General features: G+C 32.5%; 6 protein-coding genes and 1 pseudogene across 10 annotated transcripts; 4 read left to right on the forward strand and 3 right to left on the reverse strand.

The window, feature by feature from the left end:
• Positions 1 to 4,086: 4,086 nt before the first annotated feature.
• LOC114716989 (uncharacterized) lies at positions 4,087 to 5,089 on the reverse strand. The gene has a single exon (XM_028902069.1). The coding sequence runs from the start codon at positions 5,007 to 5,009 to the stop codon at positions 4,179 to 4,181; it is 831 nt and encodes a 276-aa protein (XP_028757902.1). The 5' UTR covers positions 5,010 to 5,089; the 3' UTR covers positions 4,087 to 4,178.
• Positions 5,090 to 10,919: 5,830 nt separating this feature from the next.
• On the forward strand, positions 10,920 to 21,801 carry LOC114716993 (glutamine--tRNA ligase-like). The gene is made up of 24 exons (XM_028902077.1): positions 10,920 to 11,177; positions 11,371 to 11,511; positions 11,666 to 11,716; positions 11,941 to 12,012; positions 12,217 to 12,316; positions 12,485 to 12,580; positions 13,004 to 13,065; positions 13,183 to 13,284; positions 13,390 to 13,482; positions 13,807 to 14,025; positions 14,101 to 14,156; positions 14,669 to 14,759; positions 14,840 to 14,926; positions 15,235 to 15,432; positions 15,521 to 15,619; positions 16,194 to 16,325; positions 16,408 to 16,544; positions 17,889 to 17,988; positions 18,063 to 18,158; positions 18,384 to 18,484; positions 18,569 to 18,671; positions 18,768 to 18,857; positions 18,952 to 19,081; positions 21,416 to 21,801. Exons 2-24 carry the CDS (start codon positions 11,374 to 11,376, stop codon positions 21,508 to 21,510), a joined length of 2,448 nt encoding a protein of 815 aa, XP_028757910.1. The 5' UTR covers positions 10,920 to 11,177; positions 11,371 to 11,373; the 3' UTR covers positions 21,511 to 21,801.
• Positions 21,802 to 30,839: 9,038 nt separating this feature from the next.
• On the reverse strand, positions 30,840 to 32,303 carry LOC114716997 (transcription factor MYB62-like). The gene is made up of 3 exons (XM_028902080.1): positions 32,039 to 32,303; positions 31,809 to 31,938; positions 30,840 to 31,720 (listed from the first exon to the last, which is right to left on the reverse strand). Exons 1-3 carry the CDS (start codon positions 32,199 to 32,201, stop codon positions 31,024 to 31,026), a joined length of 990 nt encoding a protein of 329 aa, XP_028757913.1. The 5' UTR covers positions 32,202 to 32,303; the 3' UTR covers positions 30,840 to 31,023.
• Positions 32,304 to 40,476: 8,173 nt separating this feature from the next.
• On the forward strand, positions 40,477 to 41,517 carry LOC114716994 (transcription factor BEE 1-like). The gene is made up of 6 exons (XM_028902078.1): positions 40,477 to 40,575; positions 40,681 to 40,800; positions 40,884 to 40,949; positions 41,047 to 41,115; positions 41,217 to 41,297; positions 41,419 to 41,517. Exons 1-6 carry the CDS (start codon positions 40,477 to 40,479, stop codon positions 41,515 to 41,517), a joined length of 534 nt encoding a protein of 177 aa, XP_028757911.1.
• Positions 41,518 to 43,129: 1,612 nt separating this feature from the next.
• On the forward strand, positions 43,130 to 46,319 carry LOC114716992 (universal stress protein A-like protein). Of its 5 annotated transcripts, none has more exons than XM_028902071.1 (5): positions 43,130 to 43,239; positions 43,910 to 44,251; positions 44,386 to 44,477; positions 44,661 to 44,779; positions 44,947 to 45,281. In XM_028902071.1, the coding sequence occupies exons 2-5, from the start codon at positions 44,020 to 44,022 to the stop codon at positions 45,023 to 45,025; spliced, it is 522 nt and encodes a 173-aa protein (XP_028757904.1). In that variant the 5' UTR covers positions 43,130 to 43,239; positions 43,910 to 44,019; the 3' UTR covers positions 45,026 to 45,281. The 5 variants fall into 5 exon arrangements, with proteins under 5 accessions (XP_028757904.1, XP_028757907.1, XP_028757905.1 ...); XM_028902072.1 differs by lacking the exon at positions 43,130 to 43,239 and adding an exon at positions 45,801 to 46,319 and having other exon boundaries at positions 43,849 to 44,251; positions 44,947 to 45,060; XM_028902073.1 differs by lacking the exon at positions 43,130 to 43,239 and adding an exon at positions 45,750 to 45,767 and having other exon boundaries at positions 43,849 to 44,251; positions 44,947 to 45,060.
• A 6,842-nt stretch (positions 46,320 to 53,161) lies between these two features.
• Positions 53,162 to 54,100, forward strand: LOC114716995 (uncharacterized). Its single transcript, XM_028902079.1, has one exon. It carries the CDS (start codon positions 53,162 to 53,164, stop codon positions 54,098 to 54,100), a length of 939 nt encoding a protein of 312 aa, XP_028757912.1.
• A 10,859-nt stretch (positions 54,101 to 64,959) lies between these two features.
• Positions 64,960 to 66,043, reverse strand: LOC114716996 (adenylate isopentenyltransferase-like; annotated as a pseudogene).
• Positions 66,044 to 72,089: the final 6,046 nt, after the last annotated feature.

Below are 72,089 nucleotides of genomic sequence, written 5' to 3' on the forward strand. Positions count from 1 at the left end.
AATAATGTGGTGTTCCCTAAAATAATCTTGCTAATCATGCGTATTAATTAGAATTATCATTTGATGTAATATTTAACATTTATATTATTATAAGGATTATCTTAGAAAAAATAAATTAATTAATTTATGCATTCTCAAAGTTTAGAATTTTATTCATTTTAAGCTCTCTGAATTTTTTTTGGGGGCGGGGGTTGGGGACTTCTGTAATGAAACATTTGGCTTCATATTTCATATTTGCATGTTTGATTTTTTTTTTGGTCGAAGGATTTATCATTTATATATATATATAGCTAGAACAATTATCTACAAATCAAGTAAAAAAATACTTATATAAAATGGTTTTTTGCATGGCTTATGTTTGAAAGCTTTGGAGTAAATTTGATATTTTTCACGTTAGGTATATGTATCTTTCTATTAAAGTAATCTTATTTAAAGTACTATTATGCACTAAATGTAAATACTTTTCCTAATAATAATTTCAATCTTAATTTGTCACATTACGAGAGATTAGTCCAATTTTGCTAGATCTGATCCTGTAGGTATCAATTTGATTATTAATATTATAAAAACATATAAAACAATCATTGATAGGTTGGCCCGCTAATTATCTTATGATGGCCGCAATAAAAAGAAATCCAGTCTATCGGAAAAAAGTGACCAAGTTAAGTTTAAGTATTATTTAATGGGCCCACGCTTATGAATGATGACAAGCTTCATAAACAAGTACTGGACAAAAGTTGTACCAAAAAAGAGAGCACATGGACAAAAACCAGTTATTGATAGGGAAAATGACAATAAAATACCACCTGAATTTCAAAAGACAAATAAGGCACCTGAATAAGCAAAATGACATATAGGGGACTGGGTACCAATCTGGAATTCAGATTTTGGCCAAAAGACCAAAATGCCCTTGTCTGAAAGTGAGAGGAACGAGAGAGGAAGGAGAGAGGAAGACACTGATGAAATACGGGAAGGAGAGAGGAGGAAGACGCTGATGAAATCGGGAAGAAGAGGGGAAGGAGAGAGGAAGACGCTGATTTTCGATGGGTTCCTACAGCTTAAAATGTTATTGCCTAGCATTTCTCTAAAAAATTTTGGTTCTGTCTCTGTTCTTCGCATAAAACCATTTTCAGAGAATGTGAAGCTGTGGGAAAGATGAACCTGTGGGAAAGATGAAGCGAAAATCAGAAAACAATGGCAAGCAATTACGTAACGTAACTGCTATCATATGTCTGCTGGTTTTTGGTAAATCCCACTACGTGAATGGTAAATTTCACTATACATGTAGTTAATTATGAAAGTTAATAGTTCAATATTTATTGTGACGTACTTCAAATGCATGTTCACTGAATGATTTATTTATGCTTATAAGTTGCCTTTCCGGTGAAAACAGGTTTACAAAACCCATTGAAGAAGTAGTCACTTTCACTATAAAAGTTGTAAATCCCAGTATATGTTTTGTAAAATTCAACGTGAAATTTTATTGGTTTTTACAAACAAGTTGTTTATCTCTTGAAAACATGTTACAAAACCCATTAACAAAGTAGTCACTTTCACTACAAAAGTTGTAAATCACAATATGTATTTTGTAAAATTCATAATTAACTATATGTATAGTGAAATTTACAACCACTATAGTGAAAATGACTACTTCTTAAATGGCTTTTGCAACCAGTTTTCAGGGGATGGGCAATTTGTTTCTAAAAACCAATAAAATTCTAGACTGAATTTTACAAAACACACAGTGATATTTACAACTTTTATAGTGAAAATGACCACTTCTTAAATGGTTTTTGCAACCAGTTTTCAGGGGATGGGTAACTTGTTTCTAAAAACCAATAAAATTTCATACTGAATTTTACAAAACATAGAGTGATATTTACAACTTTTGTAGTGAAAATTACCACTTTTTAAATGAGTTTTGTAACCTCTTTTCAGGGAATGAGCAACTTGTTTCTAAAAATCAATAAAATTTCACGCTGAATTTTACAAAACACACAGTGATATTTACAACTTTTATAGTGAAAATGACCACTTCTTAAATGGCTTTTGCAACCAGTTTTCAAGGGATGGGCAACTTGTTTGTAAAAACCAATAAAATTTCACGTTGAATTTTACAAAACATATACTGGGATTTACAACTTTTATAGTGAAAGTGACTACTTTTTCAATGGGTTTTGTAAACCTGTTTTCACCGGAAAGGCAACTTATAAGCATAAATAAATCATTTAGTAAACGTGCATTTGAAGTACGTCACAATAAACATTGAACTATTAACTTTCATAATTAACTACATGTATAGTGAAATTTACCATTCACGTAGTGGGATTTACCAAAAACTAGCAGGCATATGACAGCAGTTATGTTACGTAATTGCTTGCCATTGTTTTCTGATTTCCGCTTCGGTTCACTCCCTCTCTCACTACAAATCCTCTTTCCCACAACCAAAATCAACAATCTCTACAAAATGGTGATACGAAGGAGTAAGATAATAGCATTTCCAACATTCTTCTTTCCTTCTTCTCGCATTTCATCAGCGTCGGTCTTCCTCTCTCCTTTCTCTCACTGCGTTGGTCTTTCTCTCTCCTTTCTCTCACTTTCAGCGTCTGTCTTCCCGCATTTCATCAGGGCATTTTGGTCTTTTGGCCGAAAATATGAATTCCAGATTGGTACCCAGTGCCCTATTTGTCATTTTGCTTATTCAAGTGTCTTATTTGTCTTTTTGGAATTCAAGTGGTATTTTATTGTCATTTTCCCTTATTGATATCCATGTGTGCAAACGTTAATTAGCAAGTTGTAGCTAAATCTCTTAATAATTGGTTCTTTTCAGAAAAAATCTAAAAAAAAAAATGATTGTTAAATTTTAAAATTTTAAATCAAGAATTAATAAGAAATATGTTGTCATTAGTTTTTTTTAATGTAGTTATTCTTTTTACGAGTATAATATCTCATACTAATTTGAAATTTTAAAATTCAACAGTTTTTTTTTTAAATTTTTCCTTCATTTTATACCTATTATTTTTTGACTGAACTGTTTTGTCCATATGCCACAAAATAGAACAAAAATAACGATTTTTTTTTTGTGTGGGGCCGATGAAAAATTAATTTACAATTTTATGGGCATGCTCAGGAAATAAATAGAACCCTAGAACAAGTATTCAATCGATGTTGAAAAGAACACACAAAGCAAGCAGTCACATGTAATTATTAAGAGAAACAAAGATCAAAAGATAAAAAGAAGAGAAAAGGCATGGGAGAGCCCATAAAAGAAGGATGGCTTGTTTATTTATGTCTCCTAAGCTTTAAACATGGTGATGTGCTTTATTTGTTTTTGTCCATTTCAAGCCACTGTAGCTTTCATTTCTCATGGTCCATTCCATTTTACAATGACATTTCATGCAAATTTGAGATTTTCTGCTTAGATTTCTCGATAATCTAATTGAGTATGAACAAATTAATTAAACACACAAACTTTAGTCCTTTAAATTTGTCCTCATTTTAATTTTGATTCCTTAAGGTTTTCTTATTTAAAACATCAGTTCTTATAATTTAATAAAAACTTGAACTATTTTACTCATAGAGGACCAAAACCTATAATTTAAAATTTAAGAAACTAAAACTAAAATAAAAACAAATTTAAATGACTAAAAATTATATTAACCTAGTTATGTGAGTATTTATTGATATTGATAAATTTCATGTAAATCATGTATTTTTTTATATAATCCCATAAATAGTTTATTTTACATATTATATTTATGTTATTATTAAAAACTAGTAGTAGAATAATAATAATCATAACCAATGTTTCATTAATCACGATACATGATAAAGTCCATAATAAATCTATTATTAACCAACTGACTCTTGCTTTTTTCCCTCGAAATTACATGTAATAAAGAAAATAGGTCAAATATATACTAGAGGAGCCTAGTTTTTCTGTAATTCATCGGAAAAAAATTGATCAATTTCAAAATTACTCAGCCAAGCATTTAATTGATTTTATATATTTTTAATTGCCCTACTGAATAATCCACAGGAAGCCCCACAAGTCACATGTCATACGAGCAGCATGAGCCAAAATGCTGGAAGTAGAACCTGTTTGCAGGTGAGGATTTGATCACGAAGAAGAAGAACTGGGAAAAAAGGATAGTAATGAAAAAAATGTACAAAAACTTCTACTTGTTCTTCCTTTTGATCTTCCCATTACAGAAAAGTGAACCAAATCCAAAGAAACCCACATATGCTTTGGGAATATACGCTTGCGGTAGATTCAACACAGGACTGATTCGAACCCCATTGCCAGAAGATCCACATTTCTTATTTAAAGAAGGAGGATTCCGAGACGAGCTATAGAAATAAAATGCAGATGAAGATGAAGATGACGATGATGATGGCCTTCTGCTTGAAACAGAGGACTGTTTCTGCAACCTCTGTTTCTGTGTTTCCTTCGGAATCTCAGATTGTTTTGGATTTAGGGATGAACCAGTGGATTTGCTTCGCGATAGAAACTGTAACGATCGAATCAAGCTCTTCCCGCGTGTGGCTTCACAATTCAAACTGCTGCTTCGCTTGAATTGCCAGAAAGATCTCGATGGAGGCTTTTCTTCTTCATTTAAGAACTCTACGAGTCTCTTCTTCTTCTCCGTACACCCAGTGCTGGAAGTTTCAGAACGAGGACAAACACCAGACTCTGAAAATGGATGAATCTCACTGTAACAAGAAGAAGAAGAAGCATTTGGAGATTTCGGTTTCTTAATTTCCATCGGCACGATCTTGCCATTGGAGAAAAGCTCATCGGCAGAGGACAGTTCTTGAGACAACACATGATTGGAAATGCAGAACACAAAGTCGGAGCTGGAGTCCAACAGGCACAAGTCCGATCGCCGGCGACGGTGATCTTCAAGTGGATCATCGTCATCATCCTTAGTGTTCTTCAGATCATGCGAGAAAGAGATTCGTGGGCTGATTCCCGCGCTGGAAATCTCAGAGCACAAATCTATAGCCATATTGGAACCGAAAAACCTCTGTCTGTGGGGAACAAAAACAGAAACTTGAATCGAGGGACAGCAATGACCGCGAAAAAAGTTTCAAAATTTAGGAGGTGACAATGTTGGTTGAAATAGGGACCAAAATGGGGTAGGAGTAACAGAGTCAAAGGAAGTGAAAAAGACTTGAGAGAGAGAGAGATAGAAGAATGGGGAAGAAGAAAGTCAGAAACAGCAGCTTTAGCTTTAGGTTGTGCTTTTGTCCGAGCTAGGAGGAGCTTGGACTTGGTGGAGCATCTTCCAAAACTGAGAGGAACAATTATGGAGGAAGCAGGGTGGTGATGATGATTAGGATCTGGGGTTGGATTTTATATTCTTTACTGTGCCAAAAACAATCTTTTGTTGAAGAGTAAAGCTAAAAAAGAGAAAAAAAAGCAGAGCAAAGAGAGGAATGAACACTTCAAATTATCACCGAAAGCCTACTAGAGGATCTCTCTTTTAGGGGATCCCAAAGAATTTTTACCCATATGGATTTGTCCTATGCTTGGGTGTGTGCATTTAGGCATCACCACAAGCTCTAAATAAAGTGGTTGAGATTTGGACACGTAAAGTCATCTGTCGTTTTGATTAGCTCAAGAAAATTAGGAACCATAACTTATGATTCATGAAGTAAAATATATGAGAGTGAATCAACTAACGAATTTTTTAATATAGCTTTTGAATATAACTGCCCCCAGTAATCTTCATGAAATTTTCAAGGCAACAAAATCTTGGATTTTTGATTTCCGCCTTAAACAAAGTGTTGTTATAGAGATTTTCAAAACATAATTTATATTAAGAACTTGGAAATATGGTCATGGTACTATTTACACAAACTTGAAAGTAATTGAATCAAAAGACTAGCTGAAAGTTAAGCATGAATTATAACATAGAAAGAATCATAGATATAATGTTCTATTTAAATTCACTATGGTTTCAAGTTTCCAAGGAAGTGTCTGGGTAAAAACGAAACCATGATTTTAAAAGTAATTTTACAGTATATGAAGTAAATATGTTGAGAAATTTATTTCACTTTATTGAAAAGTATTTTTTAAAAAGCACTTTTATGGTTTTTCAAACACCCTTTACACACGGAGAATCACATTGTTTTGATAGATCGATTCCAATACTTTATGACAAATTTATATTTTTTTTCTTGTTTACTTTATTTTCCTATAAATTTTGTTTCTACTTGTTAATGATGAGACAAAGGTTAGAATAATAATTAATCTCAATCCTAAGTGCAGGAAAGACAAGGGGATGTTTGTGTGTTATGTGAGAATCATCAAGACCAAGACAAAATTACATTCCAGGGTTGGACAAATTATCAAATTTAAGTAATAATTAAACAATTATATAAAGTACAAATCAAATCTTTGGATTAACACTTTATTCTTTTATTAAGTCAACTTGACATTAATTTTCAAATAACCTTCTCTTCTTCTTCTTGTTTTTTTTTCCTGGGGAGATCCTATTGTATTGATGTAGAAAGAAATGTTTATCCACATAGTGGGAACATTAAGCTTCATAATTGATGGGCCTAGCATCATGCTCATGAGGCATGCCATGTAGGGTCCATCTGGAAGACAATGGACACCTAGGGCGTCACCAAATTTGATAGGAAAATTATGAATTGAGGGGTATTTGGAAGATCATAGAATTATTTTTAAAAAGTTTTTTTTTCTGTAAATCAAGACAATTCCTTCACATATTTATTTCATGTAAAATAAAATTATTTTTTAAAATCATAATTTCGTTTCCACTCAAGTTTTTCCAAATCTTAAAAAATACCTTTTTTAAAAAAATCTTAAAATTACAATCATTTTAATCATAAATCAAATCTTAATCATAATTTGAGTATTATGAAATTCTATAAAAGTCACTCTTTTTTGACCAGAATTCTATAAAAGTCACTCTTGTGTTACCGGATATTTACTTCTAAATTAGGAAAAAAAATATTTTAAATGGATTTTGAAATTTAGTGATAACTTCATGTAAAAATTTTTTTAGATAAAAGGTTATGGTAAAGTCATACACAGGTAATAATATAAAATAACTAATACTAATAGTAATGAGTATCAGTTCACATAAATTAGACTAATCTAGTGTATGTCTTGTGTTGCCAAAGCAAATTAGGGCATGCTGTGTATATGAAAGTTGTAAAACATTTTTTTTTATTACATGAACTCATTCACTCATAAATTTGCTCCGAAATTTAAAATCATAGTAATATTACTCCATACCATTAAAAAAACCAACATTGACTATTAATATTTTTAACAATAAGGGGTAATATTGTTATAATTTCAAATTTTTAAAGCAAACGTATATTTTTTTTTGAATTACTTCACCTGGTATCCCAAGCAAGTTCTTATATCATGGGAAACTCAACGGGCTTAGACTAATCCGAATTCGGCCGTCGCAGGACCCCAAAGGCAGCTAGCCTACCACTAAGTATTTAACACCGCTGCATTCCCGAGGCTCGAACTCGAGACCCTTGATTAAGTTAGGATAACCCCTTACCAGCCGACCTAAATGCTTAGTGGTAAGCAAACTTACACTTTAAACCTATATAAAATATGTTTTATATAATTCATCCGAAATGATATTATAATTATTAATAGAAAGTTTTTGGGGCCGAATGATAAGATTTTGTTATTTCAAGGCCTGGCTTCAGTGTGGATTTACTAAAATTGAAATGAAATCTATCCATACATATATGATGCATAAGAGAAGGAAACGAACAAAAAATAAAATAAAATGCCAGCTAGAAAGAATGATAAGGAGGAACCTGAGCACTAGGATGAGTTCCGATGAATTCCTTTGCATTACTCAAACAATACGTTTCTCAGCGTATGTTTATCTCCTTAACAGCCTACGACTAATTTCTGTTATTGCTTCTCCAACTTGTAACCGATGCAAAATTCCCATCAATTTCGTTTTTTTAGATAAAATTTAGTTGATCTGTATAATAATAAAGTGAAACTGGAAAATTAAATAAATCAATAAACATCTTCCAATTTCCTTCTTCTTCATGTGAAGAAGACGATTAAAATGCTCTGTGATGATAAGAGTAGCGAAAGTCTTGCATTTTTGCTATTGATTTTTTTTTTGGGGATAATTTTATTAACCTTCATGTGACTGGAAATGCAAAAAAAAAATAAAATTTCTTTTATTATTCATTCAAGGAAACATTTTTCCAAGTGTTTTTAAAAATTTATTATTCCTTTGGTTATTTATCATATTATTCGTTTTATTAAAATATTCATTATCATTATAACTGTTCTTCCCTTTTCTTTTTTTTAAATTCTCATATACCCATAATCTATAATAGGAATATAATATACAAAATAATTAATTCTTTTCCACCTCTTCAAGGTATTAAGTCAAAAACTTGATGTGAGGACATGTAACGAAACCGATAATAATTACCTTTTTTTTTTCAAATGAAATTCAAATACCCCAAGACTCAAAGGAGATAATAAATCGAATGCTTAATCTCCATTTCCAATATATATTCACCGATCTTCACTTCAATACCCCAAGACTCAAAGGAGATAATAAATCGAATGCTTAATCTCCATTTCTAATATATGTTCACCGATCTTCACTTCAATATTGACTCATCCAATTCTCAAATTCATTTTCTCTGTTCACCAACATCAACAAAAAAAGAAAAAAGGGAACTACTGCTGTGAGATCTTCTCATAGATTAATAAACCAAGATCTTCTAAGATTTCAACAGCTATGTAAGTTTCCCCAGATCGCAATGACATTTGTTATTTACAAGTTTTGCATATTTTGTTCCTATTCATAAATCCAATGCTTTTTTCCATACAAGATTTTCTCCTGTATACATTATATCTTTTTTGCATTTAAAATGAAAAATTATCCTAATGATAATTCCTCACCAAACATAGAAAATGTTAGTTGCTTCAAATATGTAAAAGCCACCAGAAGTTTTTGTCGAGAGAATACGTGAAAGACATGATACTATGAAAGGAATAACCTCCAATTCCATGAAATAAAAAAGGCAAATGAATGACAGATGAGCATGTATTTTACATTTTTCCATTCTTCTGATTGATATTCATTTAGTCCTTTCCAAAGTGCATTTTCCATCTTGATTCTCTGCAGGGAAAAAAACAAAGAAAGAAAATGGAGAACCCTGTCCTAATTATTGAACTCGACCTCCACTATCAAGAACAAAGAAAATGGACATGTTCATTAACATTTAACAACAAATCATGATTAATAAGTGGAAGAATGGCAGTGATCAGGAAAAACAAAATAAGAAATAATACATGAAACCTCATGACATATAAATTCAAGGGTTTCGATATTACCTTCCTTTTATTTGGTCCCCTTTCTTTGAAGAACTGGAAGAGGGAAAAGAAATAATAGCAAAAAGAACATGGAATGAAAATGAACAAAGATTGAAGAGAGAATATCATATATACCAGTTGCCGCACCATATATCAATATCCATAACTTAAAAAAATGGGAAGAGTGAAATCACAAAATGAAAACTTGAAGGAGATGGTTATGTTCAGACATGGAAAAAAAAAAACAAAATACGTGAAAATATTATAATATGCCATGTAATACCAGATCAATAAGCAGACTAGTTGCAAAGAAAATGAAAGCAGAGAACTGAAGACAAAAGACTATTGCCACACTGCTTATCGATATCACCAAGACATATGCCCGTCGGTTGATATCTCCATACCTCTTAGAGAAGTGTATAAACAAAGAGATAGCTCATTAATCCATACATCGAAAAGGAAAATGATGGAATTCGAAAATACTTGTAATTAAAAGAGTGGAAAGGACGGACTTGATTAATAAATGTGACATGTAAAACAGTTCAGATGTATACTATTATGGGGGATGTTCAATGAATCAATGCAGTTTCTTAAACTAATACTGTAAGAATAGAAAGAAAAATGTAAAGATACACATTAGTGAAATTTCACTTCTCAAAAACAAATGGAGACAAAAAATTCAAAACTGATGCATGTATTAGCAGAAATTCAAGGGCAACCAATAGATTGAAAGAAATTTGATGATATCAACAACCACAGCCCAATAGAATGTAAAAGCCACTCTCTTTAGGTGTAATATTTTGCTCAATAATTATTTCCCCCTATTTCACAGCCCTTAGGATTTATTAATTCATATGAATACCATCGCAATCCAAAGGCTGTCATATCGGCACTGTGCATTAAATCCTCCACTTATTTACCGGTTAACATCTCCCACAAACCCATGCGTCCTCTCCCAAAAAACTTAATTATCATGAGAATTAATTGCCTCAAACAAAACATAAATTCCTGAAACGATTAACTTTTCCCACAAACTCATTCCTCCACTCCCCAAAAATGAATAATCTTAAGTATTAATCGCCATAAAGAAATCTTAAATTCCTAACCCCTCAACTTCCGATAGAAACTAACAATAAAAAGTCACAGGAAAGGCCACATCGACCAATCATAAAACAGCCACAACAAATAATTAAAAGACATGAGCCAATAGATGAAAGCCATGTGGACCAATCGCAGGCCAGTTACAACATTTATAGAATTTTATAGATAGATAGATAGATAGATAGATAGATAGATAGATAGATTATAGATAGAATATATAGATAGATATGGGTGGAAGATAGATAGATAGATAGTGGTCAATTGTTTCGGCGACTTTTTTTCTTGCAGTACAAAACCGTTACCGATGATATATTGAGAGAGCCCATGTGCGTGAAGCCCAAGCTAGTCAATACTTCAAGCCCACGTTGAAGAAGAAACAGGGAATCTTTGAGCCAAGAATCCGTCGTCCCCAAACCGCCAAACCGGCGGCAAACCCACGCTACAGCGCCTTCTGATTCCTCTCTCATTGTCTTTTTTTTTTTGCCTGAGATTCCTCTCTCATTATCGGATCTTCTTACACACTGAATTTCTAATATTCCCCTATTGCCCATCGCACCTAAGCCCGTTATTTGTTTCTCTTTGTTCCGCCACTTCTTCACTCCATTCGCTGGCCTCTGCTGGGTCGCCTCTCCGCCCCCGCCGCTGCCTTATGCACCTCTGAGCTGTCGCCGTTGACTCACCATCCTCGTGAAGTTACTGTCTCTCTATTGGATTGAAACCAGCGGTTAGTTCACTCCTTTCAAATCTATAACTTCTGAAGAACATGCAACTTCTGATTCCTGACTTGGGTTTCTCGATGCATTTTTCTATTAGAAACGGGGAAACTTTTATGGTTTTTCGTTGGTTTATAGAATTTTGGGCGGTTCCCAATTCAACGTCTATGCTCATTTTGAGTGTCTTTTTTCCCTGATTGTCAGAGAATGCCGACCAAAGATGACAACTTCGATAAGGATAAATGCTTGGAGTTATTTCTGAAGATCAGTTTAGACGAGCGCACGGCTCGTAACACAATTGCTAACAACAAAGTCACAGCCAATCTCACTGCTGTCATTAATGAGGTAATAAACCTCTTTGTTTCGACCAGAAACTTAGTTCATGGTGGAAGGATATTTTCCCCGGAGTGAAATCTCTAATATATTTTCAACTGTAAATTTTGAAGTTTTTCTTTTGTGGACTAATTTTACGTTTTTATTGGTTCTTGGGTATTTTAAGGCTGGTGTTGCCGATGGATGTAATCGGACCGTCGGAAATCTACTTTACACGGTAAGAAATATCGTGGGTTGCAGTAAATTTTGCCTGGACGGATTACTGGAAAATAAAAAAAGCCTTTCTTTCTTTCTGGATGCAGCAACAGTCTGATAAATTATAGGATCATATATGTACTCTACATTACTAAATAAAAGTTGTTCATATTATTGTTTTTCTTGTCAGTTTTTTTTTTCCTCAATAATTGTAGCAATAATTCTTGCCATTAACTTATGGGGCAGGTAGCTACAAAGTACCCAGCAAATGCCTTAGTGCATCGTCCGACACTCTTGCAGTATGTTGTTTCATCAAAGGTGTTCAGAATAGTTCCTTTTAATGTTTAATACTTGGCTTATGCATTGTCATTGCTCTTTATCTTATGTGATTATGTCATTCCATATCATCTTTCATTACTTACTTGATATACGTTTATCATGAAATCCACTGCATATGAATTGACCTGGATAAATTTATATACTGGAGTATTAGTCTTGGACTCACTACAGTTTTAATTGCAGATAAAAACACCAGCACAGTTGGATGCAGCACTGTCCTTTCTGGCTGCTCTGGGGCCAGATAACCTTGATTTGAGGAAGTTTGAAGAAGCTTGTGGCATTGGTATGGTAGAAAGAGCTATTTGTCACAAAATTAACTGTTGCATCCAATCCTTTTTATTGTCTTAAATATACTGCTAATGGTTTTTTGTTTCCTTCCACTTATATTGATTTCAATATTGAGTGCTGATTTAGTGTTGATTGTGTTTTAATTTCTTACATACACGAGCAGGTGTTGAGGTTTCACTGGAAGAAATTGAACAGACTGTTAATGAAGTGGTGGAAGAAAAGAAGTCTACTATTGTGGAGCAACGGTATCGAACTAACGGTAGGTGTCCAATTTCCTATTTTCATGGAATCTACTAATTTAATAATGTAAAACTGTTTTGAATTCAAAATTATTGACTATTTATTGCTATATCTTAAAATTTTAAATCTTCTGCATTTGAGTTATTATTGAATTTGTGAACTGTTATCTGTGCAGCATAGATATTCACTATGTAATTTATAGTTTAAGATATCCACATATTGTTTGTGAGGTCTAAAAGTGGAGGAGAATGGAAGAGAAGGTTTACTACCATCTTTTTCCCCTCTAAGCACCAATCAACTATATTATGATTTATTTAATCTGATCTCAGTTCTAATATATGATGGTTTTTCTTTTTTCTGGCATAAATGAGTTTTAGCATTTATGAATTCTGAACGATGGACCTGTTCAGCACTTATGAATTTTAACTTCTCTTTTTGCTAGTCGGTGAATTGCTGGGGCATGTACGCAAGAGGCATCCATGGGCTGATGCTAAAGTTGTCAAGGTGATAATGGCTCTGAAAGAAAGCTAATATGAAAATAACTAGTCTCTTTATATCATAATTGATGATAGTGCTTTTAATCGTTGCTCTTTTGCTCTTCTTTTTATTTTTGGGTCGCAGCAAGTCATGGATGCTAAGCTATATGAACTGCTCGGTGAAAGGACAGCTGCAGATGATGAAAAACCCGTAAAAAAGAAGAAAGAGAAACCTGCTAAAGTAGATGTGAGTTCTTTTGCAATATGCATATATAATATTTTCTTGTTACCTTTTATTTTTATGTCATGCGTGGAGGAGGATTTTTACAAATTTGATAACATGCTCATATAGGCTAAGGCGGCTGATGTGCCTGTTCCAGAAAAGCCCTCCGAAGAAGATGTAAATCCATTTTTAATATTCCCCAATCCCGAGGAAAACTTTAAGGTATATGATTGTTTTATTCTAACTATCAATTTCATATTCATTCAATTATGTTCATGTTGTGTTGTGTAGACTCATGCCTCACGTTGTTAGTTTGCTTTTGTGCTGTTAAGTAATGCCAATGTGCTGTTAGTTGATCTCTTTATGTGATAGTATCCATGCAGTGGGGTGGCTTATAACTATGTCAGAACTTTCTAGTTTATGAAGCCTTCTTGACTGTCAAGATTATGACTTTTCCTAGACGCTGGGTTTCCTGGTGAAACGTTCAGCTTTCAGTAGCATTAGCTTGTAGGTGCAACAGCTCATGGATATTTTGTTTATTTTCAGGTGCATACTGAAGTACCTTTTAGCAATGGTAGTATTCTGAGGTGTTGCAATACAAAAGAGATTCTTGACAAGCACTTGAAAGCTAAAAAGGAGATTCTTGACAAGCACCTCATGGATAGAAAGGAGCTTCTTGAAAAACATTTAAAAGCAAAGGGTGGGAGTGTTTTGACCCGCTTTCCACCTGAACCAAATGGATACCTGCATATTGGTCATGCCAAGGTACATAATGTGTATTTATGATATAGACGTGCTGTTTAATATATGACCCTTTTTATTAACAATTTTATTCCTCAGGCAATGTTTATTGATTTTGGGTTGGCCAAAGATAGAGGTGGAGGGTGCTATCTAAGGTGACTATGTTTCACTATTGATTTTCTTTTATATAAATATTTGCTACTGGTGTTGCTCAGTAGATGTTGGTCCTTGGCACACTACATTTGGTGATTGTCTGTTGGGGTGTGTTTAGCATCTCAAACATACAAGTCTTAAATTTTACTATTTTTAACGTTTGACATCTTCATTATTTTAGTTTAAATTAAACTTTAAAGATTGGAATGCCTCATGATTTAGTTATGGAGAGGTTGAGATTGAAAAACATATACAGTACACAGTCTGCTTGGATTTGGGGGGCTGGAAATGTATAACACTGGTGTAATACTGAGAAAAAATTGAAAACTTTTTTCTTGGGGTGGGGGATGGCCCCTGTCAACCACCCACTCCCTCTGTCTTTGGTTTGTATCGTGATTATTAGCTCCTATATCAACGCCTTTTCAGGTTTGGCTTTTTATAGACCATCATAAATGTCTACGAAGTTTCCATCAGCTCTCTAAAGGAACTTTTAATATGATCTTTGATGATCTAGGTATGATGATACAAACCCTGAAGCAGAAAAGAAGGAATATATTGATCACATTGAAGAGATTGTGAGGTGGATGGGATGGGAACCATTGAAGGTATGTTAGTTTACCTTGGTGACTTCTCTTTCGTTGCTAAAGTTGTGCTTTTTTAACTAAGAGATTTGCACTTTATGCAGATTACTTATACCAGTGATTACTTCCAAGAACTGTATGAATTAGCTGTGGAGCTCATAAGAAGAGGTCATGCATATGTTGACCATCAGGTTAGTAATAGAACATCTCTGTACATTATCGACACAAATATAGATGGTAAACTGTTCTGTTAAATGGGTTGTCAGTGGTGGATGGGATAAATATATCAACTAATATGACTCGCCCAGAGCATAATTTCTTAGCCTTTTTGCAATTTAATGCAGCTGTCTCATTTTGCATTAAATTATATTGGCTGGGATAAAATTGATGTGTATCAAATGACTGTACAAACTGATAGAGGATAAGATAATTGCATGATGTTCTTGATTCATTCTGCTTAATTTCCATGATGACAAAGTATTCAATGATTTGGTTTTAGACGCCAGAGGAGATAAAAGAGTATAGGGAGAAGAAATTGAACAGTCCATGGAGGGACAGGCCAATTGCAGAATCATTGAAACTCTTTGAAGATATGAGAACTGGTCTTATTGAAGAAGGAAAAGCGACACTTAGAATGAAGCAAGATATGCAGAGTGATAATTACAATATGTATGATCTCATTGCATACCGTATTAAGGTGAGCATGCAACCAAATATGTTTGCATACAAGTTAAAGTTTCATGGGGATCACACAATCTTATGGTGTGAATGCTTCATGCCTTTAGTTTACACCTCATCCTCACGCCGGAGACAAGTGGTGCATCTATCCCAGTTATGATTATGCTCACTGCATTGTGGACTCTCTAGAAAACGTCACGCATTCAGTAAGTTCCCTTTCACTGAAATTTTTCAATGTGCTATTTTCAATTTAAAATATTTATATCTTGAGAAAGTAAGTGAAATCGTCCATTCTAATTCATATAAATTTACAACCATTTTCTAGCGAGTGCTGGACTGGTCTACATGCACTTTCAAAACTTTCTTGGTCTTTTGCACTTTGAAGTTGCACCCTATTATAAGTGCTGGACTGGTTGTCAAGGGCTCTATTTTTTTTGTAGGCACTTGAATTAGGGGTGCCCATGGTGTGGAATGCATGGATTTTAATTTAAATTTATTTATTTATTTTACTTAACTGTATTTGGGTTAGAGTGGCTTTGCTTATTCTCTTTGGGCTAGAAATCATGTCTTTTCCAAGGGGATTGAGAGCTGTTTTGATGTAATATTTCTTCTTTGGCTTTTCACTTATTCTCTTTGGGGCAGTTTCTCATGATTTATTAGCTTTCCAATTCGTTTTTGTTGACTGATTCTATAACTTCAAATGCATGCCACTTTATATGATCTATTATTATCCTTCCAAGTGTTATGTTTTCTTAGTCAGTTTATGCATATATCATGCAGCTGTGCACACTTGAATTTGAGACTCGTCGTGCATCATACTATTGGTTATTGCATGCTTTGGGACTCTACCAACCTTATGTCTGGGAATATTCAAGGTTGAATATCTCTAACACAGTTATGTCAAAGCGTAAGGTGAGGCAATTGTTTTGAACATGTTAAAGTTTGTTCATAACACATTTTTTTGCCCTAATTTTATTATGTCTTGCTGTTAAAGCTAAATCGTCTCGTGACGGAGAAGTGGGTTGATGGTTGGGATGATCCACGTTTAATGACACTAGCAGGTTTGCGGCGGAGAGGTCTGACCCCAACTGCAATCAACGCTTTTGTTCGAGGAATTGGAATCACTAGAAGGTACGATATGAATGCATAAAGAATTTATTTATTTATGTGACCACCGCCATGGTTGACAATTAGTTGTACAAAATAAAAATTTTAGTTTTTACTACAGACGATAGAATTACTTGAAATATTTTGGCCATTGATTCAGATTCCATACATCAATTGTTTGAAATTTTGTATTTTATGTGACTTTGAAAGTTTTGCTGACATTTTCTCTCGTTAACTCTTATTTGATCAAGTTGATTGCAGTGTAAACTGACTTCAAAACCCTCTATTTCTTTTGATTTTTATTTCTGCTAACCACATAGATATATGTAAAATATAATATAATGTACCATTACATTGCTTCAAAAAATTAACCCTCCCAAAGCTTGTGTTAAGCTGTTAACTTTGATGATAATGTTCTGGTGGAAATTTTATGACAATCATGTAGAATGGGAATAAAATTTATTCTCTTGGGTAAATTTGTAGTGTTTTGCATTCTAATATACAGCTATACTCCGCTAATCAACAATCACTCCTTATTGCATATGTAAGTATTTATTGAAATGATGTCAGTCTTAATACCGTTAATACTTCCTCTGCCAGACGGCCATATTGAAAAGCAGTTATAAAATAGAGTGACTATGATGTATTTATTTATTTATTTTCTTTGCTTCATAGTTGAGACTTGAGTGGGAAATACCAATACAGAAAATGCTAAATGCTGCTATTCATTATTTTTTTGGTCTGATAACTGGTATTCATAATTGAATTTAAAGCATAAAGCATAAAGGATAAATCTTGTAGAATTTATTTTTTATTTTATGATGAATGAAATTATTGATATACTTTAACAAGGTCTTATGAAATTTCATAAAAGAATAACAAGAAGCATTAAAATTTTGAAGACAGACATCATTAAAAATGTTTACAGGTTGGTGAAGTGTAAATCATCTAAGATGGCATCAGTGTTGACAACTTAGGTAGTTTGATCCAAGTAAAAAGTTAAAAAGAAGAGAACACTATATGCCAAAAAAAAAAAGCTGCTATTATTTTTCATGGGAAAGATATTTAGAACTTTATTTGCTTTGTCTTAATAACTATCCATTGCTTAATGTAATTAATGAAATTTGTTTGCTTGAACGAGGCCGCCCCTCCCCTTCCCAGGCGGATACTATATCTGGAACATGCTCTGCTCCATGAGTTTTCACTGTTATTGTGAAATAACAAATGCAAAGCTTTGACAGAGGCTGTTGTTCATTTGCAAGAAATGAATAGTTATTTACTGCGCATGCATTTAAAAGCATACTTGAATGGATATATGAATATGGTTATGGCTGGTTTTGTTTTTAAAAAGAGATCATTTTGATGCAGTGATGGCACTTTAATATCTGTGGAGCGCCTTGAGTATCATGTTAGGGAAGAACTGAATAGGGAGGCTCCTCGCACAATGGCTGTGCTACATCCACTCAAGGTACACGTCTTAGATGGACTCTTCCATAGCATACTGTTGAGTTTAATTAGCTAAAAGCTGTTTGTTGATTTTAGGTTGTTATTACTAATCTGGAAGCGAACTCAACTATGGAGGTGGATGCAAAGAAATGGCCTGATGCTAAGGCTGATGATGCATTTGCTTTCTACAAGGTGAAGTTGATTTTCTGGAAACCAATGTCTATAGAGTATTAGTCTGTTTACATTCCATCCTATTTGCTTGACTAAACTAATTTTATTTAATGTTCATCCATTGGCACCAATGCCTACCATATTAATCTATATTACCGTATCCCCTCACAGTATGAGTTTCTGTGCTTAGCATTTTTTTTTAATGTATTACATTGTTACTGATTTTGGATTTTGTTTTGTTTTTAGATTCCATTTACCAATGTTGTATACATTGAAAGTTCAGATTTTCGGATGCAAGATTCCAAAGACTATTATGGTCTTGCTCCTGGTAAATCGGTGATACTAAGGTTAGTACAAGGTGCAGGTTATATTTTGTCATGTGTACATGAGAAGTTATATAAGCCGATATTCAAGATCTTTGTTCGGTGCAGATATGCTTTTCCTATAAAGTGCACTGAAGTTGTTCTAGCTGATGACAAGACTATTTTAGAAATCCATGCTGAATATGATCCTTCAAAGAAGACAAAGCCTAAGGTTAGTTGTTTTTGCTAAATCATAATGTTAAAGACAATGCTTTCTAGGATTTTGTGTGACAATATTGGTTAATCATGAACAAATCTTGATGTATAGGGTGTTCTTCATTGGGTTCCTCAACCTTCCCCCGGAGTTGATCCGCTCAGGATTGAAGTCAGGTTGTTTGAAAAGCTTTTCCTATCAGAGGTTGGCCATCTTTTATCTCCTTCTCCTCAATCAAATGATCATTCTGTTTTATTTTAGAGCTGACTGGCTATGTTTATTCTAATAATTGCAATAGAATCCAGCTGAACTCGATGATTGGCTTGGTGATCTGAACCCCCAATCCAAAGTTGTAATCCCAAGTGCGTATGGTTTGGACTCATTACGAAATGTGAAAGTTGGTGAGCGGTTCCAATTTGAAAGATTAGGTAAATTTGGCAACCTTCGTTGATTCTTTTTATTTGAATAGCACTATATAATAACATAACTAGCACTCTTGGACCCGCAATATTAAAGCAAAAGCCAATAGAGTAGTTCTTTACATGATATGAATGTGGTCCTGTCAAGCTCTAATGACACATCATCTGGTGTTGCCCGTATTGTCTCCAATTTCAATAGTCTTAGAAAGGCTTTCGCAAGGTAACTATGGAGACCTAGTATAGTATATGTAACTCCATTCCTTATGGGATTGATAAGCCTTATTTAATACTACTCCGTCCCTTGTTATAAGATCCTTTTAACTAAATTGCGTGGTTTTAGAAAACGGTTAAAATTAATTAAAAGTAAGTAATATGTAACAAATGCAGTTTTTTTCCAAATATACCCCTATATATAAATGGATAAATGTGAGAGAGTAATAGTGAGATAAATGAAGAAAGAGAATGTATTAAATACATTAAATTAGGGGTAAAATAGGTAATATTGCATTAAATGCTCAGACAAACTCAAAGAGGATCTTATAAAAAGGGACAAACTCATTCAAAAAATTGGATCTTATAATAAGGGATGGAGGGAATAACCTTAATTCACTTGTCAATTAATGCAGCATGTGCATTAATTTCTACCTTCTATCCTCAATTTCCCTAGTTACTAGGAAGTGATAGCACATTCAAGAGAATTACATGAAGATTCAACTCTAGGACATAACTAAAGGCTCTAAAGAAAAAACTCATTCTCCTGAAGACTAAATCTATGTTGGCAATTGCATTAGATTAATTATTCATGTTCAATATTGAATTCTGATTCATTATGGTCAACTATCTTCAAATTATATCTACTACGTGAATAGTTGAATCCAATATGTTGAACTATTCTCGCTTGAAGGTTAATTTAGTAGCCGAAATTGGTCTCTCCCAATTGTATTAGATCCATGAGTGCTCAATAATAGAAGAATTCAAGGTAAATCAACATCATATGCCTCTAACGGATTTGTTAAACACCAATTACCCTAAGAAGCATTTTGTTGATTTCCTTGTAGCATGTCCTCTATGGCAAGTGTTAAGTCATTAGCTACCTTTGTCGAATGCCTTGTTATCATATACTCCATAGCATGTACATAGAATTCAACAATCCACCCGGAAATCAAGGCAATAGGACAAAAGCATTAACTGCAAATCCTAAACACGATTGAGAAAAGGGTGATTCAATACAGTATGGCAAGTGACGAGCGTTTATGCAATCGACCTAATAAGAGAACTGGAAGGGGAGGATATCTTCCTCTTCACCATCCATCATTCTCTTCCCTGCAAAACCTCTGGCCCAACACCAGACTTCCTTCATGGCTCAATCTCTCTTCATTTTGTCCAATGAAACTTCAGTTACTTATTGATGAAAAAATTAGGCAGAAGATCCTTGTTTTGCAAAATAGGAAATTAAAGCCAGTCCTGTGGCATTGGGAGGTCAGTGCTGTGGCATCGCCTTACTGTTAATGTGCTGAATTTCAGTGGTGCAGCTGGGGACTTGCTGGACAGCATAGAATCCAAATAATCTTCAAACCCCCCGAACTCTTAAATTTGACCTGGATGGTTCAAACCTCAACCTAGTTCTTCCCTTTGGGATGTTTGCTCTCCTTTTCGATTCCATTAATTTGGGGATTTTAGCTCCATGCAAAATCTAATACCATAAAGACCACTTAAAATTTGGCCTAAACTCAAGTTTCATTGCGAGTTTACTTCAAAATACATGTAAAGTGAGCAATACTGACTAGAATATGTTGAGTCCATACATAATTGCATGAATATATAATTGGAAAAACCATTTTGTAGGTATTAAAAAAACAATAAAAACGTGTAAAAATTAAGATGCCAACAACACATATGTACCAAATTAAAAATTAAGGAATAGTATAGGTACCTTTAAAATGGTTTTCCCTATATAATTCAAAGAGGCACTTGTCAAGTTGGGAAATTGCAGGGGTCTATGCCCAACCTAAATTAGTCAGAATCTAAACTATTGTGACTTTGAAGGTGCTGGACTCGTCAGAGCAAAAGCAGTCTGACTATAGACAAAAGTTCTGAATTCATTTTAAATAAATACATAAAATTTGTATTGCTAGTGTTTTGAAGCAAGAGTGCACGGAGGGTGAGGGAAGTGTGTCATGGTTGGAATAATATGCATGTGTTGAGAGGTTTGATATAAATTTTGTATAAGCCCGGTATTGTCTCACTTCACAAGTATGAGCACGCTGCAGAATGCGTGTACCAATATATTAGAATTCTTTTGTCTGTTACTGTAATTTATGATTATTGTATCTGCAATTCCAGGTTATTTTGTGGTCGACCAGGACTCCACTCCTGAAAAACTAATTTTTAATCGGACAGTGACCTTAAAAGACAGCTATGGTAAGGGTGGGAAATAGGATTTGATCGCGGACTATGAATAGCTTTGACGATGCAGGAAGATCAATGGTTAATATTTGTCCAAATTTCACTTGACAAAGATATAGAATTAGTTTTTCTTTTTATAAAAAAGATTGCATGTACAAACTTTCACTTTGATACTGTGGTATTGACATGTAAATTCGTTTGGGTAATCAGTAGTTCCTTGGTTATACATATACACACTCCAGTATGATTATGTAATGTGAACTCTGAAGCATCTTATTTGTTCTTCAATGTATTTGTTTACACCCAATGAAGTGATTTGAGCAGTTTGTGGTCTCGTTTTCTTAGTGGGCTCTGTGGGTGATGAAGGGTTCTGATTCTGGTTGTCATTTTATTTTGGTCAATTCAGTTGAACTGAATGAATCTAAAGCTTGAAAAGATTTTTTACCTATAATGTATTAACATTTGTCTAATAATTGGTAATCTGTCTTATCCTCTGTTTCACATGATCATCAGTTGATGTGCTGTTCTGGTGAATTAATTTGTTCATCGTGGCTGACAGACGGATGTTGGACCACATGATCAAATTTGTTTCTTGGTGTTTAATCCAGCTGTGTTCTTTTTCAAGTTGCATCTCACTAAATACCAAACATTTTATATTCAAAGTCAAACTAGAGAAGTTCTTTTCTGTTGGTGTACAACAACTTTGATGATGGAGATTACAAGGTGAATTCTTAGGAGACAAATTTTCAAGACTATGAATGAAAGGCGGCCATTCATTGAATTACTAGTGCCTAGCCCACAGCCAAATGATGAAATGAGTTGTGCTTGAAAAAGCGTGTGGAAGATCCAGGCCATAAAAAAAAAAAAAAATATATATATATATATATATATATACCAAACATGTCATGTTTGATGCAGTTTTGGATGAGACTCACTTAGTGGGATGCAGCTTCTCTCATTCTACATTTTGATGATTTTAGAATTCTCATATAGTCACTGGTGACCTGGCCTGAGCTATTTACCCCCCCCCCCCTAAAAGCTACTATGACTCCCCAACAGAGGGTTTCATTACAGGCAAACTTTAGAAAGTGGAATTATATGCACAGAAGGAAACATTAGAGTGGATGAATTTGATAAGGGCTGAGTAATGTTTAGGACCCAAATCTTTTGAATTTAATAAGAAACAAAGATAAACCTTGTGATGGTAAATGTTCATTTGCCATCTGATTTATCGGGCTTTTTTCTCTCTTGAGCATGAGATTCCAATCTTTGGTAGGCTTACACTGTTGTGGCTCTAGGGCATCTTTAGTTTGAATCATATTCCATGACGTTGAGAATTAATTTAAAGCATGATATTCCTTTGTAGTACACAGTCTATGATCACACTGAAAAGGGCCACATGTCCTGTAAGCCAGTCAGTCTTCTCTCCCCTTCTTGAGGACTGGTTTATAAAGCAGAATCAAAATCAAATCATGCATCTAATCAACTTTGTGCATATTCTTGAGGACCAAAAATTGAAGTTGAAGGCTTTTCATTACCTTTCTGTCCAATTAACCAAAATACATGAATTTAGACGCATTTTCTTGTAATTGCTTACATAGTGTATGATAAATGAGTTGTGCAATGTTACAAATTTTATTATATGCTAAACATGTTTTTTTTCCCCATATATAGTGTGAAACAAACTGCACTACTTTTATGCATGCAAGATTAGTGAATAATATTCGAATCCTTTACTAGAGGTTCCAATCCTTGCTGATCAATAATGTGATACGTTTTATTCTAGTGAAGTTGAATTCAGGAAATAAATGGAATATAGCAATTCAATCAATCAATCAACTTGTTCAAGTAATTCAAGTGGAATGAAAAACACTTTCCTTTATTATCCGTAATATCATTGTAGTGGCTTTTCAATGTAAAGACTCATTCCCTTGAAGTCTATTTTCCCAGTCCAAGTAATGTGAAATGATTTGCTGTTGCTACTTCGTTTTATCATTTTTGATGACGATTCAATAGTATCTTAAGGACTAACTCATCAAAGAACTGATTGATTTATTTGTGTAATGGGGTCAAAATTAGAAAAACCCAAGACAAAGACAGCAAAAATGAGTGAATCATTAGAGCAATTATTGGTGGGTTTTCCAGGATAATGGAATAATGCAATCAAAGAAGAGAGAGTGGGTATTCCTGAATGGTAAAGGAAGAAAGTTAAAGGTTTTAATGGTCCATGAGGAGTTTGGTCTGAAGACGCTTAGATATGCTTTGATAGTGAAAGAATGAGAACGAAATTGATTTGATAGCAAAGGTGGAAGTGTGATGAAATGAGTATATTATCATATTCTTTCTTAATTATTCTTCTTCCAATTTACATTTATCTCTTTCTTCACATCAATTTTTGCTACCACATGGATCAAGCTTTTTCTTTTAAAAAAAATTAGTATGAATACAAAATATAAATGGGCATATTCCTTTTTCTGGGGTTCTCTGGGAATAAAGAAATTTATCCATTGCAAATAAAGAAGTAGCATTTAAAAAAAAGTTATTATTTTTTCTCTTTTATGGGAAAAATATCTAGCTACATCTAATAATTCAATATTAAAACTTTGATTTTTGTAAACTATAATGATTTTAAATTATTAATCAATACGGGTTAGTTTCTTGTAAAGCATTCATATTAATCATTTGCATAAGAAACTAGTCTCTTAATAGAAAACCCTGAGGGAGAGTTTAAAATAGAAATTATAAATCTAGGAGGAAAAATATATTGAAATTTTACATCTAAAACTAAAATAAACATCTTTACTAACTCTAAAATTCAAGACAGAAAAATAAGTATTAAGTTATTTTTTTTATACATAAGTATTAAGTTATTGAACTCAAATAGTTGAGGCCAACTTGGGGGCGAGAGTTTTCTCCCTAAAATCTCTTCACTTTTAGAGACAAAATTTTGGCCCTCACATATTATTTTTTTCCTCGTACGTTTATCTTCCTCTCGTTTTGTCTCCCTATTCAAACAAGCTCAAATGTGTTTTCTCCCCCTGTTTTCTTTCTCATGCTCTTTTCTTCCAATTTTTCCTCTCTTTCAAAGGTGCCATACATAAAAGAATTTATTCTTATGTTGGAGTCTTTAAGAAGTTGCCCTATTAACAAGTTATGAAATTTTGTTTTATTTTTCCAGTATTTTTTTTCTCACATGATTCATTGGAATCCACGCAAGTTTTTAGTATTCCAGTCAAATTTGAGTTGAAAATTTTATAAACAAATTATTTTAATAAAATAAATTGTTTATTAGGTTTTAAGAATTATATTACCGTATTCTTTAAGAAATTATGATTACATTTTATGAAAATCATATATATAGATAATTTAATTATTTTTCTTAATGATAGTAATATTTTTTTGAAACAAAAATAGTTGCAAATTTTATAAAATTTTTCATAAACTTTGGAAAATATAAAATTCAAAATTTTAAATCTAATATTTAATATGTTCTCTCTCTGAGACTTCATTTATCTTAACTTAAAAAATGATATAAGATAGTAAATATTCTTATATTTAGATGGTATCAACATCAAAATAGTTATAGAAATCAAAATACTTATCCAGTCCTCAATATAAAACTTATTTTGTAGTGTTAATTACACTATAAAGTGGATCTTATATTTAGAATCGAAAAAATAATTCAATTTTAAATCTATAAAAATTAACCTAGCTCTATCTCATAAAAAAATTAATCATCAAATAGAACATAAAGTAACAAAAACACTTTAAATATAAGTTAAAAAGTCAAGAAAATTGAGTAAAATTATATATATATATATATATATATCACCCAAAACTTAAAACTTTGCTCAATACGAAATTCTGAAAAGAAAAGAAAAATTGCTAGTTTAGAAGCGTCCGAATACTCCACCCGAATGAGTCAAAAATAGAATCTCCAAGGTGAATTGAATAGGTAACTTCAAACCTTAAAAGTGAAAAAAAGGTAAAAGACCAGTGGATGCTGTGGGCTGAAGGTAAGTGGACGAAAATAAGCACGTTTTGGGAAAGAATCATTCACAAGCAAAGTCTAAGGCTTAGCTACTATATATCTATATACATAGATCCCTATATCCCTACAACGTAGCATGTTTGGCAGATAAGGAAAAATAGGGAGAAGAAATTGCAGTTTGTGATACTGACATGTTATGGCGGTTTTAATTCGCTGCATCATAACCAACCAATAATCTGTTGCCAATTGTTTTCCTGTATTTGACCATTGCTTTGCTCTGATCATTTTCACAGAGGAAGACTTTGAAAAAGAAGGGAGAGAGATGGGTTCAATGATTTGGGTGGGGTTTTTTCTAGCTTCGTTTACGGAGCAGATAATAATGAAGACATCAGAAAGAGGTGGCTGGACAAGAAGATAAACTAAATAAATCTTACATATAAAACTTTGATTAATTTAAAAAGATTAATAAAATATATTGTGTTAGTTATTTGTAATAAATACATACTGTTTTTTTAAAATATTCTTACTAATTAAATGTATTAGTTAAAATTATCATTATTAGAAGAACTATCTTAAAAAATGTATATAAATATAAAAAATAAAATAGATTAAAATATTATATTTAAAATCAAAATAAAAATCTAATAAAATAATAAATAAAAAAAGCAAAGCCTTTATCTGGGATCGTACTTAGCAGAATCCAGAAGAAACAGTCAAAGAAGAAGCAAGTACTGTTCACATATACCATGTATCTTTCTTCTGTCAAATCAGATGTCTCTGATTCATCTGTCTGTCTTTTCAGTCTTTGGTGATCATGCGCATGCTAACTCCTTTGAACCTCAATTATTTATTGGTCGCCTTAGCGTTATAATCCAATCATTCAAGCTGTGTATTTGTGTGTGATGAGCAATTATCATTATATATCAGATTATATTTAAAACTTTTAATTAATATACTATGAACTTGCTGGTCCCAAAAAAAAAAAACTATGAACTGAGATTATCTTTCTAATATGAGTTGAACGATTAAGCAAGCCATGCTGATTATATCTGTACTGTTTCACATCAGATTATGCTTGAGTTGGATTTGTAAAAGTGTGGATTATAAAGTTTAGAGTGGAATGAGTACTAATTTATGACAAAGACAGAGATAAGAATATAATAGTACTAACAATTCTCATGATAATGAGTATTGTCGTCTTCTGGAGCCAGTTGGCGCTAATTAAGCAAAGGGACAAAGGGATTTGGGTGGCGGAGTTACTATTTGAAGGTCTTACGGTCTTGAAATGAGATTAACTCATTAATTGACCAGTCAAAGAAATGACAAATATACGTGTCGCAATTTAACATAGTATAATCTAACATTATAGATAGAAATTTTATGAAAATCATGTCATATTTGTTATAATTAATTTATTTATTTGATTTTCTAATTAATTTACTCAAACCATATGAACTGTTTGAATTTGACGAACACAACAAGCATTTCTTGTTTAGATGGAATTTGCTATATAGATTGTAAGATATCATTGAGCTTTGTCAATAATCAAATTTTTAGATAAATTATTAATTAAAAAGTTATGCTAAATTAAAAAAAATTATACAAAGAGAGTTATTTACTACTTCTAATTCTTAATATAAGAACTAATTGAATATTCAATTTGGACTTAAATATATAATATTACAATCCATTTTATTTCTCATATTTATCTTCTTTTCTTTAAAAGTAGTACCTAAGATGATTACATATGTTAAAGGTTTTATCAAATGATAGTTTCAATATACATGATTTATAAGAATATATTTAGGAAAGATAACACATGTTTATCATATAAAAACACATATTTATCATATAAATAACTAATTTAACTTGTTTTTCTAATATTTGTAAATTGGTTATCTAGGGTCTATATTAAATACCCAAACTTATAATATTACTTAAACTCAACCATACTTGAACATCAAACAGCTAGTTTCTATTGGTCTATTAGTTTGTCAGAGAGAAATATGCGAATATTGAATGGATGTGCTAAGGGGTAGTGGTGATCACTTCAAGTTTGTTAAGTTAGTTATTTGTGATAATTAGATATTATCTTTCATATAATACCCTTACTAATCATGTATATTAGTTATAAGTACTATCTGATAGAATTTTTAACATATATAACTATTACAACGTCTATTTTGGACAAAAATAAATAAATATGAGAGACAAAGTGGATTGAGATTTTATATTTAAGATCAAATTGAATGTTCAGCTAACTCTTATATTAAAGACCAGAGATAATATAATCTAACATTATAAATAGATATTTTATGAAAATATATTTATTATAATTAACTAATTTATTTGGCTTTCTAATTAATTTACTCAAAGTAGTTAAATAGATGGAGTATTAATTATTTGAGTTTTACAAATACAACAAGCCTTATCTACTTAGATGGAATTGGCTAAATAGATTGTATGATATTATTGTACTTTGTCAATAATCAAATTTTTAGATAAATTATTAATTAAAAAATTACACTAAGAGAGTTATTTACTACATCCAATTTTTAATATAAAAACTAGTTGGATATTTAATTTGAACTTAAATTTATAATATTACAATCTATTTTATCTTACATATTTATCTATTTTTTCTCAAAGTAGTACCTATGGTAATTACACATATTAAAGGTTCCATCGAATGGTAGTTTCAATATACATGATTTATATAGGAAAGATAATAAATATTTATCACACAAATAACTAACTTGACTAATTTTCTTAATGTTTCTAAATTAGTTATCCAGTTCTTATACTCTTTCCGGTTCTAAATATAAAACCTATTATGTAGTGTAAATTATACTACAAAATAGATCTTATATTTAAGATCGGAGAAGTATTAAATACAGGAAGTAATATTACTTAAACTGAATCATACTTGAACATCAAACAGTTAGTTTCTATTGGTCTGTTAGTTTGTCAGAGAGAAATGTGAGAATATTGAATGGATGAGATGCGGGGCAGTGGTGATCTCTTCATATGTTTGAAATTAGAGGAATACGTGTGAGGTTGTGAAGCAGGATTCAGTGTTTGCACATTGCATCCACATGCATCTTTAACCAATTGTTATATTGATCACTATATATGTCCCAAAGTGGTTGGCTGCCTCAAACCTATCTAATCTTCAGCCACATATCCTTAATTTCAACGAAGTAATTTCTATATTCTCAATATTAGAGATTACTTCAAACTCCCCAATTCATATTTAATTAATTATCAAACATGCACAAGAAATTTTCTTCAATTGACCAGCTGTCACAAACTCATGGGATGCCCCACTACATATATTGCATCAGTTCATGCACTTCCCCATTTGAACAGTAAATTAGGTTCACTATTGTTTTTGGGGATGTTTTCAAAATCAAATTGCTTTTTGAATCAATACGAATAATTTACACTTTATTGATTGGTTGCAATTCCATCCACATCAAATTGATGATAATTAAATGTTAATATATCTGGATATTCTTTAGTCATCATTTGGAGGACATGACTTTATCATACCTAGGAAATAGGGTTAAACATATAATGAATTTCATTTAAATGTATGGTCCTAGCTAAGCTTGAACAAAAGCAACCTTTTATCAGGACTAGTTCAAATTTTCCAGATGTGGGATGATTATGCACACAATTGATCAGTACAAACCAATTTTTAAGCCAGTTGGTTTATGTGGTATTTTGAACAGTGTGATGATTAGATTATTTACTAATTTATCATGTAAATTAATAATTGATTCAATTTGATTTTCTAAAATACTACTCTTAGAAGAAGATGGTCTTATAATCAAGTGAGACTTGGGTAAGTCTCATTTTTTCCCTAACTTAGTAATCTTAACTTTTTTAAAGTAATGTAAATAAAGTATGTGAAATGTTCATATGGAATGTACCATTTTGTCTGGCTAATTGATGCCTACCATTTGAATAAGATGAATTACTTAAGTGAAGTTCATGGCTTTGTATTTATCTTTACACCTAAAATTAATAATATTGGTGAATTGAAAAATATTTCCAAATTGTTGAATGATTAGCAAAATTCAACATTTGATGCCAATGACTTTGTAATCTAGTAATATAGGAGTTCTGCTGCAAGAGGGAAGTTACGGGTTTGATTTTATTTAACCTCAAACCATTAGTATATGTGCTTTTAATTAAAAAAAAAATTAAATTAGCATTCCGTGGATGCATATAAAATTTAAGGGTATTAGTAATATTGTTATTTTTTCATGTCACAATATTCAAAAATAGACCTAGGGTCTGTTGAGATATGATCCATCTGGGCCCTAATTAAGGGTTAAGATTGCAAGTTGGTGTACTTGAGGATAAGTAGTTAATGAAACAAAGCATTTTCAACTTTCCAGATGATAGCTATGGGCTATATGGCCCCCCCTATTATAATCAACTTACACATGCCCATATTTTCCATGTGTCTCATTTCATCCATAATTTAGACGTGACTCCACCTTTGCTTCTTGTCCCTTTTCATAATTATTTTTTTCCTTAAAATCAAAGTGAGCTTCATGCATTATGTGGAATTTGATAAATAAGTGGTGTTGCTTGTAATTTATAAATAGCACAATTTATTAGTATTTTTATATTAGTCCTTTCATCATCTCTAATTAGTTTTAATTATTTTACATAAATCGATAAAAACTGTTAAAGTTTGTCAAATCACAAAAAGTTAATCGAGATTACTTGAAAGTTTTTTTTCTGGACTTGAGTTGTAATTAGTTGAAGTTTTCCATCTTAACCGTATATCTCTCAATCATTCTCTCCATAACTTTTGGATTAGGGGCTTGTGTTGACAAAACAATTTATATAAAAACTAACTTACATTTAAACACTAAAAATCTTTTAGAAAGCGACATATATGTAGGAATAAAAAGAGTACATATCAGATACATGGTAGGATCTGCGTTGCAAAAAGCCTAATATAATACCTCGCATTACCTCTAAATCTCAAGAGTACGAGTACAACTTCACATAAAATAACTGTTATTTTTAATTTTAAATATAAGACCTAATTTATAATGTAAAGCAAACTAAAAACCAGTTTTTATATGTTTAGGACCAAATGTTGTATTTATAAGTTGTCTGTCTGTTTAATCACCAAATAATCTCATTGACCAAATTTTTTGGGTGGGACATAGAAAATAGAAACAGATCAGCATGTGGACAATGCACTCTCATATGATCCAAAATACATTCTTGGTCAAATTACAGTCTTGTCAAAGCTAATAAACCCCATCTTCAACTGTCATTTCTAGCTAGATAAACTATATATAAAAGATGATTAACAATATATATTAATTTAAATACAAAAGAAAGACATGCATGGGATACATGATAGTAAGTTCTATCCCTAACAACCTTAATTAACCTTAATTAAAACTGTAACAATTAAGAAAAAAAGAGACACTAATCTCAATAGTATTATTATGAATCTTCAATTGACCATCCCATGGTAAAAAGAAGCTGCTTCATGAGATGCATGCGAATGCCTATTCTGTTACAGAGCTTCCATGTTCCATAAAGTGTCTGCCATGTTTCCTAACGTCCAGTCACTTTCTCCTGTTGGCTGATAATAATTAAACGGCAACATGTCGCAAGTTTCCATCATTGTCGCCGGTTCCTGCAGGTTCCAGTTATTCATTCCACAACCACCAGCAGTAGTAGTAGTCATATTGTTCACCAACAAGTTTTCCTGAATTGGGTTGCCGTAACAAGCATTGTTCTCCAACATATAACAATGGCTTGCTGGGAGTTCTAAAGGAGAAGGTTCCAGAAACTGCGAGAATTTCCAAGAATCAGAGGGAAAATTGCTGGGATTGGAGCAGAAAGTGCTGGAAAAATTTGCAGCGGGCTGCTGGAAAGATGATGATGATGGGGAACAGGACAGAGAATTAGGTATAACAGAGTTGTTATTGTAGTTGGTTGACAACATTGGAGAAGATGATGAAGAAGAAACATGAAGATTATTGGTGTCTGTGAGAGAAGAGTACGAGGTGGCTGCAGAAGAAGAGTTCTGTTGCTGTTCAACCTTTTGAAGTAATCTTGGCGTCCAGAAACACCGAATCGCATCTATGAATTTCTTGCTTCCAGATTCAATGTTTAGTTGGCGTGCTTGTTTCTGCACCCTGGTTCTCCAATAGTTCTTGATCTCATTGTCAGTTCTTCCTGGCAGATGCTGAGCAATTTTCGACCACCTTAAAAACGACCAAACCCAAACTTAGTTTCACCACAACATAACAACGAATTCATGCTAAAACATGAACAGATCATTAGCTATATTACCTGTTACCCCACCTAGAATGGAGTTCTAGGATCAAGAGCTGCTCTTGTGGGGTAAGGTTTCCTCGTTTGATGTCTGGTTTCAAGTAATTAAGCCATCTGAGTCTGCAACTTTTCCCATTCCTCTTCAATCCTGAATTGTTAAACCAGAAACCAATAACTTGTTTCAGTTCTATACAGTTATTAGTAAACCTTTCCGTACTAAACAGGGAGTCTTTTGAGATGATACGTACCTGCACTTTTGGCTAACATATTCCAGCGACCTTCACCATGGCGAGCAATATAGTGAATGAGGAGGCTGTCTTCTTCAAGAGTCCAAGGGCCTCTTCTCATCTCAGTACTGTTCTCTTCTTCTTTACTACTCATCTTATTACCTCTCTTTGTTACAGCAGACATAGCTCAGTTTCTTGCGGGCTTCTGCAACTGATGTATCAGATCAGCAAGAGAATTAATGCTAAATGCTAATAATAAAGCTGTGAAAGTGAAGCTCTATATGTATATAGAATAGAACTCTCAATGATGAGATCTCTGAGCTAGCTTGTCCACATACCTATTTATATACTCATCAAGAGAATATCTCAAAATGGGGTCTTAATGAAAAATAATCTGGTGCACAACGGAGTAAATTTTGACCATTAACCGACACGTGGATATATCAATCTGTTAACAAGTAACTACCTTTTTAACTTTATTTTCGATTTGAACTTTGAACAAGTGTGAGATAGGTGCTAATGCTATTGCCTATAATGGAATTTTTCGAGATAGGGTTTGGTACTACAGTGGATATATTTTCTTGCCCAGGTTAAGTTGCACAAATATAATGAAACAGTAATCTAGAAATGATATAATAAAACATAGATTTAGCATATTTTTTGACAGGAAAAAAATGGGATTCAGGCATATTATATTTGGATATGAAAATATTCGAGAGAACAGAGACATGTTCATACTTATTATGAGCCATTGGACAAGCATCAATGAAGCAAAACGGGAGGATGTCTACTTATTTACTCACAACTTCATCACACGAGAAAAAGGAAGAGCGCAGGCTGCTAAAATAAATAAGAAGGCCACATGCCACAGTCCAAATTAGATTTTTCCTTTAGATATCCTTTTTCTAGGAGATATTCTTTGGAAAAATGACCAAAAAAGAACCTTCAAAATAAGAAATTCCAAAAAAGCCAGCTAACACTTCTGGATGACAAGGAAGAAGGGAAAGCCTGAACTGGAATTATGAAAATGTAGGGAAATGACCAATATCCCTTTGTGTTAGCTTGAGAAAATGACTAGATTTGATCTAGGAATAATAAGATTGCAATAAATTAACAAGTTTGGAATGTAGAATGATAATATCTTTTTCTCAGGTGAAAGCATACGTCCATTTAGGAAAATAACTAAATTTGATATGAAAATTGGAATACAAAATAACAACATTTTTTTCTGAGCATTACACATGAAGATGTGGATCATTTTCTTTTGTTTTCAGAATTCCAGTTCAGGTTTTTCCTCCTTCCCTGTCATTTGGAACTAGTAGCTGCCCTTTTTGAAATTTCCTGTTTTTAAGATTCTTTTTTGATCATTTTCCCATATTCCTTCTGAATTGTTTCCTCCAAATAAAATATTCATATACACTAGAAATGTATCCATTATGATCATTATCTTATAGGAAAAAATTTCCAAGTTGAACTGAGTGGCATAGGCTCACGAAAAAGGGAACAACCATCATTAATTAAAAAAATTTGTAGAAACATTTACAAATTAATCATGAATGAAGTCTTCCTATTGGCAGATCCAATGAGATACTACTTCAGTCTCGTATTTCAAAGGACTTACCTTAGTCTCTATCATTTGCATTCAAAATATTCTTCATATATATTTTACCCTCTATTTAATTGGAGTAATTAGACTTGTTTGCGGATCATTAAATGAGTAAAAATTATGATACTAAGTGTAATTCAGGAAAAGATCAATTCGCAGCTACAGTTATGGTGAATAAATGAACACTTTTAATAACTTTAATACTACCTCCAGTTCTTAATATAAGAGCTCATTTAACTTTTGTTTTGGTCCTAAATATAAAACCCCAACACACTTTGTCTCTCATAAGTCCTTATAATAATGATAGTTCTAATCAATACACTTAATTAACAAGGATATTTTAGGAAAGACAACACATATTTATTACAAATAACTAACTTAACTAGTTTTCTTAATCTACTCAAATTAGTTAAATAATTCTTATATTAATAATCGGGGATAGTATATTATTAATAAGCATAATCTAGTTTTTGTCTTTTTTTCTTTTTGGTTTATCTATCAGATGACCAAAAAGAGCATGACGTAGGGTTGCATTGCATTATTATTAAAGTGGATCAACATTTGTTTGTGGTAATTTTAGCATTAAGACAACGAAGAAGACTCATTTCTCTTGGATTAACTATAAGATTTTAGAACTAATTAATACTCTATTTGGTCGAATTAAGAATTGTAGTTTAACTGATTATCCTCTGTATAAATTAAAAACACAACTGATGACTCCATGTTGTTAAACTCATTCTGTTTTTTTTTTTTTAAATAACTCACACATTCATTACCTTTCTCGAATTCACAACTACCCTGTGTTTAGACATTTATATTAATATTTAGTGGTATTAATTAAGTAGTTATTTATTTAATATTCATAATACGGAGATAAAGCACAGTTGAGGGAAGATGAACGGGTGAGATAATCTTGTACGTGGTCCATCCTGAAAACAATCAATCAAAGCTTGATGCGCGGCGGCTTTGGTAGCTGCGTTTCTTTGGTTTTCTATTTTGGGGGGGGGGGGGTTGGAATTGGGTCAAATAAATAGGAGTATTTTTTGCCTTTTTATTGTATCTTCGATCCTAATTATAAGAATTAGTTGACTAATTTGAGAAGATTAAAGAAATAAGTTATATTAGTTATTTATAACAAATATGTGTTATCTCTTCGAAAATATCCTTACTAATCAAATGTGTTGGCTACAAGTATCACTATTAGAAGGATTGTCTTAAAAAAATGTATAAATATTAGAGACAAAGTGAATTTAGATCTTATATTTATGATCAAAATAAAAGTTAAATGAAGCCTTATATTAAGCACCGGAGGTAATATTATCAGCGAGTATTTAAACCTTATCCATTTAAGAAATCCATAGGGGCATATAATATAAATGATATATATTTCATATTTTTACCTTAAAAAAATCTTGTATTGGAGCATTCGGCCTATACAATAGTTGGTTAATACTTAATAGGGAGAGAATATACTACCTCCTCTTCCGATCCTTAATATAAGACCTTGTTTAATTTTTATTTTGGTTCCAAATATAAAACCCTAATCCATTTTGTCTCTCATATTTATTTATTTATTTTTAAGATAGTCCTTCTAATAATGATAGCTCTAACCAATAAACTTAATTAGCAATGATATTTTAGAAAAGACAACACATATTTATTATAAATAACTAATTTAACTTGTTTTCTTAATTTACTCAAATTAATCAATTAGCTTTTATTTTTAGAACAAAAGGTAGTATTATACTAATTCCAGTTGTAAATAGAAAATCCACTTTTGCACTATAAAGTAGGCTCATCTTATATTTAGAATAAGATGTAGTATTATATTGTGAATTACTGAAATATTGTTCATTATGATTTGACCATAATAATCAAAACACGACAAATTACATAAAAGTATGTATTTGAAATAAAAATAATAATATTTCTCCCATCCTAAATATAAGAACTAGTTAAGAAGTTAGTTATTGTTTTAAATGTAAGATTTTAATCAATTTTATTTTTCTATATATGTTAGAATTAAATAATCTATTTAGTTTTTTTTTAATATACTCAAATTAATTTAATAGATCTTACAAGGAGTACTATCAATCAAAGCTAAATATGTGAGCACTATTGTGTTGAAGCAGTTTATTTTAATAAGCTATTTGAAATAACTGATGAAAAAGAAAAGTTAGATTTTTTTTATATAGATAAAGTGAATTGAAATCTTATATTTAAAATTAAAGTAAATTTCTTTACTTACTCTTATATTTAAAACGGTAGGTAGATAGCAAATCACCACAAGTTATTACTCTCCTTAACAGGTTGTTACAGAAATCCTTGGCTAACGTCATTTCTACTGATCAACAATTTGTAATCGAGCAAGATATTTATCTAATGTTGGGGAAGTTCTCCCATATCACTACTTTTACATATTTCCCCCTCCCTATTTCATAATCTTATAAACCTCCTTTAATTTATAGATATTATATAATCTCAATTTCTGTAAATAGCTAGTTATCCTAGCCGCAATATGAATAAGGTCTCATGTTTGATTTAAATATTTGTAATTCAAAAAAGAAAGAGCCGGCCAATAGATAGAGGCCAAGTTACAAATAAACAAGCGTTGGTCGCAGGTCTCAAGTCCCCATTTCATATTGATCCCGCTTACATCTGATAAAGTTGGAGCCCTCTTTATAATAATCATTGCATTCTTTACCACAACTGTGCAAGCATATTAATAAATAACAACACACTGTTGAGCGAGATAAAAGAAGTGAAAACGACGTCGCCTTAAAATTTAGAAATAAATTATTAAAATTACTAAATTACACGTTCTTAAAAAGCAGAAGGGCGTGACCAAAGATTAAGACAGAAACCAGCTGATTACGTGTTCGCAAATGTAGAGAGACGTGTTTGACTGAACATAAAAACAAAAACAAAAAAAAGCCAAAAACACAAACATATGGGAGGAGTGAGAAAATTTGAAAAGATGGCAAAATACAGAGAACTTAAGATCAAAGGCCGTCGGCAAATTAGCAAATGGAAAGCCAGTTTTTCATGAGTTGGTAGTGACTAGCGACCGTTTAAATCTTAGGATGCTGCCACCAAAATTATGAACGTCCCAACCGTCACCCCAGCCACCCTTGTGGGTATATCAACGGCTCTGATTCTGTTTAGAATCCACGATAATGATGGTTCGTTTCAGACATATTGTCAAAATGATAGCCATATTTGAAAGCTATCTTACTCAAAAATATAATGCAACTACGTACGCTTTTGGAAAGTCTTGTGCGCCTCTTTTTATATTATTTTCTTATTCAAATTATTCAGATATACTACCTTCGGCCCTAATTATAAGTCCTTGTTTGTAAACTATAAACGAGGTCTTATAATTAACACCAGAAGTAGTATATAATAATCATTTAAAATAACAATAATAATAATAATATATCCACGTAAATTTTCATAGTGAAATAACACGTTTTGTCCTTTTTGTGTTATATAGTGTTTTTTTTTGGGCCTGATTTTGTGTTACATGATTAGAACAACTGAGCTTATTTGACCCTTACACAGTTCTTCAGATGTGACAGTTTAAGACCTGGCCTAAAGTTATCAGCCCATTAGGCCGTAGGCCCATATTTGCCATTAGTATGGATCAAAGGCCCAATATGCAATACCCATCTCACATCTGACCCAAATAAAATTCTTATCCTTTCTTGTACCAAAAATCTTTGTCATCTTTTCTGGATTGAATGAGAAAGATCTGTCATTGACAACACATCTCCGAAGACTAATAACACTTATAAAGGTATTTATGGATTGCCAATGTTGCAAAGTTTTTACATTAGTAGTAAAATTTAAACAACTTTATATGCTAAATTCTCACCAACTAGATCAACATGGATTGGCTAGGTGATTTGAACGTTATGTGTTCATCTAATAAATATAAAATAACAAATCCTAATAAATAAATATAGTATCTTTTAATGTTAAAAAAAATATAATTTCAACTGAACTTTAGTTTATAATTATTAAGCGTAATTGTGTAAATATACAATAAAAATGAGGAAGGAAAACTCATCTAGATTCTATTCCGTAAATTATTTCCTAATTGTGAAAGAAGTGTGGATTTAAAACTTTAATGAACCGAAGAAGGAAAATTCCATTACTTTTGATAAGTTTAACTGTCTCTTGTTATACTTCCATTTCACCAAGCAATCCATAGACAAATCAAAATTAAATGTGAGTAAAAATTATAAATAGAATTCCACGTAAAATAGCTTCATGTGTTACTTCTCAATAAATTCTGGAGTCCATGTAAAACTTGATTTTTAATTAAATACCAAGTTCCATTTGGGCATGCCTTGCTTCACAAGGATTATTTTTAAGTTCCTGCCCGTTCGATTCAATACTAAATTTGCTTTTCTTACATCAAAAGGTAAATTTGCTTTAACATGTTTCAATTTAAATTGATTTGAGCCATACATACGCATAAAAGTTGAACAAATTTGTCAAGTTAAGGAAACCATTAAATTAATTAAGTTCTGGAAATTTTGGATAAGGACGATGACAGTTTTGCTTCCACTCAACCACCGAAATTATAGTCAAGTTTTAAAATTGGAGAAATTGATATATCATATCTCTATATGTACCTCATATATGTCCCCTATCTATAATTATATTGACCTTAAAAAAAACTTTTAGGTCCCCACAAAACATTGAGTAAGAATGAGAGGCAAAGAATGGAATTAAGATTGATAAAACTCATTAAAGGAATATTTAGTAAAAATGATTGCTTGTTATTTGAAATTGGGTAAATTCATATACATGGGATTGGGGAATACTACATCCTCCCATATGAGACCCTACTATATGATACTATCTCCTGCCAATCCTAAATATAAGAAATTAAGAACTAATTAGAGATATAATTAGATTTTAAAAATAAATTCTAACTCACTTTGTCTTCCAAATTTATTTATTTTTGCACAAAATAATTACATAGTAATTGCACACGTTAAATGATTTTTATTCTAATGTATATGATAAATAAGGGTGTTTTTTTTAGAGAAGATATTACTCATTTATTATAAATAACTAACTTAACTAATTTTCTTAATATTTAAAAATTAGTTATCTAGTTTTTATATTAGGCATGGAAGGTAGCTTTATGCTTCATGAATGGTTTAATTATGTATTCAATTTTGATCTTTTAAGTAGCTTTTGAACGATGCTGAATTTTCCGGGATGGAGAATCATAAAGTAGAATATTATGTTACACGCTTATAAAATTTAAAATGATGCGTGGGAACATTATTTACTGATTCTCAAACTCAACATGACTTTTTTCATTATTTTTTCACTACCGCAACTTTTCTCCAACTTTTTTTTTTTTCCTCGTTGTGGTTCTTAATCATAAATATCAAATTTTCATTGTCCAAATTAATTTATCCTTTTGTTTCAAAAGACCAAAGAAAAAACAAAGAACCAGCAGGATCTTTAATGGGGGAGGCAATTTTTTTCAAATTATATTAAAAATGTAATGGTATAATTTTTTAAATAAAATATATTTTTTATTAAAAATTAAATCAAATAACTCACCGACAATATTTTTTCTTTATTTTTTATAAAATAAAAACACATCCAAATTTGTATGAGAAGCGTATTAATATCCATGAGGAAATTATTTGCATACGAAACGATTTATATGTAATGATTATTTATAAGAAGACACTTAAAAATTTCAAAACCACTCAAATATTGTCATTATCTTTTCACTACTGCGGTTTTTCTCCACGTTTTTTTTCGTTGTGGTTCTTAATCATAAGGATCCAAATTTCATTGTTCAAATTAATTTAGCCTTCTTGTTTCAATAATAAAACATTAAATCTAAACCTTCCAGATTTAATTTGATAATCCAGATCTACAACTGACTTTCACTGCAATGGAGAAAAGTTTTGGGTGCATTAAAAATATAAATACTTAAAATTAAAATACACATTATTTATCTTCAATTAATAGAACAACAAGATAAGGCGTATTTAATTTTATGAAATGATCGAAAACAAAAAATGTACATAAATTTAATGATTGAAGGGATGCATTTTGTGGTGGTTGTGAAAGTATATATAATGGTTAATGGACCCTCCACATTAGAAGAACTTGAAAGTAATACAATGCATCTTGGCCAATCATACATGTCTCCCATGAACTAATGCTCCGGGCTCGTAGGACCGACACAGCTTTCTAACCAAATTATATAAAACATCATTCATTCTTAATCAGTTATGTTTCTCTTATGCTACTTTCAGAGCTAAGGTCTGATATGTGTGTGTGTGTTATAAATATTATGCTTCCAATATGCATATTCTGATAGACGGAAATTTAGATAAGTTAGATATCAAGAATTTACGAGTCATAATGCATGTTTTACGACTCAAAAGTACCTATAAAGATATACTTATACCACTCGATATTTACATTAATAGTGAGTTTTAAAGCCATATCGTTGTGTGATATGAGCCAATCCCTTACCAATTGAACCAATCTTCAATGATTCAATTGTGTATATACTTTTATAATCTTGTAGGTCCAATTACACATATAACATAAAGCTCACATATATTATAAATTAAATAGAGTACACTGCTGTTGTTTTGTAAAATCCAAATATATGTGCATCAACTAAGCATTATATATGAAGGTTCCAACGCGTTTAACTGCATTCCTTGTATCTAACTCGTTAGCCAACATGATTGATATATCAAGTCTATAAAAAGGAATTAATGAAGCATGAAAATTGAAACTTTTTGAAGAAAGTGGTCGTCTCTCGTCTCTCTAGTTAAGCAATCAAGGATTTGTCATCATGGATCAACGGCTTAAGCATCCACTGATTCAGTCATCAGAAAGCCTAGGGGAGAATTCTTCTTCTCTGCATTCTGCAGATTTTCCAGAAATGAGAAAGGTTAAGAAAAATTATCTTATGCTTTAAAAAACTTGTTCTGGTTTTTGAAGTTCATTGCTTAATAAAAATTAAGGGTTTCTGTTATTATGTTGTTGCAATTAACAGAAAGCAGTTGGATTGAAAAGGAAGAGAAACAATAGCAGGATTGAAGAGAAACAGAAAGAAGTAATCCATGTAAGGGCAAAAAGAGGTCAAGCTACTGATAGCCACAGTTTAGCAGAACGGGTACGAGCTCAAAAACCAACCCCATTATAAAATTCGTAGCCCCCAGGTTCGAGATAATACATTTTTTTTTTTTTAAATTCCAGGTGAGAAGAGAGAGAATCAACGAGAAGCTGAGATATTTGCAGGACCTGGTTCCAGGCTGCTACAAGGTTAAATGATCAGAAATCAGAATAGCCCTTGACGTTATAATATGTTTGTTTAGTACATGTTTGTAACAAAGTAGGGCCCTTTTTTATGAATTTGCAGGCAATGGGAATGGCAGTTATGTTAGACGTGATCATAAACTATGTTCTATCGCTACAGCAACAGATTGAGGTGATTAATATGGTGGTGGTATAATTCATTATTTTCCCACATTAGTTTATAAGATATATCCTCCCTGCTGATATTAAATTTCCCCTCCTTTTCTTTAAAAGTTCCTTTCCATGAAGCTCTCAGCAGCAAGCATGCATTTTGATTTCAACACCTACCAGATAGATACCCTCCAAACTATGCAGGTACCCCTTTACTGTCATCCGCGTTCTGTACTTGTTTGAGACGTATCATACATACATACACATGTACATACATACATACGAACTTTTCTTGACCAGCTAATGAGAGGCTTATGTGTTGCAGAGAAGTACTAGCACAGATGGAATCCAAGGGATGGAAAGGACTGAACAAGAAGGTTATGGAAGTTTTGCTTATTGGAATCCTACATGGCCACTTCAATAGGAAAAAAAATTGGTCTTGGTTTCGGTTGGAAACCTCAAAGTTATTATGAAATCCAAATATGAGTTCTTTCATACACATAAATTAGTTGGAGAACTGTAGGATGAAACTCTGTAAACCAAATACACTGCAACTTGTGTTGATTTTTACTTTCCCAGTCATCATCAATATGTTCAAGATCTGAAATGTAACTTTCATATTCATGAATTTATAATTAAAAAAAGGGCAAATTCATTTCAGAGCTCTCTGAATAATAGTGACAATTTACTGCAGCTTTTTTTTTTTTTTAACTGACAATTAAGTTAATGAGATATGGTTCACAAGCAGAGGGGGCTTAACAGATATGTCAAAAACAAGAGTCCAATTTGCAGAAACAGATGCTTACATAGATTGACAAGTGAAGATGAAATATCCCGAGTGTCTACACTGTCAGTGGTCATGATCTGGGGTCTCTTAAATTGAGTTAGATTCATGTTAGTTGGTAACATATTGGGATGTGATAGGGTTTGTTGGATTAATAAAGAAGCGAGTGAAAGGGGCGAGTACAATGGATTGTTCATCAAAATTTGGATGGACCAACCTCTTTAAATATTGAAGACCTCTTCAACAGATAAAGACGCTTCATAAAGATACAACAAACAAGAAAATGTGATGCAGGATATGGATTTTGCGCGTGGGACAGCAAGGCCAGAATGTTCTATCTACATGCACGCACATAATTATCTTGACCAGTTTTGTACATTGATAAGAATGAACAATACTTGTGTTGTTACTTGTTATTTTAAATTTGATGATTGTAAATGTGAGGTTGCAAGAGAATCTGCTACTGATTCCATTTAGTCTTCTCATATGTTCATCACTCTTCTCCTCCTCCTCATTTCATCACTGCCATTGGAGATTTTCAGGATGATATGTACAGCTCGCAATGAATATATATTCTGGAGATCCTTTTTCTTCGGCTAAGAAGTTATGATTGAGTATTTTCAAAGGAAAGATGGCTTTAAGTCTGATGTGTCAGGTTTAAATGTGAATGCATTGATCTAGTTCTCTTTTGTATCAAAAATGAAACGTGTGTGTGTGTGTTTGTGTTCATAAATCATAACATTTTAATAATTTGTAATTTTGCCCTTGGCTTTTTGTTCGGTAAAACTTCTAGCTTGCAAGATTTGAAAGAAAATGGGTACTGAGGGAAAAAAATGAAAGATGGTTTTAATAATTCAAAATTACTACTAAATAAATGCGAAGTTTGAAAAATAGATAAACAATAATATTAATGACTTATGAAGAATATGGTACAAGCACACACAGAACATGTGGATTGACAATAGTGCTTCTCATCATGAGATCCCATGAATGCTGCTTGGTGTTTTCATGGTTGTTTGTTTGGTTTTGATTGACCAGTAGTTATGACTTTTGACCACCTGGAATGTATTCTCAAAATATCCCAATGGCGTAGAAACATCAAAGTAATAAATCAAAAAGATTTCTTTCCACTCCAATTTCAAGTTTCCCTCCCTGAAAAAGCACCCCTGTCCTCATCCACACACACACACTCACTCACATTTACCACCTCCAAGGGGTTTTTCCAATGGTTATTTTTCTCTGGCTAACTTTGTGTGATAAAGCACTCTATAATATTTTCCTATGAGACCAAAGACTGAAGAGTAAGTAAATGAAGATACAGCTTAGATTTACTTTTCAGTAACATGCTTCAGTATTGGCTTTGTACGCATTAATCTGACCCCTAGAAATTAGAACTGGTAATATGGGTTGAACCTGCGGGGTTCAACCTGCCAACCCGGCAAAAATGACGGGTTAGGGTTGGTCAAAAGCCAACCCGTCAGTAAACGAGTCTTTTTAACCTGCACCGCCAGGCCCGCAACCTGCCGCGGGTTAGCCCGCCAACCCGCGGGCTAACCCACATTTTTAAAAAAAAAAATTTTAATTATTATAATTATATTATTATATATTATATCTTATCTAAAAAATATAAAAAATACCTATATAATTTATTTGGTGCTTTTAATCAAATATTTCAAGAAAAAACAAAAATTTTATTATTATTTTTGAATATTATATAAGAAAAAAATATTAAAAAGTAAAAAAAATATTTCAAAAAATAAATAAATAAATGTTGGCGGGTTGGCGGGCCAACCCCCCAACCCACCTTGGCCGATTAGGGTTGGCTAAAAGCCACCCGCCCGAGCCCCGACCCGCCACGAGTCAACCCAACCCGCGAGTTGGCCCATAATACCAACCCTACCAGAAATGCACTGTTTTGGTTCTTTGGGTCTAATGATCCAATCTTGAATTTAACCAAGACCCTATTGATCTTCAGCAATGTTGGACTGATTGGTGCACTGAGATATCCAATTTCCTGTTTCCCAACTACCAGGTATAACACCGAGGTTTTCTCGAATGAAAGCCACACATATGAAAGAGATGCCATATGCCTTCATCCTATCACACTTTTGAGAGTCGAGATTTCGGCGTCATCACCTTGAAATGGCAGAAGAGGTAATAGGAGAAGATCACAGAGGGCCAGGGAAGAAGGTGATGGTGGCCATAGATGAAAGTGATTACAGTTATTATGCGCTCATTTGGTTGCTCAAAACTCTCAAGGAATCCATAAGAAGCAGTTCCATTATGCTCTTCATGGTTCAGCCTGCTCTTGATACCAATTACACTTTTCAAGCCTCCCTTGGCTCTGCTCGCCTCTACTCTCTTTTTTCACCCGGTTAAGTATTACAAAATTTCATCCACTCATTAATCTCAGGGATTCTCCTTTTTGTGTGTCCTTGTTTTCCTTAGTTACCTGAGCTTTTGTGGTTTCTTTCTTGTTGATGAACTTGTGTTCTGCTAAACATGCAGGACCGGATTTTGTGAACTCATACAAGGAGAATCAGAACAAGTTTGCACTGGCTCTCTTGCAGAGAGCTAAAAGTATCTGTGCTAGTCATGGGGTACCTTATTTTTTAATGCTTTTGGAATCTCTGTCAATTTTATTTTCCTGTGATCTGGGTGACAAAGTGTATGTGCTAGTCATGGCTCTTTTGTTTGACTAACAATAATGTTTTTTGATGACTGTTTCCCAAATAAAGGCTAAAAGAAAGTGATCAGATTTTTTTTTTTTTATTTGAGTAAAGGTGGATGCAGAGATCTGTACAGAGGAAGGTGATCCGAGAACAGCCATATGTGATGCAGTGGAAAAGCATAATATCGATTTGCTTGTGTTGGGGGAGCGTGGCCTTGGAACAATAAAAAGGTTTTTATTCTTGTCCCATGGTCAATCTGCATGATGATGTTTAAAAAATATTTAAAAATTAATGTCTTAGATTTTGTTTCTATACAATTATCTGCTAATTCGACCAAAAAAAGACAAAACTTTCCCTTACAAAATTACTTGGTACTAACACCACCATGGTCATACAGGGCTCTTATAGGAAGTGTGGGCAGCTACTGTCTCCAAAATGCCAAATGCCCTGTCCTTGTGGTGAAGAAGCCAGAGTAGTGTTATATCTGCTACCTTGCTTACTTGGAAACTCAGTATTAGATTCCACTTCTGGCTTTTAGTTTGTTTGATCTTCTAATGTAATCTGTACATTATCATTTTGGAAGAATGTGCTTGGTGTAATTCAAACTGAACAAGATAGAATCTGATTATCCGGCTGTGGAAAGAGTGACAAAGATCAAAAGTTATTTATTTCATTCCTACTTTTTCCCGTGTTAATCCTAATGAAAGGTCATTATATAAGAGACTTCCAAGATTTCCAATCATCAGAAAACTGAGTCACTTGAGTCTACTGACTGAGCCTTCAGAGACGCTTTTATATGCTCAATGACATGCTGCTTTGATTATTTCAGATGCATCTCTGCAAATTTTACCGAACTTTTAAAGTTTGCATTACCGGTGTATGAAAGATGGAAGAGGGAAACAGAAATTAACTGCATTTCCATTTACAGATTTCTAAAGTAAACCAGTAAGTGACGAATAAAACACATCGGGATACGCATGTGCATGCCAACTTGTTATTATTGCCCGTTTCCTATCCATCAACTTGATCAAATCATTCTCTCTGGTCCAAAAAGATATATTCAAATCAACAAAGTTACTGCAAAATATACGACCGTGATCATGGTGGAGAAATTACTGCATAGAATATACCTACCGTGATCTTTTGTTGAACTGCCTTGATGAATTCTTCTACGTTAGTCATAAGAACTCTCTTCTACAGTTTCAATTATTTTATAATCCCAAACCGATGTGGTGTACAATTAATTGTCAGAAACTGGGAAAGAAGACCATATAACAGTATAATTGTTTACGAGATGGGATCAAAGAATTAGACTCTCATGGTGAAGATTTTGTCGCCTTGCGTACCACTGAAGAAAATTCCACTTGTAGAGGATGCACAGAAAGACTAATGTTGAAGCAAGTAAAATGGAGACTGATTACCAAGTGATGGTGCTGGCAATCTATTAATAAAGTTTGGGAACGTGAGCTTGAAACGGAAGTGCAGGAGCTACCTTAAGAAGATTCTGATTTTTAAAATTCTACAACATAGTTTTGCTGAGGTGTTTCAATGCAAGATGTTTGATGAAGAATCCCTTTAGAAGTGTAACAGTTAGTCATAGAGAATTCAGTTCCATTATCCCGTTAAAACTGATTTTCAACAAAAGAAATCAAATATTGTAAACCTTGTCCAGATTGAGATTTGTTCTGTAAAAGAATGGTCCAAGCATACCCAGAGAAAGGGACCCCAGAGATTGACATGAAGCAATGGAAGAATTTTGTTTGAATGCGATGGACTATCAGAAAATGGTAAACACTTCTGTTTGGCATAGTGGCATCCATCACAGTCATTATTATGCAAGACAAGAAATATAAGGAAACTGTTGTTGAATATTTTTGTAAAATGTGGTGGGAAAGGTGTCCCAATCGGTAGTGCCATGGATCAAACAATTGTGTTTTGATGTGGGTGGGTGAAAACGATTTTGTTAGCTTGGTCATCGAAATCAAGTTAAAATTGAAAGAGAATCAGAATAAGGAACAGTTCCTGAATAGCTAGCAAGAACCAAAGAACGGTTGGGAATATTAACTGAAAAGGGAGAAATGTCGTTATAGGAAGAAAAGAAAGATCAAAATGAGCAAATATGACCTCAGGTGCCCGGACCTAAGGTCTGGAACCATATGATATGACAGAAGTTAATGTAGCGTGGTTACCTTGATTAGCGTATCAATATCCTAGTTTACTTGAAAAAATGGTCAGAGTTAATCAGATTCTGATCAAAGTGAAACCCTGGCGGCTGCTTTTTTTTTTTTAATTATATGTAGTTTAACTCCAATAATTTACTCAAATCTCAATTCTAATATGTGGGTGCTTCCAAATGCGGTATGAATTTACCACTGATCGGTTTGTGATCATCACAAGTTTCACATCAATAAATGGGAAAGATGCCAAGAATAATCCAACCAAAGTCCCGAGAATAATCTAAAGGGGGCATTCACACTTTGCTTAAAAACTATTCCATATGGGCACATCTAACACCGTCATCAACTTAAACCATGCTTCTAGAAGCTGCTCTCCATATATATAAGAGAAGTGCTTAATCTTAGAAGAAATCATCATTCCCTGGAAAGCTAGGTCTCGACAAAGGTTTAGCTTTAGCCGCATGTAGATTCTCCCTTATTTATATACTCCTCCAGTCCTTAATATAAGACATATTTAACTAATTTGATTAGATTAAGGAAGTTGGGTAATTTAGTTAATTATAAGAAAAGTGACATATTTTTACTAAAACACCATAATCATCTTTCTTAATATCCAATCTCCCTCTTCTACTTGATTATGGTTGAGAGTGTATCTACAGGGGTAATTTAGAGAAAATTGATAAATATAATAAATGGGTCTTATATTTAGGATCAAAACCAACTCAAAAATTGAGTTCTATATTAAGGACAGGAGGAGTACAAAGGTTTCACTCAATATTTAACATATGTTTGGATGGGAGAAATTACAGAGAAAAGAATACAAGAAGGAAAAACTCTCAAAAAATAGTACTCCTCCAGTCATTAATATAGAACCTAATTATTGAGTTTATTTTGGTCCTAAATATAAGACCTATTTCTCATATTTATCAATTTTTTCTAAATTATTCCTATAAATACTTACCCAACTATAATCAAGTAGAAGAGAGAAAGGATATTAAGGAAGATGATTATGGTGTTTTAGGAAAAACATGTCATATTTCTTATAATTAACTAACTTATTTAACTTCTTTAATCTAATCAAATTAGTTAAATAGGTCTTACATTAAGGACCGGAGAAGTAAATTTTTATTGTTTTTGAAAGTTTTCCTTCCTCATGTTTCCTCCCCCTATTTTTCTCTCATGTTTCTCTCAATCCAAAGAAAGGCTTAGGAGTTTATCCTAATATTGCAGCAGAACTTTTGGACATTTTTAAAGGTATTAATTTTTGTTGGATGAAAGATGCGCCAAAGTGAACTTCCATTGAAATTCTCTTGAAGCCATCACTCAAACTTGGAGAGATAACTCAACGTCATCCACTTATTAGCTCTATCAACAAGATCAAAAGGCTCATAATGTGAGATTAATCGGATGCTCAGGCTCAAACATGTATATTTAAATAATTGAATAATTGTATAAACTTGCTTACCCGTCAGGCGCATCAAGATAAATTTTTTGTGACGATAGGATCCTTAATGACTCCCCATAGGGTGGAAGGATCTCCTAATTTCCATTTTTTTCAATACAAATCCACAGTTGTCGCCTTTAAAGCATAAAACTATTAAATTAGGGAGGATTTGATCCATACACTCTGTCAACTAGGATATCTCTTAATTTCTTACTTCTTCTGGTTCTTGTTATAAGATACTTCCAACTAATTCTAACATGTTCAGAAATGATAATTAAGTCATTTTGTTCTATATTCATAAATTTTTCCCACTCCAACCCTTTTTAGATGATGGTATACTTATATTTGAGATCAAATATTACTTCCAAAAAATGTCTTATAATAGAGATCAGAGAGAGCATCTAAGTTTATTCCCGTTTTGTTTAGACTGTTTTAATTTTTTTTGTGGTCATCTCATTTCCAACCAAAAAAAAATCCCAGTAAGTAGTAACATACTACATCCGGTCTTAAATATAAAAACTAGTTAACTAATTTGAATAGATTAAGTAAATAAATTAAGTTAGTTGTTTATAATAAATATGTATTGTCTTTCCTAAAATATCCTTGCTAATCAAATATTTTGGTTAGAACTACTATTATTAGAAATACTATCTCAAGAAAAAATATATAAATATAAGAGATAAAGTGGATTGATGTTTTATATTTATGCCAAAATAAAAATCGAATAAGGCTTTATATTAAAAACTGGGAGTAGTATTTTTTTAACATAATAAAAGAGATCCAATTGGGGGAAAAAAACATTTGTACTCCTCCGTTCCTAACTATAAAACTCATTTTGTAGTGTAAATTAACTACAAAATAAATCTTATATTTAATATTGGAGGAGTATTAAGAATCTGCTTACCAATTGCCATCCAAACATTTCGTTTCCAACTTGCCAACATGGACCTCCCTCACTTCGTCATGTGTCTTTCCTCTAATGGACTTGACTAATTCCAGGAAACCCTATGGCCTCTTTAATTATGCTTTAAAGAAGTTGGATTTTGGAAAGTTCAGCTCTTTCATTAATTATTTTTTTGGCCAAAAAAAATTAACTCGTATGACCCTTAAGCCATCTAGGATAGGTGTATAGAACTACGGAGCATTAATTCGCTCCTAATAATTTTTTAACTCCAAAAAAGTTAGAAATTAATGTGTCAAATTTATCGCATGTCTTGTTTGAAAATATGAAACGTGACATTGAAAACACTAGAGGTAGTGTGTGCGTCTATATACATATAAATATACATATATATATTTATATTTATATTTATATAGGACCAGCACTTTCAAAGTAATTGAAATATTAATGAACGTTTGTATAAAAAAAAAAAGAAATATTAATGAACGTACTAAACGTAGAATATTTGACTTGACCGTTACATGGAAAGAAATGAAATATACATACTCCTCCGGTCCTAATTATAAGACCCAATTGACTTATTTGAGGAGATTAAGGAAGTAAATTAAATTGGTTTTTATAATAAATAAGTGTTGTTATTCCTAAAATATCCTTACTAATTAAGTATATTGGCTAAACTATATTATTAGAAGGATTATCTTGGAAAAAAATGCATAAATATAAGAGAGAAAATGGATTGGGTCTTATAATTAGGACCAAATAAAAGTCAAATTGGGTCTTATAATAAGGACCGGAGGAGTATATATATATATATGTATGTATATTTGTAAAAGCTACTACTTCTGATTTTTAACATAAAAACTCATTTAACTTTTATTTTAATCCTAAATATAAAATCTTAATTTACTTTTTTTATATTTATCAATTTTTTTAAATAGTTTTTGTAATAATAGTAATTCTAGTCAAAATACATTAATTAATAAAGATGTTTTAGAAAAGACAATACTTATTTATTACAAATAACTAACTTAACTATTTTTGTAATCTATTTAATTAGTCAACTAACTCTTATATTAACTACCAAAGATAGTAATTGGGGAGTTAATGTTGTTATTATATATAAGACCTATTTCGCATGTTCATCAATTTTTTTTTCAAATTAACGTTGTTGTTATTCTTCCAATAATAATCAAGTACGAGAGGTAAGAAAAGAATTAAAGAAAATGCTTAAGGTGTTTTAGGAAAATATATATCATGTTAACCAATTTAACTAACATTCTTAACCTATTTAAATTAGTTAATTAGATTTTACTCCTCCAGTCCTTAATATAGAATCCAATTCTTCTGTTGGTTTTGATCTTAAATATAAGACCCCTTTCTCATATTTATCAATTTTCTTTAAATTACCCCTATATACTTTCTCACCATAATCAAGTAGAAAAGGGAGAGGGGATATTAAGAAAGATGAATCATGGTGTTTTAAGAAAAATGTGTTACTTTTCTTATAATTAACTAACTTACCTAATTTCCTTAATCTATTCAAATTAGTTAAATGAGTCTTATATTAAAGATCGGAGGAGTATATGAAAAAGTATATATGGGCGCGCGGGCACACCAATTATGCATGTGACTAGTCATAAACTATTCAATTATGTGTGTGTTAATTATCTTGGAAGGGAGCTTGTATTATCCTGAAGGATCCATTTCGAAATATAGATTACCCATTAATTCTCCACATCTAATTTCTAATTTTTAATCACCGTTTAACCTCTTTATTTTCAATTAATTTTCTCAAACTGTGCAACTTGGCTCTTCGCTAGGTTTTATTATCATCGTCATTATTACTTCGAATAATAATGGCTTTTACTGTCTCGCAAAGGTTAGGAAATATTCACTAAAAATGGGTTAGGTAAATAAATAATACATAAACAATAGCTTGTTTAAATAGAAGACGTGGGAGATCCGAAAAAAATTAATGGCCAAATTATACTTCCTTCTATATGTATATCTTAATTTTCAAAACATTTAACATAATTAATTAACGAAAAATCTTATCAGCAATTTTTAAACTAATAAAAATACAACCTAATTATCATTTTTATTTATTTTACCTTACCTTCAAAATATTTTTACAAATTTTAATTTGATATATCCATAATGAATCAAGTTTTTTCAGGATTGTGATTATTACTTTTAATATTTAAAAAATTATAAGTAAGATGAAATTAATCAATAAATAATGATATTATATAGTTAGTTCGATTTCTCTTTCATGGCTTGAAAAAGTACACGTAAACACTTTGTTGTTAAGTTAACTAGCGGTGCTAGAGAGAAAAGTATTGGTTATGTTCTGAAAATTCAAAATTCAAATAATAAAAAGAAATTAATAAAATTAAAGGGTCAAAGTGAACTCAATATAAATTTGAGGGAACTTAAATTTGAATTTTCTCCAAAATTAGTAATCATTTTCGTAAGTTCTATCTTGTAAATTCGGCTCATGTTACTAAGTTTACTCGTAGCCAGGCCGGGGCGAAGTTTTATTGGGAGAGAGTGAAGCTTCGTAATTAATAATAACATCAGGAGTGTTCACGTGAACATGTCAGGAATTAAATGCAGGAAAAATTATATGGTTTTAAAATATTTACTCATTTATTTATACTGCCTGATATAATCTATGCTTTTTTTAATAATTAACATCCTGTCCAATGTCTTTTTTTTTTTTTTTACTACTCCTCTGATCCTATTTATAGAGTAAAGAAAAAAAGTATTTTTTTATCATATTTATAAGATACTGAGAGAAATTTTTTATATGAATGTACAATTTTACCTCACATTTATTATTATGTTGATTTTATTTATATGAGGTATAATATATATTAAATAGGAATAAAATTGAAAAGTCATTAAATTTGAAATAAAAATTAATGAAGTTTGAAATTTTTCTTGGTCTATATAAAACATGCTAGAAGTGGTATATAAATAGGACCAGAAGATTATAAAGGAACTTACCTAACAATCTTGAGGTTAAACAGCAACCAAAGGAAGAAATTAAGGTGGTATATAATAATTCAATAAGTAACCTTAGGTAGGGGAAAGGAAAAGAAAAAGAAGAAAGAAGTTGCCAAAATACAACAAAAATTACACTTTAGGTCAAAGAAAACCACCAATCAAAAGTATTCACACGATGTAGACTAAATATTTACGAGATTGATTATGAATTATTTGGTAATTAACCGCGTTTAGTAATAAAATAAAATAAAATGACTAATGATCATCAGTCTAAACGGTTACTTAACTAGGTATGAAGAATTGAATAATTCCAATTTCAAAGTCAAAACATATTGTTGGAATTTCCAGGAGCCATCAAATAAAATTACCACACGCTTATAGAATTCCACACGTTAGACGCTAACTTGGGAGACCATATTATAACTGTGCACGAGTTGCATATGCATAAATTATTAATTAATTCATATTCCAGATACTTCAATTTGTTACCAACCCATGTTCGCTGGTATTAATTACGCTCACATGCTTTTTATTTTTCACTTTTTTCCTACTTCGACTTCTCTTCATCGTTATCATCACCATCAGCACGACTACTTGCACGAGTGGGATATTACAGAGTGTAAACCGCGAAATAACAACCACTCGATCCCCGGAACAAGGAAGACTCTAAAAGAACCGACCACATGGGATAATATCGCCCCCCAAAAGAAACAACAGAAACATTGAGGGCACAGAGGGTACACCACGGGTGTGGTCAGAATTGCTGAACACCACCAATTACTGCTCGATGGCTTTTCTGGTGAGTGGGCCCCACCGCGGTTGCTCCGATCAGTCCTGATTTTCGCGTACGCTGACTCAGCCACACTCCCTTCGTTCCAATCTTCCCTCCAACAAAAAAGCTTCCTATCTCTTCGCCCTTTTCCCTTACGTGGCTCGAATATTCTCCCCCCAATTACCAATAGTTATCCTCCACGTAACACCCTTTCCCACCTTCCTTAATCATTTTACTTTTCCATGTTTCTATATATAACCCCTAATACCTTTCCTTCCCAATCCGATCCATCGCCGCTGCTCTTTAAACATGGAAGTTCCTGTAATCAACAGATTCAAAGATGTTCATGTGGGTTTAACCTCTCTGCAAAACCCGTCCTTTTCTTCTGGGGTACAATCTCTTTCCTTCGCTTACACTTTCTGCAAATGGAGTGCTTTAGTTCTCGCTCTCGTCGCTACCTTTGGAAGTTTGATCAATAAGATTAACGTTCTAATCGTCACATTCCGTCGCCACAGTCCTCCTCTTCCTTCGATCCCTCTTCTCAATGGCGATGATTACTCCAGCTCCGACGAGGAGGAGGAGGAGGAGGAGGAAGAAACTAGCTCGTCGCTGTCTTCTCCGTCGTCGGAGTTTGGAGAAGAAGAGGACGATGAAACGACGACACCTTCTTCTTCTTTAATGAGTCCCTTCAATTGGCGCATGGCGGGGGATGAAGATTTCAGAGTTCGAGGCTCCGGTCACCGAATCGATGACCGATTGCAGAGCGGCAGTGTCAGGCTCCGACGACGTCGCAGCATCAGAGACATTTTCTCGCTGTCGGAAATCGTCAACAGCAAGAGCGTAGTCAAATTGTGGGACAGCATAGGGTTTGGGCTCGGTTTAGACTTCGAAGATGATGAAATCTACGCGGGAAGTTTGTCCCGGCCGCCGGCGGCGGCGTCCATTTCACCGTCACCTGTGGTTTTGTCCGCCGAGAAAAACGTGTCAGGTAAAACGGCCGTGAAGATTTGGGATAGTCGCCTCCGGCAAAGATTGCCGGCGGTGATCGCCGAGTGGAAGCCGAACCTAGGCAAGATCGTCGGGGTCGGTTTCGGCGAAGTCGAGAAGTTTTACGTAAGAGACGACGTACACGATGACGTCACCATGGGAGACCTCAGGAATGTCAGCTCGCCGTTACGAAATGTAACGGAATCTGATGCGGATACCTGGTGGGATACCGACGCCGTTATTGTTTCCGCTGAGAATTAGGGGGCCAAAAACAAAAAGGCTAGTAAAATTGTTGCTGTAATTCTGTAAAATTGCTTGTTTATCATTAACTTATGCTTAAATTTTTAGGGTAAGATGAAAAAATTATTTATCTACAAATTTTAATGCATTAATGCCGATGCGTCCAATGTGCCATATGTTATTCCTTATATATATATATATATATATATAAATATTTATATAATAATATGTGTTTATGTATATTTGCATGTATAGCTTGCTTATGCTTAAGCTGCAAACAGCAAACTATGGAGTTTCTCACGCATTACTAAATAGTCTTTTTTTTTTGTCTGAGCACATTCCGCTGGTGTTGAAGTGTTATGAGTGAAAAGGAAGTTTAAGTTTTAAAAAATAAAATAAAATAAAAATTGTAATGATAATAAAAGTGGAACAATACAAGAATTGCATTTGTAATAACTTTCTTTATAATCACTTGATAAATGAACTTATACATCTTGCATGGCAAAAAGATTAAGTTGGAATTGCATTTTTATTTTCATTTTCAAGTTGAAGTTATTTGTATAGGAGTAAAAAGTTATGTTGAATTTTTTATTTTTATTTGGAACTTAATATGACTTGAATTTGATTTTTTTTAGTAATTAAAAAAATTCATATATTCCTTGTGTTGCAATTTTATAATGATTAGAGGCCAAAAGCAATTATTATGACAATATGAAATTGAGATGACAAAGTGTGGCAATATTGAGGACGAAAATTATAGTTGTGAATTTCAGTTGGGAAAAAAAAACCCATGAATTAGAGATGAAGCGATTGGAGCAAAAGAGGGTGTCATAATGGATAGATTAAAAGATAAGGTTGGTGGATTGGATACGAACGATTCTTTGGCCACAGAAACTAATTAGAAAGAGTTGTTGCGGAGGCCATTTGAAGAAATGTTTGGTTTTAGAGGCAATAACTTTTTGCCCTTTCGATACCTTTGAAGAATTTGGCTTATCATTTAAGAAAAAAGTAGTTGAAGAAAGGGAAACTTGAAAGTATCCATCCTCTGTTTTCTTCAATATTTCTTGTATTTTATCTTAAAAACAACTCTTATTTATGCGAAAATCAATTCATTCTGTTGTGCCTATAAGAGAAATCTTGGGAAAATATTACTTAAATGTTTATGTTAATTGTGTGTTCGGTTGTCGGCCAAATAAACCGGGGACCATTTTTTTGCACATGCCTCCATACATAACCCGTTTTAATTTGGTGTGGTTTCTCTTCGTTCCACCAATATTTCTACCCAAAGCTTTCATGCATGGCTTTTAGGAACATTGTGCTAGCCCTCCCCCCCCCCGGGCGGCGGGCAATCCAACTATGGTAAAAGGAATTAGTATCATGTCACCAAGGAAAAAAAAACAAAGAAAGGGAATTATTATCACAATCTTCCTGTCCTTAATATAAGACCTACTTAACTAACTTAGATTAAATTAAGAAAGTTAGGTAAGTTAGTTAATTATAAAAATATGATATGTTTTTCCTAAAACACCGTAATTATCTTCTTTAATATCCTCATTTCTTCTCCTACTTGATTATGGTTGAGGGAATATAAATAGGGATAATTTAGGAAAAAAATTGATAAATGTGATAAATAGATCTTATATTTAGGATCAAGATTAACTCAACATTAGGTCTTATGTTAAGGATCGGAGAAGTATTACTAAACCTCATCAAGACTAAGTAACATGTGAATCCTCACATGGGTTTCATAACCACCTTAATCAAGTAATTAATGATCTGTTTGGTAGGAGATTTTTTTAACTTTAGGCTTAAGATTAATCTCTGTCAGAAGTATTAAGATTAAAAACGTCCTAACAAGTGTACTTTCTAAAATTTAAACTTGTATTTTTCTTTTTACAATATGAAACCTCTTACCATATCAACCAACATCTTGTTGGTAGGAAAGAGAAAATTTTAATGGGCTCATTTTAAAAAATTTAAAAAAATGTTTAAAAAATTTTAATTAATTTTTATTACTCTTTTATCTAATATTTTATTAAAATTTTAAAACCCCACTTCTCATATATTTTAGATCAAATTTATAAAAAAATTTCTTCCCCCTCTTTTCTTCCATTTCTCTCGTACTAAACATACGCAAAAGTTTAGAATATCTTTTCAATACCTCATGAAAATTTGTAATTGGCAAGGTCTCTCGCACAATTACTCCTACCTCTAATTGACATCCACAACATCATATCCTCAAGTTTGCATGGGGTTGGACGATTTATATTTGAAAGGGTAAGATTTGAAAGCATAGCTCTTGTATTGTCACAATTTTCTTTGGTCACGATGAAGTCCAAATTTCCATGTGGTTGGAACCGCCATCAACCGGTCACAATTTTCTGTGGTGAGATTGAAAAAGGTCATTATAATTTATAGATGATATTTTTGCCCCCCTAAACCACGTTTTCCAACAAAACACAGTGCAGCGCAAGCTTTGTACTCGTTGAGATCTGGCTTGGGCCTTGGAGCTATTGGGTCGTTGAGATCTGGTTTGGGCCTTGGAGCTATTGGGTCAGATCCATCATAGAGTCGCCCTTAATATTTTTACTGGTCCAATAGCGTCCCCTCTAGATTTGGCAAAAAGTCTTCACCCATAAGAGAGTGCGCATTCAAGTTAGGATATGTTTGGATTAGCTGTCAAAAAAGTGACTTTTTTCTAATCTGACTCCCAAAAAATGAAACTATAATTCAGATAATGTAATGTAATTTATGTTTGGATTAACTTTTATAAAAAAGTTAGTTTGACAAACTAAAACATATTTGGACGATTAATGAAAAAGTGAATTTAGATATAAAATGACTAAAAAAGACATAAATTTTACTAAGTACTCCTTCAGTCCTTATTGTAGGACTTAATTAACTAATTTGAATATATCAAAGATGTTAGTTAAATTAGTTAATATGATATGCTTTTTCTAAAAGTTAAATTAGTTAATATGATATTTTTTTCCTAAAACATCCTAATTATGTTCCTTCATTCCCTTCCTCCCTCTTTGACTTGATTATTATTTAGAGAATATCAATAGAGTTAATTTGAAAAAAAATACTAAACATCTGAAATAGGTATTACATATAAGGCCAATATCAATTATCAAATTAGGTCATATATTACGAAGTGGAGGAGTAATACATATTTAATATAATATGTATATAATGTGACACTTATAAAAAAAATTGAAAATAAAATTACTACAAATAAAAAATTTAATTTACTATTAAAAATTGAAAAATACTAAATATTTGATTCTATATATTTAATGCGTATAAGAAAGTGTTGATATATATAATCAAATATAATAGTGCAAGAAGCAGCACTTTGTATTATATACCCTCTATACTAGCAAAGCTAACAAGAAAAAAAGGTGGCACTTATTGTCCACATGTATGTGCTGATTCTGAGCCTAACATTCACTGCACTGTTCTTTTCCACCGTAAGAAACAAGACGCAAGAACTTCATTCTAGAAGCCCATTTGAACATAAAAATCATATTTTCAAAACGTTAAACCTAACACTATTTTTTTCTTAAAAAAATCAGCTTTTGTCAGTTGAGATGCACGTTTAGGCTTCCAAATCATTCAAAACACACCCTTACATTTCTCCAGTACTTCAAGCTCTTTTGGTGGTCTTTTTGTAGAACTCCAATCCTACCTCTCATTCTTAACATAACGACTAATTTTACGATTAGATTTAATTTGAAAAATATTCTTTTTTTTTTAAAATAGCTTTATTGATTGTAAAATGCTTTCATTAGGTAGTGGTTTTAATGTACAAGATAGGTTAGAGGAGTCAACATACATTTATTACAAATAATTAAATTCAAGAATTATAATGAGATCCTAAGTAAAAAATGTAATTATTGAAAAGTCCCAATGACAACTGAATATTTGTCATTAGAACTTTTAGTAATTATGTTTCTTACTTGGGATTTCATTGTAATTCTCTCTAATTAAATTGAATATTTTTCATAATTTTTCTAAATTAGTTGTCTAGTTTTTATATTAAGAATTAGAGGTAGTAAATTTTTTCTTTGTTTGATTATCACAGCATCAAATTAGGAAACATAATCAACCAAAACTAGCTTCATTTGCTAAGGGTATACTCTCTCCTATCTGCAATATAAAAGTCACTTCTACAAGAATAGTTTGATTCAAGATATAAATCACCTGGAGAGTAATTAATACTTATTTGTCAATTTGTCTATAAAATTAATGTTTAATATGACTTATTTAATTTTTTATTTTTTTTTTTTGTCATCTCATTTAATACAAGTAAAGTTGGAAAAAATTTCAAATTTGATGACTAGTTGACTACCATTTCTTGATTTGGATTAATTAGTTAAACTAGTCCAATTTGATAAATTATAACCCTTTATTTTTGTCATATTGTAATGAAATGGAATGCAGCTCAACTCTAGAATCACCAAAAGTTGGCTCTGGGTTAAGTTGTGTGTGATCAAATTCTACCACATTTTCACTCATGCTTCTACATTAACACCCCCTCTAGCCTCATTTCTCTACCTTCTAGAATATATGGTAATTTTTTTATTTAGTATAATTTATTAAACATATGCACGCACATAAACATATCTATATTGGGCTCAAATTTGAGATCTCATCTACAACTAACTATTGGCGAAGAAGGTGTTTGGATGAAACTAAACCATAATTTAAAAAATAGCTTATGGAGAATAGATTTTTTGAAGAATAAATTTTATGAAAAAGTGATTCTAAGAAGTAAGAGTGTTTGGATAATTGTTATCAAAAGCACTTTTTATATATACAAATTACTAAAAAAGGCATAAGTTAATATGATAATTACATAAAAGAAAGATTTTATGATACATTTTAATTTGAGGAATAAAATTGTTAATAATATATTTTTTACCAACACAATTAATATACATAAGATAATATAATTAATAATTAATTAATATGTATATATATATTTATAAGATATAAGATTAAATATGTTTAAAAAAAATAATTGAGGGATGTTAAGTCATATTATTATGAGATCTACTCTGATAGGCACAATTATACTCTCTAATTTGAGCCAGAAGTAGAATAAATCACTTTTCTTAAAACCATGGTTTTGGGAGCCAAACTATGATTTCGGATTATTTCTCCAAAATTGATGTTGTTTGGGTGATATCTCACCCCCATAGTTTTGCCTCCCAAACTATGATTTTGAGGCATCCCAACAAGTCCTACATGTGGTAATTGGAGTTTCATTCTACCATATTAGATACTACTCCTCCGGTCCTATTATAAGACCCATTGACTTATTTGAGGAGATTAAGGAGTAAGTTAAGTTGGTTATTTATAATAAATAAGTGTTGTCATTCCTAAAATATCCTTACTAATTAGTATATTGGCTAAAAACTATCATTATTAGAAAGTTATCTTGGGAAAAAATGCATAAATATAAGAGACAAATGGATTGGGTCTTATAATTAGGACCAAATAAAAAGTCAAATTGGGTCTTATAATAAGGACCGGAGGAGTAGATTAAATGAGAGTATATTTAACTTCAGTTTGAGGAATATAACATTTGGCAAAATCTAGCATCATCAGTCGCAATAATCTCTTGGTTGGAATATTTACTCATGCCAATGTGTCCTAAAAGGCCGTTAAAATTTTACATTTCTGATTATCCCTCTTATTGGACAAAATTGCCACTATAACCACCCAAACTTTGTTGCCACCTGGCATTCCCACCGTCAACCTCTTCCTACGAAATTATCATCTCCGTCATTGCCTATGGCTAATATAAGCATTAGAGAAATTATAATGGGGTTGATCAAGCTGTTCCCCCCCCCCTTTTGGGTGAGGGAACATTAAGATTGATGGATTTTTGTTTTCTCAAGATTTTTAATTTTCTCTATTTCAATGTTATTAATATATTTATTAACCCAAGTAATTTTACCTACATTTTTTTTAAAAAATAGTTATTCGTTTCTTGTAAAAAGAATCGAGGGAATAATTGATAGGCAAATACTTCTATACATTAGAAATAAATATTTTAATTAAGAAATGGGGGTTAATTGTGAATAGTGAATCAACATCGTTCAATCCAACTCATGCTAAATACTTCCTTAAGTCTAGGCAAAGCATAAGATATGTGAGTTACTTTAAAGAATAATTAAAAAGAACATATTATATCGAACACTTGGATTAACTAGTAGGAGTTGTTTCAGCTTAATCAAAAATCACAGTTTGACCTTTTGATTAGCCGGGATACTGAGTGCATATGTACAAAAAAAAGAAAAGGACATATTATTATAAGTTTCAAATATTAAAAGAGATATGAGGCATTTAATAAATTTTGCTGTAGGCTTGTCTTAGTATTTATGCATTTTTTTTTAAAATTTTATCCTTGCTTTATTTTTGCTACATTCTCTCGTTGTATCCTCGAAACATTATTTTTCATCTTTTTTTCTTTTTTTTATAAGAATATGTTTTAAAAATATGTTTTTATTCTATTTATTAGTATTAATTAATTTAACTGATGTTTTCGTAAATTAGTTATTCAGAATTTGTAATAAAGAAGGATGGGAGTACTATTGTGAACAGAAAAAACACGGAATCAAGGAAGGTTGGGCCAGTAATATGTTGCGAGTGCAGAAGCATGCCCCCTGAAAATTAAGATTAATTAAATAATTAATTAATGGGTTAGAGTGACTGAGTCATAGGATCATGCGCAAACCAACCGCACGCGCACTCTCTGCTTCCACACCCATCATGCTCCCTCATCATGTCCCTTCCCACCATTCTCTCAATCCTCCCTCCCTTTCTCTCTTCTCCTTCTCGGATCTCCCAGTCCCATCCCTCCCTCTCTCTGTTTTATTGTTTTTTAATCCGTTGTTCTTTCCTTGTCTTCCCCATCACATCTTCTTTCGTACCAGCGTGTTTTCCTCACACGCACATTTCATCATCGAGCACTTGGAATGCTCATAAATAACTCCCTCAGGCATTACCGCATAGCTGCTACCTTAGCTTGCACGACTGTCGATTCCTCGTTTGAAGCACCTCTGTCAGATTTCGTCAGCTTTATCTATTTCCGGTGAGTTTAATTTCTTCTTTTTGTTTCATCCCTACTCTAGAGCCTCAATAATGTCTGAGATTTAAACGTTATTGGACCAGATCCAATATAATTCAATTCACCTGAAATTTAAAAGCTCAGATTATTTTGATTTTTTCTTCTGTGTGAACCATCTACTACTACTTCCATGACTTGGACAGTTTCTAATATTGTGTTCTTCTAGAACTGTTAGTCTGTTTGCCAGGCAAAATTCAACTATTTAAGCACTCCGGTGAGTCCTTAAATATATATATATGCGACACATAAAGCTGTTGATTCGTCATCTTCCTACTGATGACTGATGACCAGAGCACCATAAATGCATTAATTAAACGAACAGAATAAGACAAACTTATTCATCGTGGTAGCTAAACCCAAGGGACCTTATAAATGAAGCTCCACCTCTGATCCGTGTCAGCCTATTCATTTTCTTGTAAGGTGTGCTGAATTAAATTAGTATTACATGTGCAGCAACCTATACTATACCCCATTATTCTTAAAACCGGAGAACGGGTAATTATGAACACACAGGCACACTCATGCTTGCTAGTACTTGAGGCTTAGGACCAAATAACAAGGCAAACATGCTTGTTCAAGCCTTGTGTTTGGCATCCTACGAATAACTAGCAAGGAGTTCTTCAAAAAGAATTTTTGCCTGCTTATTATATGCTCTCAAGAATTCTTTGACCCACCGTGAAATTTGAGATTTCTTATTAGTACAGTCTTGAAGCAGGGGAAAACAAAACAATGGTGTTGAGACTCTGAGGTTTCTTTCAAGAAAGAGAAATGATTTTGATAATGAAGTGCGTGAGAAATGAGGATGAGCTGGATGCGACAGTATTAAGGGAGGGTGGGTCCATCCTAAGTGTGCCACCCTATTTTGTTTAGTTTCCTATATACTGAACAATTGACCACCAAAAAGTATAAAATATTCACCAGACTTCAGAAAGGGAAACTGAAGAAGAAGAACAGCAAGAGAAAAGAGCATTGCCCCCTTTTTTGATATGCAGGGGACCCCATTACACCCAGTCACACAAAGGCATTAATATTGGATTCAGAGCAATATTCGGTTCTATTGAGTCTGAATGACCACTATTGCTTACGGCTTGGTCCCCACGCCTTCGCCTTTGTTCCTAAATAATGCCTGGCCGCCTACATCCCAGGAATTCTCTATGCATCTAACCTTGTATAGAGCCTATTATTCTTCACGCATCCTTTTATTTGTTTGGGAGCAACACCACATGACATTCGAAGCTGACTGCTTCAATTAGTCCTGATTTTAACTTATTTTAAATGATTTTGCCTAATATAAAATAAACATGTGAGATGAGTTTATTTCACAAAACACATATAAAGCTATACCATATCTTTGTTTTTGTGACCAAAGAAGAACCATGCTAGTATTATCATTTATTACCGTTATAGAAGGTGTTTGGATGGAAAACAAATTATAATTTTAAAAATATTTTTACAGTTTACGAAATAAATCGTGAAGAAGTTTATTTGTTTTATAAAAAAATACTTCTTAAAGTACTTTTAAGCATTATCAAACACTACTATAATTATAATGGGTATGGTCAATATTCTTTTTCTACCTGCACCAGCTTGTTGTTTAGAAAGGTGAGGACCTTAATAATAATGGCAAGATGAAAAGTTCATAGGATAGCTCCCTCAGACACCTCGGAACTACAAAAGAAGACTTGAATCATGGAAAGGGACAAAGCGGAAGAGAAGGTTGAGGGTGATGCAAAGTGATGGTACTTTGCAGTTTTCACTGTGTATGAATTGTTTGTTACCCTACAGAATATCATATCAATGCTTTCTGGAGTAAATTATAAACTTTTCTATAATTATATGTTTTGTTAAGGGCAATGTGAAGTTGAAATGAGGCTGCTGCAGTATTGCATTTTGGGATTGTGTTTTAGATTGTAAAAGATAGCTTAATATCAAGTCATGGGATTTTATGAGTATTATTATAATTTTTCAAATTTATGTCTCATAATTCCTTTGAACTCGAGTCAATAAAATTCAGGTCAATTCATTGCTTCTAGTCACATGTATTTCAGTATAAATCCGCTGGGGTATCTAAATTAAACAGGTTATGTGCTTCACAAGTTATAAAAGGTAAGGTTGCTTCTATGGCCAATTATTCTATTTAATTCATTCTCGATGAAAATTATATAGAAAGTGGTGTATTGGCATGCAAATCCAAGTCTGTGTGACAAGAGATTCTAACTCTTATAAAAAAGAAGAAAAAAAAGGGAAAATATTTTGAAAGATTATGTACGAAACACAAAAATTAAGATATTTGGGAGGAAATCTAATTAAAAATGATTGATCTAATAAGATGCTTATATTATAAGGTAATTGATTGATTAATCTATTTTCTAAATGTTGATATTATGCCTAAAAAAATGAATTGACTTGGCTAATCATCCCCTGGGAAAAGAGTTGGAGGAGGTAGAGCTTATTTATTATTTATCATTATTATTATTTTGTTTGTGTTCATCATTCGGGGAAAAAAAAACAGAAATAGAGCACCAATTTAATTTTTAATCTGATCAACCACACAAACAAACAAGACCAACAGTTAGGAATATATTAGGATTATTTTAATCAGACAACCTGAATGTTTGTTATTAATTATATTATTGTCTATAAAATACTGTAAGCCAATCATTTATAAACATGTACAGCACAGGAGGTCAAACCTGCTGCAAAACTTTAGAATGATTAAAGATAATGAGTTTGAGAGTCGGAGGTGTTTGAATAGAAACTAAATAATAGTTTTAGAAGTGTTTTTACGATTTATAAAATAAATACTTATATAGAATATTTTATCTCGTTTTGTAAAAAAATACTTCTAAAATATAATTTGGAAGTTATCAAACACCCCTTTAATATAACTCTCAATTACATGTTGAAATATCCAAATTAATCACCTCCCAGAATTGCAAAAGTCCTAGAAATCATTTTGTAGGTGGTAAGATATATACTCTCCCATTAAAATGTTCAAAACCAAAAGGTCCCAACGTGTCAAAACCTATATGGAAACCCGCATTATTATTTTATTTATCAATGCAAACTTATATATAATTAATTTAATAACATTAAAGAGAAAGTTTTTATGAAAAAAAATTAAGTAGACTAATTCGATGAGAGGAACTGGGGGTGATCTTTATCTGCCATCATCCAAATCCAGAAAAGAGAGATGAACTTTGTAAAAGGCTAATTTTGTACCCATATGCAAATGCAATATTCATGCTTTTTTACAGAAGAATTGGAATCCTGCAAAGTTTCCTACGTGATTTGCTCATCATTTTTAAAATGCACATCCAAAATGCGAGTGAAGAGGAAGAAAGAAAGAAAGATGGTGGGGTAGAGAGAGAGAGAGAGAGAGAGACACCTATGAGAACATGAGGTTGGGGAACAACATTCACAACTTTACGGACCAAAATCTAATCCCGGACCCCTCCCAAAAGCGCACAAAAAAAAAAAACTATAGCTATCAAAATTTTCTGGGCATTTTCTCTGCCATTCTCCTTTCTTTCAGTTTCTTTTCCCCACTAGCAAAAGCGCGCTCTCTGGGCTGGGTTTATCCCTTCCCTCGTTGTTCTCCCTCCTTCCGAGCAAGATTCAATTTCTATGCCTTTTTTTTTAATGCATTTGATAGATACAGAGAGAGAGAGAGAGAGAGAGAATGGAACATAAAATTTGAATTGAAGTTTGCTGGATTTAGCTGGAAAGGCCTACTCCTTCAAGAACCCTTCACAATCTTCACGCTTGGTCCTGCCACCTGTCTCTCCCAAATATCCGACCACTTCTCGCCGCCGTTGTGGGAGCATCTCGACGGTGTCATCGCCGCTCGGAACGCCTCTGTGGCGTCCAGCCTCCGTAGTCCCACCCGGCCCCTTTGAGCCGCAAGATCTTCCCTATTTGCCTTTTTGCTAGTCGACAGGTATTATCCTTTATGGCCCTCACTGCCTCCTCGTACGCAGCCTTCCGCATCCGATCCTCTTCTATTCTCAGCCCACCCGGTGGGGGATATCGCTTGAAATACCGTTCGAATTCGGGCACACCGATTGCCTTCCTCAACCCGACCCGGTGTTCCGAGTCATCTTCTAGGTCGCTCGCTTCTGGGTCGAAGAACTGAGCCAACTCGTCCACCATTCCCATGTCAAGCATGTCGTCGACTCGCTTCAACAAGTAATCTGATAACACGGAGAACGACACGTCCACCAGAGGAAGCAGCAGTTGTACCGCAACTCGGACGAGATCGAACTCGGTGACGATCCATCATCGAACACATTTAACGCCGGGTCAAACTGGTCGACCACAAGAGCATGAATCAACGAATTGGATCCACCGATGACGATGGGAAGCTTCCTCCTCAAACTGATATCGGAAATAATGGACCCGGCGACTGAGCGAAAATCCGACGGCGTGAACTCTCCGTTCGCAGGGTCGACATCTCCGAGGAGGTGGTGCGGGACGCCGTTCCGTTCACCCAAAGGAATCTTGTGGTGGCGATGTCGAGTCCTCTGTAAACTTGCATTTTATCCGCGTTGATGATTTCCGAGCAGGCACAGCGGGGTGGCGAGGTCGATGGACAGGCGTGACTTCCCGCAACCGGTGGCGCCCATTATTAAAACCACCTTGTCTTTCCGGCGACGTCGGTGATAGGCAGAGTCAGCATCCATTCGCGGCCAGCGAGGCCTGCGGGAAGAAGGAAGAAGAAGAAGAAGGGCTTGCAGGAAAAGGGCAAACGAAGAAGACTCCTGAAGTCTAACAGGAACAGAGCAATGGTGGGAGCGAGCTGCGGAGAAGGAAAGAAGCTTCATAGCAAGAAACGGAAAAATCTCGATGACGAGATGTGAGATAAGATATGTATATGAAGGTCCAGATGAAAATGATGTAGCCAGAGAGAAAAAGGAGACAGAAGAAGAGAGAAAGTTGAGAGAGAGAAGAAGAGAGGAAGGCAGAAAGTGTGTGTATGTGGGTGGGTTGGCGTGGTACAGGTAGCGTGTAAGCAGAGCAGTGAGTGGGTTTGTTTGTGGCATCAGAAATTGGGATGTCGTCTGCTTGCTGGGAATGCCATTGCATATGACAATCAATACCGAACTGGGATTCAACAGAGAAGAGAGAAGAAAGAGAAAGTGGTTTCGCTTCGTCTTCTCTCTGCAAATTGTTTCTCTCTGGTTTTTGCAGCAAGCTGGAGTGGAGGATTCCAGTTTCAGAAGCTCTATTGCAAGCCTATGTGAGCGGGGAGGCAGGCTTATTAGTTAGGCCCCCTAATTTTATTTTAGGACCTGGCTTCCACTGCCCTCCCCTACCCAGAACACTGCCGTTTTGGGTGCAAAATGAGGGGGGCTGATTGCCTTTTCTTTAAAAAAAAAAATTTATTATCATTATTTTGAATTTTTTTAGTAGCATCAATGTCTTAAAATAATTTTTGATATACTCAGTATATTAAAAATATCTTTCATGACCATCCAATGTCCTAAAATAATTTTTTTGTTACACCTAGTATTATAAAATATTTGTTTTTATGACATCCAATATCATAAAGTGGTTTTACCTTAAAAGGTTTTTGAAGCAGCAACAACATCCTAGATTTAGGGTGCTTTTGCTACTAAGAAATATATTTAGGATACTGATGTTACTTAAAAAAAAATTTAGGGTGTTAAATATATCAAAATTTTTTTAAATATTAAGTGTACCAAAAATTATTATAAAATACTAGATGCTACTGAAAAAAAAATATTTTAAGATACTGAGTTTAAAAAATTTTTTAGAATACAAGGTTCTTTTAAAAAATAATTTAATGTGTTAAGTATACTAAAAATTATTTTAGAATATTAGATACTATTAAAAAAATTTTAAAATGCAAAAAAAAAAAAAGCAAATACCCCCCTCATTTCACACCCAAATCGGTAGTGTTTTAGGCAGCGGATGTAGAGGTGGGAATCAGGGCCGGCCTTTCAGGCTGGCGGGCTTAAAAAGGCTGGCCCTCCAATGCTGAAGTTTTAAAAATACCCCAATTGACTAGGCCCAGCTCTTAAGCTACAGGGCTCAGGGCCGGCCCACGGGCTTTTGGCCCGTTTGAGAAAAAATACTATTTTTTATATTTATTATAATTTTTATAAAAAATAAAAATAAACCAAAGAAATTATTAAAAAAAGACATAAATATGAATAAAATTAAGTCACAAATATAAAATATCATCATATATAAATATCCATCAACATTCAAAAACATCTAAAACATTCATTAACAAGATAACAATATCCAAAAGTTTTATTTATAGTACATTGTGCAATAAATAAACACTATCATTAATCTTTTGAAACTTCATCATCATTATAATTATTACTCTTCTTCATAAGTATGCTTTTCTTTTGTAACAAAAATATCAAGTTTTTCTTCTTTATAGGAATTTTACTTTTAAATTGTACAATCTAACTATTATTTTACTTTAATGTGAGAAACATTGTTGTTGAAACTCATGAATTTCTAATTCAAATTATAGAATCACAAGTTATATAAGTATAAAAAATACTCTATTAATAAATATATATAGTTTAAAAATATCAACGCATATAATATAAATCAAATCATTATTAAAGTCCAAATTAACCCATTTTTTAAAAATTTAATTGGATAAATTATTGTCTAACACTAAATTTAATTTTAAATGATAATATAACTAAATATTTGAAATATTGTTAACAATATAAAAAATTAATAATATTAGAATTATTAAAAAATTAAAAAACAAAAAAATTATAAAATGGCTTAAAAGGGCCGACCGCGGCTCTCCAGGGCTGGCCCTTTTAAGCTCTCGGCCATCCAGGCTTATTTCCTATTTGAAGAGAAAAATATCAAGCCCGCCCTCATAATTTCAGGGCCTAATGGGCCGACCTGATGGGTTCGACCCGTTTTCCCGACTCTAAGCGGATGAAACTGATAGTAGAGAGAATCCAAATCCCTCATTTTAAAACCTTCAGAGGCAGGCATGCTCCTTTGTATGGGAAAATTCTAAAAAAAACAATAGTTAAATTTTAAGATTTTAAATTAAAATTAATATGAAAACATGTCGTCATTTACTTTTCGAGAACATTTTCTTTACGAGTATAATAATCAATACTAATTTGAAATTTTAAAATTCAACGATTTTTTTTTTTAGATTTTTCCTGTTTGGCACCCTTTTTCTCCTCTGAAAGAGAGATTATACAATGATATATATTTTACCTTTATTTGCGTTATTAAACTAATCTAGTTTTAGTTGTTAATATAATATCAAGTCCCTAAACATATGTATAACCAAAAAGGCAAGGTTGAATACCTTCTAAATTAGCATTTTCCTCCGCACGGTCGAATGTGTTCCTCTAGTATTTTGCTTCACCGGCTTGATATTCTGTACTCATAGAGGTCCTTCTAGGAATTAGATTTAATTCATTTTATAAACAAGCACGCAAGATGGGATAATATCTATCAAGCTAGCGGCTACAGGACCAAGTTATTACCTCATAAATTTCACCATTGCTATCATATTCAACTCACACTAATCTTAGTAATCTAAGTGTCCAAAATATTTTATTTTAGTTTTTATTTGATAATCTCTTTAATCACTCAAAAATCTTATGCATAAGGCCTTTACAACATGTTTCATACAGGCAAAAAAAAAATCTTAAACTACATTAACTCTCTATTAAAATAATAATTTTCTAACTTTATCCATTTAATATATATATAGCCGTTCACAAAACAAATATAACACTATAGCAAATAATGACAAATAATACATTCATGCTAAAATTTTAACGAAGTACCTTATAAATGTGATCAAGAAAAATCTTTTCTTTCTGCCTTATAAATAAGATAAGAGGAGTAATAATTCGCTACAACCCAATCAAAGTTCAACAACTGAGTTGCAATTAAGTGTAAACTATAAAAATTGAGTCATTAAAATTTAGAGATTAAATATAATTATACCGAGTCAAAATTTTGAAGGAAAAATAATTTTTCCCAAAAAAAAAAAATTCTTGCTTTGCCTTGCGCCCTGTGACACTCCGGGGCATGCCACCCCCATGATCAATTGTTGTCAAAACTATTGTGTTGTATAATATATGTTTTTCTCCCACAGCTCTCTGTATTTTATATATGCTTACAGCCTTAGACCATGTCCTTGCCTTGTGTCCTATTTCCCCAACTCCCCATGTTATCTTTCTTTTGATTCATTATTAAGACTCTAAGTTTCTTCCTCCATTTATAAATGTCTATATATTCTTCTCCTCTCTCTTACTTCTCAATCACATTCATAGTTTATATATATATATATATATATATATATATATATAAATATAAATATATGATGATTACTTCAAATTGCTTCTTTTTTTTTTGAAAAAAAAAAAGGTTTACCGTCAAAGTTGTCCTGCCAGGCTCAGTATAATTAACAGTACGAATTACTAGTTTCCTTGAGGGGACGAATTGGGAAGTTTTAAAAATTAATGAAAGGTTGTTTCATGATTTTTTTTTTATACAGAATGTTTCATAATTTGATACACTCTCTCTTGAATTTATTAAAACAGTCTGCCTCTTGCGGGGGATGTTTAAACTTAGAGTGCAATAAAACATATCAATTAAATTAAATAAGAAAATATATGAGAATATTCTTTGAGTATTGTTGATTGATATGATCTTCTTTAGGGTAGAATTTTTTGCCAACCATTTTTTTTTGGGTCAAACTGATTGTTAAAATATAAGAAATGTAAATGACCAGCAATTAATAATATCCATGGAAATTAATTAATGGTGACTAAATTAAAATTCACTGCTTCGTGAATATCAAGTTCCTGAAATTGGATCAATCAGTAAACTGGTTGAAGTAGTGTAGTGGTTAAAGTTAGCAATTATGTTTAGAAGAAACTGAGGTAAAATTGATCATAATAAAAAATAATTTAATTCACATGTACCTATAAAAAATTATAGTTATAAAAAAAAAACGTATTAATTCAAAAGTAGATGTAATATTTCTGCATATACATACATAATCCAAACAAAAAAATTACTAAGTACAAATATGATGAACTGCTATTATTTCAGCTTAAAATGACTTTATTCCAAGCTTGATAAAAGGATATATATATATATATATATATATATCTCCAACTCAATTGACTCATTCAACTCTTCAGGTTATTATTAGATTAATGGGTTAATTATAGGTTAGATTCTGGCTGGGTTAAATAAAAGCTAGATCTTTCAGGAGCTCGATTTGAGTTCCAAACACAGCTGAATAAAATATAATTAGGATTTTTTTTCTATGTCGAAGATAACTAATAATCCAAATAAAAATATTTTGACTAGAATGTATATTGATTTAGTAACATACTATCTCAGCTCCTAATTATCTTAGCTCCTAATTATAAAACCTCATTTGTAGAGATAATATATGATAAAAATTCAGATCAATGAGAAATAGAGAAAAAGGATGAACACAAAATTAGTAGTTAAAGAAAGAGAAGCACAGATAGTACTGCTTATACAATTAATTTTTTATTTATAAATAGGGAGATTTATCAATTTCTATATTTGAAGTTGATGATCCATATTATTCTAGCTAAAGATGCTCTTCTAGTAATTGTCTTTTTGATTTGATATTTTTCACAAGCTTTAAAGTATGATCGGATCTGTTTAAAAAGTCAAAGATTTCATTGACCCATTAGATTATATTATTAAAATATTAATGATACAAAAAGCGAAAAAGTGTTCGTGAAATATTGCATTAGACAGCACACCCAATGAGGTGCAAGATGTGACAAGCATTATTACCGGCCAAACTTAATTCTCTGGATCCTTTTAACCGAAAAACCGACTCAAAATTATTAAAAAGAAATCTATTTGTATCTATTATTGATTTTTGGTCCAACGAACAAATAATAATACTTAGCATGTAATTGCTTTATATTTCATTTTATTTTAAAACCAAACACAAGAGCGTGTATTTTTTAGGATCCGACTATCCTCATCTTGCCTTACCATCCACTTCTTGTCCTCTATTCAAAACTATGCCGGTTTAGGGCTAAACACTGAATTCTGCCACTTTTTTTTTTTTTCCCCAAATCAACATTTTTTTACTTTGAAGTATTTTTCGGTAGCATCCACTATTTTAAAATAATTTTTTAGTACACCTAATACCCAAAATGTCTTTAACAGTGCCCACTATCTAACAAACTGCACTCTTAACTATTTTTTAATAGCACTTAGTGTCCTAAACTACTTTTAACCCATCCAGTACCCTACATATTGTGTGCTACTAGAAAATATTTTAAGATGTTAAACACATTATTTTAAGATACTGCATGTTGCTAGAAAATACTTTAGTAGGATACTGGATGTTATTGAAAAATAGTTTAAAAGTGTAGGTTGCTAAATAATACACTACTTAAAAATATTTTTGGGTGTCAAGTGCACTAAAATTATTTTAGAATGCTGGATGCTATTAAAAAATATTTCAAAATAAAAAATGTTGATTTGAAAAAAAATGGCAGCCTTTAATTTTTAGCCTCGAAATAGTGTAGTTTTAGGTAGAGGAGGAGGCAGTTAGTTTGTTTCAGTACTTATCATTTTAATGAGTACTACAAGCTCATCAAATCTTGATCATCCATATCTCATTTGAATTATTCAGATTTAATTTTTTTTATTTATTCAAATAATTATTTTAATATGCATAAAATCTAACATAGAGATATCTTTTAACTATCATTGTTTTAAAAAAATAATTTTTTATTTAAAAATGATTAATTAAAGGTTTTAAAATATAGACGATTTAAATCAATATAGACGGTTCACCTTGATGAGCATCTTAAACTCATTAGATCT

Source organism: Neltuma alba, unplaced genomic scaffold, assembly GCF_004799145.2.
Source record: "Neltuma alba isolate B1F8T4 unplaced genomic scaffold, ASM479914v2 tig00011702_pilon, whole genome shotgun sequence".
NCBI lineage: Eukaryota > Viridiplantae > Streptophyta > Magnoliopsida > Fabales > Fabaceae > Neltuma > Neltuma alba.

Bases quoted from the DNA above. Each gene is read 5' to 3' on its own strand.
- LOC114716995 (XM_028902079.1), top strand. From the start codon at position 53,162: ATGGAAGTTCCTGTAATCAACAGATTCAAAGATGTTCATGTGGGTTTA.
- LOC114716997 (XM_028902080.1), bottom strand. From the start codon at position 32,201: ATGTCTGCTGTAACAAAGAGAGGTAATAAGATGAGTAGTAAAGAAGAA. The intron at 31,939-32,038 runs GTACGTATCATC...TTAACAATTCAG, and splicing joins TATGTTAGCCAAAAGTGCAG to GATTGAAGAGGAATGGGAAA. The intron at 31,721-31,808 runs GTAATATAGCTA...GTCGTTTTTAAG, and splicing joins CATTCTAGGTGGGGTAACAG to GTGGTCGAAAATTGCTCAGC.
- LOC114716993 (XM_028902077.1), top strand. From the start codon at position 11,374: ATGCCGACCAAAGATGACAACTTCGATAAGGATAAATGCTTGGAGTTA. The intron at 12,317-12,484 runs GTATGGTAGAAA...ATACACGAGCAG, and splicing joins TGAAGAAGCTTGTGGCATTG to GTGTTGAGGTTTCACTGGAA. The intron at 13,066-13,182 runs GTGATAATGGCT...TTTGGGTCGCAG, and splicing joins CTGATGCTAAAGTTGTCAAG to CAAGTCATGGATGCTAAGCT.
- LOC114716994 (XM_028902078.1), top strand. From the start codon at position 40,477: ATGGATCAACGGCTTAAGCATCCACTGATTCAGTCATCAGAAAGCCTA. The intron at 40,576-40,680 runs GTTAAGAAAAAT...TGCAATTAACAG, and splicing joins ATTTTCCAGAAATGAGAAAG to AAAGCAGTTGGATTGAAAAG. The intron at 41,116-41,216 runs GTGATTAATATG...TTTCTTTAAAAG, and splicing joins CGCTACAGCAACAGATTGAG to TTCCTTTCCATGAAGCTCTC.
- LOC114716989 (XM_028902069.1), bottom strand. From the start codon at position 5,009: ATGGCTATAGATTTGTGCTCTGAGATTTCCAGCGCGGGAATCAGCCCA.
- LOC114716992 (XM_028902071.1), top strand. From the start codon at position 44,020: ATGGCAGAAGAGGTAATAGGAGAAGATCACAGAGGGCCAGGGAAGAAG. The intron at 44,478-44,660 runs GTACCTTATTTT...ATTTGAGTAAAG, and splicing joins GTATCTGTGCTAGTCATGGG to GTGGATGCAGAGATCTGTAC. The intron at 44,780-44,946 runs GTTTTTATTCTT...ATGGTCATACAG, and splicing joins GGCCTTGGAACAATAAAAAG to GGCTCTTATAGGAAGTGTGG.